The sequence below is a fragment of the Triticum aestivum genome, chromosome 4A (genome assembly GCF_018294505.1).
Source record: "Triticum aestivum cultivar Chinese Spring chromosome 4A, IWGSC CS RefSeq v2.1, whole genome shotgun sequence".
NCBI classification, from domain to species: Eukaryota; Viridiplantae; Streptophyta; class Magnoliopsida; order Poales; family Poaceae; genus Triticum; species Triticum aestivum.
The window spans coordinates 553,605,933-553,678,021 of record NC_057803.1 but is presented as its reverse complement, the minus strand read 5'-3'; the positions used below and the strand labels follow the sequence as shown (position 1 = coordinate 553,678,021).

The following is a 72,089-nucleotide window of genomic DNA, read 5'->3' as shown; positions in this document are numbered from 1 at the left end:
TTCCAGGAATGCCTCCACACCGGCCAGTTGAATTTGTCATCGATCTTGAGCCTAGCACGGAACCTGTTTGCAAATGTCCTTACAAGCTTGGACCTGAAGAGTTGAAGGAGCTGAAGAAGCAACTCGATATTCAAGAGCGTATGGGTCTCATCCGACCAAGTTCTTCTCCATGGGGTTGTGGAGTTCTTTTTTGTGAAGAAGAAGGATGGAACGGACCGACTTTGTGTCGACTACCGTCCATTGAACAAGAACACCATAAAGAACAAGTACCCACTTCCCAACATCAATGAGCTATTTGAACAACTCAAAGGTGCTCAAGTATTCTCCAAGCTTGATCTCCGTATGGGCTATCATCAGATTCGCATTCGTGAAGAAGATATCCCCAAGAAAGCATTCAGAACAAGCTATGGTTCATATGAATACATTGTCATGTCTTTTGGCCTCGTCAATGCTCCGCCAACATTCTCTCGCATGATGAACTTCATCTTCAACCCCTACACAAATGACTTTGTCTTGGTCTACCTCGATGACATTTTGGTCTTTTCCAAGAACAAGGAAGATCATGCCAAGCACTTGCGTTTGGTGCTGGATAAGCTCAGAGAACATCAGTTCTACGCCAAGTTTTCAAAGTGCGAGTTTTGGCTCGATGAGGTTCTCTACCTTGGGCATATCATCTCTGCCAAGGGCATAGCGGTTAATCCTGAGAAGGTGTCTGCAATTGTGAATTGGGAACCACCTCAGAACGTGAAGCAACTCCGCAGTTTCCTTGGGCTCGCAAGCTATTGTCGAAGGTTTGTCGAGAACTTCTCAAAGATCGCGAAGCCTCTTTCCAACCTTCTCCAGAATCACGTCAAGTATGTATGGTCTCCTGAATGTGACATCGCTTTCAACACCTGAAAGAGAAGTTAGTCACTGCTCCAGTTCTGACTCCTCCTGATGAATCCAAACCGTTCGAGGTCTTCTGTGATGCTTCCCTTCAAGGTCTTGGTGCAGTGTTGATGCAAGAGAAGAAATTTGTGGCTTATACCTCTCGCCAGTTGAAGCCCAATGAAAAGAACTACCCCACTCATGACTTCGAGTTGGCGTCAGTTGTGCATGCTCTTTTAACTTGGAGACATCTCTTATTGGGAAGGAAAGTGGACATCTTCACTTACCACAAGAGTCTCAAGTACATCTTCACTCAGCCAAACCTCAACCTCAGGCAGACTCGTTGGGTCGATATGATTCAAGAGTATAATCCGAGTATCGAATATACTCCGGGCAAGGCTAATGTAATTGCTGACGCTTTGAGCAAAAAGGCTTACTGCAATAGTTTGATTCTCAAGCCTTACCAACCCGAGCTTTGTGAAGCTTTCCGCAAACTCAATCTGCAAGTTGTTCCTCATGGTTTCCTCGCCAACCTCCAAGTCTCTCCTACTTTGGAAGATCAGATTCGTGAGGCTCAACTTCTTGATGCTATGGTGAAGAAGGTGAAGATTGGGATTGCCAAGAGTCAACCTAAGTACAAGTGCTATCACCTTGATGACAAGGATACTCTATTCTTTGAGGATCGCATTGTTGTTCCTAACAGTAATCTTCGTAAAGTCATTATGAACAAGGCTCACAATTCACTCCTCTCTATCCACCCTTGTAAGTGCATCTAGTGCCACCCCTAGTTGGTTTTGGAGTATTGACGACAAACCTAGTTGAGGGACTAATGTGTTTGTGAGAATTGCAGGATAACACAGGAAGAAGTCCCTCGTTGATTCGGTTTTCCTACCAGAGATGACCCCTAAAAATGTATGAAGACATTGAAGTCAAAGGTGGTATATGAAGATATTCACATTGAAGACTATGACAAGAGAAGACATCGCATGAAGCCTATGGAGCTCGAAGACTTAGATCTTTCGTAGTTCTTTTTCTTCTTTGTTGAGTCATAGGAACCACCGTACTGTTAAGTGGGGTCCAAGAGAACCAGACAGAATGACTGAAGTGATGCTTAACCAAAACCTATGTCTTTGAGTGAAGACTATGAGAGCGAATCTTGTCCAGAGTCGGACAAGTCAGCTTTGCTTGTAGCCCAAGTAAATTTGCCGTGTGAGTTTGAAATCTGACCGTTGGAACACGTGTCAGTTCCTTAGTGACCCAGGGTCATTTCGGACAAATCAGGTCGGGTTGCCTAGTGGCTATAAATAGCCCACCCCCTACAACCATAAATGGTTGGCTGCTCAGAGTTAGTGTACGGCTTTTGTCGTTTGAGAGCAACCCACCTCGAAGCCTTTGAGAGAGAATTCCTTGCGAGGATAAAGCCCTAACCACCCAGAGCCAAAGAGAATTAGGCATCACTTAAGTCTTCTTGTCTATGTGATCTGAAGACTTATTACACTTGAGGACTGTGAATCCTCCAGCCGGTTAGGCGTCGCGTTCTGAGCATCCAAGAGACATTGTGGATCGCCGGTGAATGGAGTCTGTGAAGGTTTGGGAGTCTACCTTGAAGACTTACCAGAGTGATTGGGCGAGGTCTGTGTGATCTTAGCTCAAGGGAAATACGGTGAGGACTGGGTGTCCTGAGCTGCATGTTCAGGACTGGGTGTCCGGGACTGTGTGTCCTCAGGTTTAAATACCTAGCCGCCCTAACCAGACATACAGTTGTCACAGCAACTGGAACTGGTCCAACAAATCATTGTCTTCAATGAGTCACTGGTTTCATCCTTCCCTTCTCCTTACTTATTGTTACTCCTTGTGAAATCATTGTATGATTGCACTATCTTTTATCTTCACTGAGTGACTGTGTGTTCTGTTCGGCTTCACAATATCTTCCTACCTGATCCTCACTACATTGCTGCTATTAGTCATTGTGCTTTCACTCCATTGAATATTTGACTATGGCTTGCCTAGTGTAGTCTACCTTCCGCTGCAGGGTAATAGGTTTATTTCTATCGTTTGTCTTCATAACTTCCACGTTTTGAAGACTTTCGTAAAAATCGCCTATTCACCACCCCCTCTAGTCGATATAACGCACTTTCAATTGGTATCAGAGCAAGGTACTCCCTTGTTCTGTGTGATTCAGTTTAACCACCTCGAGTTTTAGCTATGTCGACTGCAGGGATAATTAAAGTCTCCGCTGCGTGCCCCGTCTTCGATGGAACTGAATATCCCTACAGGAAGAATAATATGCGCATGCATCTTGAAGCCATTGACGTCGACCTATGGTATGTCGTCAAGAACGGCGTTCCCAAGGCTGGAGAAGGTGTCACTGCTGCTGATGTCAAGAAGTTCGTTCAACTGGACTCTACTGCCAAGAATATCATCTGTGGTCATCTGACCAAAGGACAATATGGCCGCGTGAGTGCTTTGGAAACATCTAAGCTAGTCTGGGACTGGCTCTCCAAAGTCAACGAAGGCGTCTCAACCCAGAGAGATCAGAGAATCAGTGTCCTTCGCAACCTCTTCAACCGCTTCAAGAGAAATGACAATGAGAATGTCCAGCTCACATTTGATCGACTCACTGACATCACGAATGAGCTTCAAGCCCTTGGCGCTACTGAGATCACCAAGCATGAAGTCGTCAAGACACTACTGAGATCACTTGACAGTTTGTTTGACACCCTAGCCCTGATGATTCAAGAACGACCTGATTTCAAGACACTCGATCCGTCTGACATACTTGAGAGGCTCAACACACATGAGTTTCAGCTTTCTGAGAAAAGAGATATCTACGGTCCAAACTATGGGTGAACTCGTGCCTTGAAGGCAAAAGCTATCTCCTCATCTGAAGAAGAATTTGACAACAGTTCTGATGATCCTGAAGACATTGGAAGGGAACTTGCTATGCTTGTGAAGTAGTTCCAAAAATTCACCAAGAAGAAAGGTTTCAGAAAGTCTTCACGATCAAGCTCAAGGAATGATGAAGCTTCTGCTCATGACTACAAGAAGAAAACATGTCACAAGTGCAAGAAACCTGGCCACTTCATCTCTGAGTGTCCGCAGTGGGACAATGAGAACAAAAATAAGAAGAAGAGCAAGGAATATGACTCCCACGACAAGAAGAAGAAGAAGAAATACTCAAAGTCATCTTCCAAGTCTTCCTCAAAGTCTTCATCACACAAGAAGAGCTCATCTGGCAAGGCACGTGCGTTTGTTGGCAAGGAAATGGATTCAGAGGAGGAGTCCGCTTCTGAGGAGGCGGAGGTGGAGTCTGAGGAAGAGTCCGATTCTAGCATTGCAAGTCTGGCTACAGCATACGTTGCCAAGTCCATCTTCAACACTGAAGACAATGACTTCATCACTGACACCGATGCAAATGACAAGGATTACTCCGCTCCTACCTACTACTTCATGGCACGCTGTGCCAAGGTAAACACACGCACTACTCACTATCAAACATCTAGTGAAGATGACTCTGATTGTGGTTCAAAACCCAGCTACAAAACACTTGCTAAAATTGCAACTGAACAACAAAAAGCTATGGAACATATTCAAAAACTGTTAGACAAAAGTGATGATATGTTAGGCGCTGAAATGACTCGGTCTGAGTCCTTAATTGAAGACATAAAAAATCTTCATGTTAAGTATGAGGAACTTGAAAGTCATCATGAAACGCTCTCAACAACTCATGAAAAGCTTTCCTATGATTATCTTCAAAGGAAGCAAGATCTTGAGAAATTGAGAGCGGCTCATGAAGATCTTCAAAAGGAAAACGAGTCACTTCGCGCCGAGCAGATCAGTTCCGCTCAGGAAGGATTTGAACCACCATGTCTTAAATGCATTGAGCGTGATAATGCTACTACTGTTGCTAAATGTTCTACTGCTGCTACTGTTGCAATATCTTCAACTGTTGATGTGGGAACTAACCCCTCTGCTGAGGATTCCACTACTATTGCTGATGAGAATGCTAGGTTGAAGACATTGCTTGAAACAGGGATGTACAAAAGTCTTAAAGGGCATCAGACACTATGTGATGTCCTCAAAAAGCAGATATTGAACCGAAACCCGAGGAAAGAGGGTGTTGGGTTCATAAGGAAAATGAATGCTGATGGCTCTTACTGGAAACCTGAGCAGTACCCCAAAACCACATGGGTTGCTGCAAAGGAATCTTCAGCAGATCCATCCACTCTATCTGGCTTCACTTGTGCAAACCCCATTGTCATTGATGAATCCCTTGATGCAAACTATAAACTGTTTAAGAATCAGAATGGTGAAGTGTTTGCCGGGTACATTGGTACTAACTGCAGGAACGGACTGCCTATGAAGAAGATCTGGGTTCCGAAAAAGTGTCTGGAGAATCTTCCTGTGAATGTCATCATGACACCACACGTGAAGAAGACAAACCTCAGACCATAGGCTTCATACGGTCCAAAGGCTTCATACAGACAGACGACTCACCTGAGTCGCACTAACGCAAATGTTTTGCAGGGAAACCATACTCAGGCCTATGAATATGAGTGTGGTTCATCAAACCGCCATGTTCATAAGACCAAGAACTATTCTGCTTATTCTTATGAGTACTATTGTCCGCCTGCAAGACTTTTTGCTAGGGCTCCAAAGCCAAAGTTCTCAGACGCTGCACTTAGACTTATTGCTTCTAAGCCACCCTTGAAGATGTGGGTGGCTAAGAAAGCTTAACTCTCTTTTGCAGGGAAAGGTCTCCAGCAGAAAACCAAAATCGTCTGACGCTATTGCTGGGGACCTTAAACATCTTGTAGGGCGCAAGATCAAATGCCTGAATGGTCTTATTATGTACTTCAATCCTGAATCGCTTGCTACTCTCCCTGTCAGTCCTAATCTGGATCTAAGCTTTCATAACCCACTAGTTCGTTAAATGTTTTTGCTTCACTTCTCTTCGTGAAGCCTATCCCCCTAACTGCACTGTAGGGTACGACACCAGCGTCTTCAGAATGGATTATTGATAGTGGGTGTACCAATCACATGACTGGCAAAAGAAGCCTTCTTATGGACTCAACCTTACGTCCATCCGACAAGAGTCACATCACATTTGCTGACACTGGTAAAAGTAAGGTATTGGGTCTAGGTAGAGTTGCAATCTCAAAGGATGAACACATGGATAAAGTCATGCTTGTTGAATCCCTTGGCTTCAACTTAATGTCTGTCTTAATGCTTTGCGATTTGAACATGATTGTAATATTTGGAAAATATCGCTGCCTTGTACTAATGAAATCTGACAAGTCTCTAGTGTTTGAAGGGTATCGGAAAGATGATTTGTATGTAGTAGATTTCTCGGCAGGGCCACAGCTTGCCGTATGTCTTCTAGCAAAAGCTTCAGAATGCTGGCTCTGGCATCGAAGGCTAGGGTATGCTGGCATGAGGAACCTCCACACCCTTGCAAAGAAGAAGCATGTCATAGGCATCAAGGGCGTCAAGTTCAAGAAAGATCACTTATGTGGTGCCTGTGAAGCAGGAAAGATGACGAGGGCCAAACATCCCTCGAAGACAATCATGACAACCACTCGACCCTTCGAACTGCTCATGGATCTTTTCGGTCCCACTCATTACTCAACTCTTACTACTACTGCTTGTCTCTATGGCTTTGTCATTGTTGATGATTATTCTAGATATACTTGGGTGCACATAATCCTCTACAAGACTGAAGTGCAGGATGTCTTCAGACGCTTCGCCAATCGAGCAATGAACAACTATGGCGCCAAGATAAAGCACATCAGAACTGACAATGGCACTGAATTCAAGAACACTGGCCTTGGTACATGTCTTGATACCTTGGGCATCACACATGAATTCTCAGCCCTTACACGCCACAGCAGAATGGCGTCGTCGAACGCAAGAACAGAACACTCATTGAGATGGCCCGAACGATGCTTGATGAATACAAGACTCCAAGAAAATTCTGGCCTGAAGCCATTGATACTGCATGCCATACAATCAATCGTGTTTATCTTCACAAGCTTCTGAACAAGACATCTTATGAGCTCCTTACTGGCAAGAAGCCAAATGTCAGTTACTTCAGAGTATTTGGCGCCAGGTGCTGGATCAAGGAACCACATCACACTTCAAAATTTGCACCAAAAGCACATGAGGGTTTTATGCTTGGATATGGAAAGGATTCGCACTCCTACAGAGTCTTCAATCTCTTTCATTATAAAGTGGTTGGAAACAGTGGATGTGCGGTTTGATGAGACCAACGGTTCACAAAGAGAGCACCTCCCAAATGTGCTAGATGAAGTTCCATCCAGCGAATCAATCAAGCTTATGGGAACCGGAGAAATCATACCCTCTGAAGCTCAACCAGAAGAGGAACTTATCATCTCCGCACCTGATCAACCTGAAGACAATGCTCAGCCTGAAGACAATCCCACTAACAATGACAATGATCAACAAGAGCAAAACCTTCGCCCTGTACATCCTCGTGTTGCCAATGAAGTGCAGATTGAGAGAATAATTGATAGCATCAATGCACCTGGTCCAATCACTCGTTCAAGGGCAACTCAGCTGGCAAATTTCTGTGGGCACTTCACATTCGTCTCAATAACAGAACCCAAGAAAGTTGAAGAAGCCTTCATGGAACCTGAATGGATTCAAGCTATGCAAGAAGAGCTTCAACAGTTTGAGCTGAATAATGTATGGGAACTGGTTAAGTGTCCTGATCCTCGGAAGCACAATATAATAGGCACCAAATGGATATACTGCAACAAGCAAGACGAGCATGGTCAAGTTGTCAGAAACAAAGCTCGTCTCGTTGCTCAAGGATATACTCAAGTGGAAGGCATTGACTTCCATGAAACATTTGCTCCTGTGGCTCGACTTGAAGCCATACGCATATTGCTGGCCTATGCAAATCATCATAACATACTTCTATATCAAATGTATGTGAAGAGCGCCTTTCTCAATGGCAAGATTGAAGAAGAAGTGTATGTTGCACAACCGCATGGCTTTGAAGATCCGAAACATCCTGACATGGTACACAAGCTCAACAAGGCACTGTATGGCCTCAAACAAGCCCCTCGGGCCTGGTATGACACACTCAAATACTTCCTAAAGAGCAAAGGCTTCATACCTGGTTCCCTCGACCCCACTCTCTTCACGAAGACATATGATGGTGAACTGTTCGTGTGCCAAATATATGTGGATGACATCATCTTCGGCTGCACAAATCAGAAGTACAGTGAAGAGTTTGGATATATGATGCAAGAGCAATATCATATGTCCATGATGGGAGAGCTGAAGTTCTTCCTCGGTCTTCAAATACGACAGCAACGCAACGGCATCTTCATATATCAAGAGAAGTATCTCAAAGATTGCCTGAAGAAGTTCGGTATGCAAGACTGCAAGGGCTTCACGACGCCAATGCCAGCCAAACATCATCTGGGTCCCGATGACAATGGTAAAGAGTTCGATCAAAAGGTATACTGCTCCATGATTGGTTCTTTACTTTATCTATGTGCATCTAGGCCAGATATTATGCTTAGTGTTTGCATGTGTGCTCGATTCCAAGCGGCACCAAAGGAGTCACATCACTTAGCTGTGAAGCGAATTCTTCGATATTTGGCTCACACCCCAACTCTAGGATTATGGTATCCAAAGGGCTCAGAGTTTGATCTGGTTGGATTCTCGGATGCTGATTATGCTGGTGACAAAGGTGGATCGCAAGTCTACATCAGGCACATGTCATTTTCTGGGACGATCACTTGTATGCTGGTCTTCAAACAAGCAGAACTGTGTATCTCTCTCCACTACTGAATCTGAATACATTGCTGTTGGATCTTGCTGCGCTCAGCTTCTGTGGATGAAGCAAACACTCAAGGACTATGGCATTCATCTGAAGCAAGTGCCACTCTACTGCGACAACGAAAGCGCCATCAAGATCGCCAACAACCCAGTTCAGCACTCGAAGACAAAACACATTGAAATTCGTCATCACTTTCTCAGAGATCATGTTGTGAAGGAAGATATTGACATCATACACGTCAACACTGAAGAGCAATTGGCAGATATCTTTACCGAGCCCTTGGATGAAAAGAGATCTTGCAAGTTACGGTGTGAGCTAAATATCTTGGAATCCTCAAATGTCCTGTGATCAGGCACACATCCTAACACTTATGCATATTGATGACTTAGATGTGCAACACACGAAGTAAAGTATATCTTCAATCAATGAAGACATACATTCTAAGTGTGAATACATTAATATGGAATTTGACTTCGGAGCGCCACGATAATTTTGCGCCGTGTCTGGGTCTAATACTTCCTATACGGTGGGTAATGCCACCACCAAAATGTTCTGTTTGAAGTGTTTCACTCATGGCGTTACATTTGCTATGTCTTCACATTTGGTTTGGCTTCAATTTCAACATGTCTTCATGATTATCTTCACTATGTTGATTATATATATATATATACTAGTGTTCTATCCTCTACAGCATTCACTTATAGCTATGTATTCTTGTTGAATCTTTTGAACTAAGTGAATGTGATCGGACCCTAACCTCTCTATGCTTTCTATCTCAAACTCTATCTCTCCAAATCATATGCATTCTATTGAAACTGCCGAATGTCTTCTCTGCGTCCTTGTCAGCAGAAGATACAGAGACAACCATTAAGTCCGTCTTCAATGCTCATTCCTTCACCTGAAACCCGGAGAAGTGGGAACGACCACCCGAGAATCCAGGCGTGCGTGGGACGTGGAACAACCCCTGATATGCTGCATGATGGCCACGTGTTCCTCAGATGTGAATCGCCAGGGGCACCTGTGTAATAACGCAGCCGCCCCTGTACCTATAAATACACACCTCACAGCAGTCATTATCTCTTCTTCCACTCTCGCACGAACCCTAGCGCCACCGCTAGCCCTCGACGACACCGGCGACGAAGCGCTCCACTGCCGCAACCTCTCCGGCGCTGTCTTCACGCCGACCGCGGACATCGTCTTCTCCGCCGTCGCTGTAGGTGTCCTTCATCGCCAAGTTAGGGCACGGACGATCGAATTGCTCGGCCTCCTCTTCCACTCCGTCTAGCAGTTCTTCGTGTGGTAAATAAAACTTCCTTTTTACAGCCCCTTTGATCCTATAGCTTTATCACTTTCTACCACAAGCAGTTTCTATTCACACAAGTTGGATCTCTTTCATACTGCATCTCATAACATGCCTAGTATATTCACTTATGCTTCACAAAGTAGTTAGATTCCTCACTTGTACTGATTCGTGTATTCGTACAAATCTGGAACCAACTCCTTATCTATGAGTGAATGTCTTCGCACGATGAGGTCAATGTCTTCTAAACTGATTTATCTTCAAAATCTTCTGAGAATGCATATGACCTCTTCCCCTTCCCTCGCACCTTAATGTTGTTACAGGTACATGTCCGTGGGAGAATCCCTTGGTTCTCATAGTCTGCATTCATTTGCAGAATTCTTACAGTATCACATAAATTCTCCCGAAGCCAGTTCTTGTTTGTCCAGCAAGCAAAAACCTTTGAAGCCTTTGAACGTATTGAAGCCTTTCAGTTTAAAGGTTCATGGCTTCAGAGAAATCAGCAAGGAAGGGTGGCAGAAAGCGTCGAGGAGAAACATCAAGAGATCTGCCCGATGACCTCTCAGAGCTGTACAAGACAGATCCTGAAGAGGATTACAATCAGCGCAAGACACGAATCCAATGGATTCGACGCTATTGGGCAGAATAGTGGTTCAAGTACAGATTTGTGACCAAGGAATATGCTGAGAAGAATGTCATCAAGCGACCATGGGGAGACATCCTCTACAAAAATCTTCAACCCAGGACCAGAGATGAAGCCATTGAACAAGGCTTCTATCCTTGCATGGTCCATGGACCACAGCTTGCGGATGCTGACCCATCGTACCTGCTATGGTGTCGTGACGACAATCTGTTTAAGCGCAACTTCCAGTTTGCCCAGAACTCAGCGAAGCAGAACAAGAAGACTTTGGGTTTAGATTTCAACCCTGGTCCCTCTGCTCCCCGTGCCGATGGAACTCGCGAAGCTGAACCCAATCTTCTTGGGCCCTTCTACAACCTTGAAGGTCTCATCACTCACATCGTGGTTCAAGGGACAGCCGTGAATGAGCCTGCAGATGACGCTGAATCAGATGAAGCGCCTACAGCACCGAAGCCAAAGAAGTTGAAGAAGCCAAAAGCTTCAAAGCCGGCCTCTGCACCAAAAATCTCACGGGCGAAGCCACTGGCAACTGCACCTCCTGAAGACAGTGTGCAGTCTGAAGATTTGTCACGCATCTCCAAGCCCCAGAAGGTCAAGATGCCTCTGCCACACACCGGCCAAGAGCTAACAGCTGCTGCCATCCTGCGCAACGATGCCATTGATCTGTCAAGTGATGAAGATCTTGCAGATGACGCTCTTGAGCAACTCATCAAGAGCAAAGAAGAAGCAGAAATCTTCAATGATCTACCTCTCTTTGACGTGACAATCATCCACAACTTCATTGATGAGTGGTTTGACACGCCAAACATCAGCTTCGAAGATCTGCAACTACCCATTGGCCTCAGTGTCGCCTTCCATGGCGCCATTGCTTCAAAGCTAGCTCTCGCTCAGCACATCGTTGAACTGAAGCAAAAGATTGACTATGAAAAGGCTCAGTTCAAGAAGCATATGGCCAAGCTCAGCGTGCAAGAGGTGAAAAACTTCAAGATTATGCTGCACGAGCTCAAAGAAGCCTTTCTCAAGAAACGCGCAGAAGCTCAGGGTTCTCGGGAGCGCATGAAGAGCCTGGCTGACAAGTGTGTGCAAGGCTACAACGAAGCTAAGAAGCGCAAGGCCCTTGGGCGTCCGGGCATTGATCCCAGGATGGCTGCTAAGCAGAAGAAGAAGCCCATTGTGACCGAACCTCTCGCACCAAGGCAGGAAGCAGATCCCATTGTCTTCCCAACTCGCATGACTGGCTCAAAGCCAAAGGCCCGGTCAACCGCTTCAGAGCTGAAGAAGACGAGGACTGCTGAGGCTGAAGCCAGGAAGAGGAAACATCCTGAAGCCTCTCCTACTGCCCCCTCCAAGAAGAAGAGGAAGACCAAGAAAGAATGAGTTGCTCCCACAGAGCCTTTGATTATTGAACCCATTTCCATGGTTCGTCCTGACACTGAACGCCAACTGACAATCCATGAGCCTGCTTTCACAGAGGCTCATGAAGCTGAAGACTTTCCAGCAGCTGATCCCATCGTTGCTGAAGACATTGGTCACCATGACCATGTAAAAGATGGTGCAGTCCTTCCTCAGCTCGAGCACAGCGAACTCATCAGCATTGGTCGTCCTCTGACGCCAATTGCTCAGGATGCTTCATGGGCTGATCGCCCACAAGAGGAAGAAGACTTTGAGGCCCAGCCAACTCCAACTACACAGGCGTCGCCTGCGTTGCGCAGGCTTCGCAAAGGACCAAGTCCTCCAGTCTCTGCGTTTGAAGACATTCCGGCTGCATCAGCCGATGAAGAAGAAGTCCCACAAGCTGCTACTCCCCTGTCCCACCAAGAAGCGGTTCTCGAGGAGAACGTGACTGTGATCGACCCTCCAGCTCGTCAAGTGGAGGTTGAAAATCTTGAGGCTGCCACCACCAACACCAATGAAGACACTGACGTTGTCATGGCTGAAGCTAATGTGGAGCCCTCACCAGCAAAAGCACCAGAAGTTAGCGAAGCCACTGATCCCACTGCTTCTGTTCTTGCGCCTGCTGCCGGTCCTCAGTTCGACTATCATGTTGAGCACATGCCTCAGGTACAGAAGCCAATCCCAAGATTGCCCAGGTTCCCAGGTCCTGCATCAGCACCTGGATCCTTCAATATCAATGGCTTCAGAGCAGACAACACATTCTTCAACAGCTCCAGGAACCCCTACTCAAGGGAAAGAATATCATCTGATCGGTTCTGGAGCTATCCGCAGCGAAGCTATTACTCCTGCATTCTATACAATCAAGGTCGCATCTTCCCACACAAGCATCTTGAAATTGAAGGAATAGCTGGTCTGCCCTGTCTGGAAGAAGCTCTGGATTGCTTCAAAGAGGTTGGATTGTTGCCATTCGTCACTGACCAAGAGCATTGGAATGAAGAGTTGCTGCTCCAATTCTATGCCACACTTCACATCCGCGGGTATAACAGAGATCCGAAGACTTGGGTCCTGGAGTGGATGACAGGAAATGTTCATCACGAAGCCAAAGCCTTTGACATCATTGAGATCACTGGTCTACCCACTCCTGGCGGTCTCTACGAATCTGGCTGTCAACTTCACAGTGAAGCTATGGAGAGCATCTTTCAGAAGCCTGAACCTAACATGAGTCAGATGCTCAGTATGATGAAGCCATTTCCCCAAGATGCTGAATATCCCAAAGAGTTCTTTGTTGAAGACCTTGAGTATCTGCTAAGAACTATTTATCACATCGTAAGGAGAACTCTCTGGCCCATCAAAGGACACTCTCCACATGCCAAGCTGGAAGGTGCAATGAAGACTTTGGTCTTCTATATTCTTCATGGCAAATGCTTCAATGCACAGGACTTCTTCATTTGCCAACTTGCTGCATTAGGCTCTGATCTGTTTGGCTTGAAGTTCTACACCCCATGGGTAATGCGGTTGATCAAACTTCACTCCGCTATCTCATATCAGCCATCTGCTCGCAATCATCGGATCTTTCTGCCTGATGTGGATATGTCTATTGAATCCATCTATCATGAGCCTGCCAAGGAACCTCTAAGTCTTCAGAATGCAGAGCATCAAAGTTTTTCTCAGAACATTGAAGGAGTTGAAGCAGTCACTCGTGTGTATCCTTTGGCTGGCACTACACGTGCACCGCATCCTGCTCTCACTGAAGCCACTGATAGTACAACTGCCCCATGACCCAAGAAGCGCACTCGTGTTCTCAATGACCGAGAGCTTCTTGTGGCTCTTCATCAGAAATAGGATAGGCATCATGACTGGCTGAAGCATCAAATGCAAAGCCTCTTGGTCGATGTTAATCGCATTCGCAATCTTGCCACCAAGAATGCCTTTGTTGCCCATGAAACCTCTCGACGCACATGGAAAGGGCTGACGCTGATGTGTTCTGAAGATGGTCTTCAAGAGGATGGCTTCTCTGAGCGCTTCAAGTTTGACTCCACACCTCCTCGAAGGGCAGTGCTGCGACGAAATCCATCTCTTGAAGACTCTGAGTTCTCTTCCTCTGCTGCAACTGTGAATGCCAGAGTGATCGAGGATGAAGATGATGCTACTTCACTGCCACCTCCTTCAGCACACTTCGACACTGCTCCAAGCTCTTCTGCACCGCCGAACACCACCGATGACCCTACTGCTTCACCTACTCTTCATGGGAACGAGTAGATGCTCTATGTCTTCACACCTTTTTGGTCCTTACTAACAAAAGGGGGAGAAGCCTATGAGTTTGTTAGTCTTCAAGCGGGTCCATATGGGCGGGTGCTTCATATTTTGATTCGTGTTTACAACTCTCGTTTTGATATATTTGGTTCTTTGAGTTGTAACACTTAAACTCGATGGTCGTCTGCTACTTATTTGCCACTTTGTGATGCGATGATAAATTCCGCATGTGCGACGATAAATTCCGCACTTAGATCATTTTGCAGACGTCCATTTTCCATTATGCATGTCATTATCTTCACATACCTTCACATGCATAGTGGATTGTCATCATAAGTTGAAGAGGATCTCCACAAGCACAACCTGCCATGTGCATTTGCATTCCAAAAGCAAATTACTTATATGCACATCTTCAGGGGGAGCCCTTGCAACTTATGAAGACAATTCCTTATCCTTTACAATTTCACATATTATATTCCCCGTTGAAAACTTCAACTAGTTTGTCATCAATCACCAAAAAGGGGGAGATTGTAAGTGCATCTAGTGCCACCCCTAGTTGGTTTTGGAGTATTGACGACAAACCTAGTTGAGGGACTAATGTGTTTGTGAGAATTGCAGGATAACACAGGAAGAAGTCCCTCATTGATTCGGTTTTCCTACCAGAGATGACCCCTAAAAATGTATGAAGACATTGAAGTCAAAGGTGGTATATGAAGACATTCACATTGAAGACTATGACAAGAGAAGACATCGCATGAAGCCTATGGAGCTCGAAGACTTAGATCTTTCATAGTTCTTTTTCTTCTTTGTTGAGTCATAGGAACCACCGTACTGTTAAGTGGGGTCCAAGAGAACAAGATAGAATGACTGAAGTGATGCTTAACCAAAACCTATGTCTTCGAGTGAAGACTATGAGAGCGAATCTTGTCCAGAGTCGGACAAGTCATCTTTGCTTGTAGCCCAAGTAAAGTTGCCGTGTGAGTTTGAAATCTGACCGTTGGAACACGTGTCAGTTCCTTAGTGACCCAGGGTCATTTCGGACAAATCAGGTCGGGTTGCCTAGTGGCTATAAATAGCCCACCCCCTACAACCATAAATGGTTGGCTGCTTAGAGTTAGTGTACGGCTTTTTTCGTTTGAGAGCAACCCACCTCGAAGCCTTTGAGAGAGAATTCCTTGCGAGGATAAAGCCCTAACCACACAGAGCCAAAGAGAATTAGGCATCACTTAAGTCTTCTTGTCTGTGTGATCTGAAGACTTATTACACTTGAGGACTGTGAATCCTCCAGCCGGTTAGGCGTCGCGTTCTGAGCATCCAAGAGACATTATGGATCATCGGTGAACGAAGTCCGTGAAGGTTTGGGAGTCTACCTTGAGGACTTACCAGAGTGATTGGGCGAGGTCTGTGTGACCTTAGCTCAAGGGGAATACGGTGAGGACTGGGTGTCCTAAGCTGCGTGTTCAGGACTGGGTGTCCGGGACTGTGTGTCCTCAGGTTTAAATACCTAGCCGCCCTAACCAGACGTACAGTTGTCACAGCAACTGGAACTGGTCCAACAAATCATTGTCTTCAATGAGTCACTGGTTTCATCCTTCCCTTCTCCTTACTTATTGTTACTCCTTGTGAAGTCATTGTATGATTGCACTATCTTTTATCTTCACTGAGTGACTGCGTGTTCTATTCGGCTTCATAATATCTTCCTACCTGATCCTCACTACATTGCTGCTATTAGTCATTGTGCTTTCACTCCATTGAATATTTGACTATGGCTTGCCTAGTGTAGTCTACCTTCCGCTGCAGGGTAATAGGTTTATTTCTATCGTTTGTCTTCATAACTTCCACGTTTTGAAGACTTTCATAAAAATCGCCTATTCACCCCCCCCCCCTCTAGTCGAGATAACGCACTTTCAACCCTGGAAGTACAAAGATGTACCATGACCTCAAGCAGTCGTATTGGTGGACTCGAATGAAGTGCGAGATTGCTCAGTTCGTGAATGAATGTGATGTCTGCAGAAGAGTGAAGGCAGAACACCAACGACCAGTTGGTCTCCTCCAACCTCTTGCCATTCCAGAATGGAAGTTTGACCATATTGAGATGGACTTCGTGACTGGATTTCCAAAGTCCAAGTGTGGCAATGATGTTATCTTCGTTGTCATCGACAAACTCACTAAAGTGGCTCATTTACTTCCTATCAAAGAATCTATCACAGCAGCTCAATTGGCAGAGCTATATACCTCCCGGATTGTCTCTCTGCACGGCATTCCGTAGTTGATATCTTCAGATCGTGGCAGCATCTTCACCTCTAAGTTTTGGGATTCTTTTCAGAAGGCCATGGGCACCAACATCTGTTTCAGCACAGCTTTTCATCCTCAAACTAGTGGCCAAGTCGAGCGAGTAAATCAGATTCTTGAAGATATGCTCAGGGCTTGCATCATATCCTTCGGTATGAAGTGAGAAGATTGTCTTCCATATGCCGAGTTCTCCTACAACAACAGCTTCCAAGCGAGTTCGGGCAAGGCCCCGTTCGAAATTCTCTATGGCAGGAAGTGTCGTACTCCTCTTAACTGGTCACAGACTGGTGAACATCAACTTCTTGGCAATGACTTGATCACAGAGGCAGAAGAGATGTGCAAAGTCATTCGTGATAATCTCAAAGCCGCGCAATCGCGCCAGAAGAGCTACTATGATAGCAAGCATCGTGACTTGGCTTTCGAGATCGGAGACCATGTTTACCTCTGCGTCTCTCCAATGAAAGGTACTCGATGCTTTGGTATCAAAGGGAAGAAGATACGTGGGTCCTTTCAAGATCGTCAGCAAGAGAGGCGATCTCGCCTATCAACTTGAGCTTCCCTCCAACTTTGCAAATGTGCACGACGTGTTTCATGTCTCTCAGCTCGGCAAGTGCATCAAGACCCCTGATCGCACCGCCAACTTCGAAGACATTGATCTCCAAGAAGACCTTTCTTATCGTGAGCACCCAGTTGCTATTCTTGAAGAAACTGAGCGCAAGACTCGCAACAAGTCTATCAAATTCCTCAAAGTCAAGTGGTCACATCATTCCGACCGTGAAGCCACCTGGGAACGCGAGGATCACCTCCGTTCTGAGTAACCGAAGTTTTTCCAGTCCTAGATCTCGGGATGAAATCTTTCGTAGTGGTGGAGTGTTGTAACACCCCAGATGTAATTTACCTTATTTGTACTCCAAATCTTGCTGTTTCAGGCACTAAGTTATGTCATTTCATCGCTGTCGGGTTTTTGTCTCCGTGTGTTTTGTCCTTGTCATGCATCTCATATCATGTCATCATGTGCATTGCATTTGCATACGTGTTCGTCTCATGCATTCGAGCATTTTCCCTGTTGTCCGTTTTGCATTCCGGCGCTCCTATGTCCTCCGGTGTCCCTTTCTACCTCTTTTCGTGTGTGGGGGTTAAACGTTTTTGGATTGGACCGAGACTTGTCATGCGGCCTTGGTTTACTACCGGTAGACCGCCTGTCAAGTTTCGTGCCATTTGGACTTCGTTTGATACTCCAACGGTTAACCGAGGGACCGAAAAGGCCTCGTGTGTGTTGCAGCCCAACACCCCTCAAAAGTGGCCCAAAACCCACCTAAACCCCCTCTATTATCTAGAGCATTCGATCAAGACTGCGTGGCCGCAAACCGCATCTCATTTGGAGCTTCCTAGCTCCCTCTACCTCTATAAATAGACCCCTCCACGAAATCCCGGGTCTTCTCCCCCCCAAAGCCCTAAAATTTCGCCTCCGCCGCCACCGGACGAATCGCCGCCACCAATCCTGAGCCGCCACGCGTCCAGCCGCCGGCCCGGGGAGCCCAAATTGGGCCCCCGAGGCCCATCCGCCGCCCGCGCCACCAGGGCGCCTCCCCACCGCCCTTCCTCGCCGCGCCTTGCCGCCAACGATGCTCCGTCGCGCCGCCGTTGTCTTCCTCCTCGCCGGCCGCCGTGCTACCCCGCTGCTGCAGCAAGCTCCTCGGCGCCTTGCCGCACCGCACCGTGCTGGCGACCTCCTCCGCCGCCGCCCCCATTCACCTCCGGCCCGGATCCGGCCCCGGCGCCTCCATCTCCGACCAGCCATCCTCGGTTCACGTGCCGCCGCTACAGTACCCGACAGATCCGCCGCTACAGTGCCTGAACCCTAGATCTGGGTTGACTTTCTCCCCCTCTCTCAGATTTATTTTGCAATCTATGACATGCCATAACTTCCTCATTGTAGCTCCGATTCGTGCGTGTAGCATATCAAAATGTTTGTCTCTACGAGTACATCATTTCAAGTCATTGCATCATTTTCTTTTGAGCTCATCTTGATGCCCGAAATTCTGTTGGAAGAGGGATATGTGATGATTATTTCAGATCTGTTTCAGCAAATGCACTTTTGTCATTTTTGCCATGATTAATGTGTGCATGCTATGATCCTGAGCTCTACATGTATTTTGAAGAATGTCATGCCATCTTTACAGGGGTATATGCCATGTATTTTTGTGATCTTTGTGGTGACTAGCACAAGCATGCAAAGTAGCTTACTCAATGATGCTGATTTCAGGGACCTAGAATTTCACTAAGTCCTTGTCCTGCTATTGTTTTTATGCCATATGTTCATGTTGTTTCCTAGTGATCCGTGCCTCTTTTGAGGATGATCAGTAAGGATGTTTTGTAGATATTGTGGTGCTCTATCCATCCATATCTTTGTTTGCAATTATGGAGCACCCTAGCTTGAGTCAATCGAGCTCTACTTTTGCTATAAAATGTTCCTGGCAGATTGTTAACATGTTTAGCGATTTTGTCGAGCTTGTTGTTGTTGATCCGTGCATGCTATGTTGTTGTTCTTGCCATGTCTAGCTTCTATGCCATGTCTTCTTGATGGGTGTATGCTTAGTTTGTCATGCAATGCCTCTTAGTGATTGCATCGAGCTCGTAAACATGCCTACTTGTTAACTGTTTTGCATGCTCCAGGTTTTCACCAAGTCTGAATCTGTTTATGTTTTTGCTATGTTCACATGCTTGCAATTGTATTTTCTGATCCCTTTTGGCTCATGGTCACTAAGGGACTTCTGTTATATGCTTGGAGTAGCTTCATGCCATGCCTTGCTTTGCCATGATATGTTCCTGTAGCATGTAGTTTTCATGCTCTAAACATTGCTTCCTGATGATAAATTCCTGACTTGTTATTTCACTAAGTCTGAAACCTGTTATCTTTTGCACTTTTGCCATGCTTGTTTGAAGCTGCTACTGAGTGAATTATCCGTAGCTTAGTGTTCATATTTTGTCAAGCATCATGAGTGGATCCCTGACATTTATTTTGTTGTCATGTTGGAGTGTTGTATCATGTTGTTCTTGATGCATTTAGAAGGCTACTTGCTGTTTATCGCAGACTGGTGCCATATTTGTTTTGCTTGCCATCTCTAAACCGTGCATCCGATTCCGGTGATCTTTATATCGATTTCAACCGAAATCAACTCCTATTTCCAGTGGCACTCTTGTATTTCCAAGTTGAGGCCAGGTTCAATCATTCCTTTCCAAATCTTGCATATGCATCACATATCGCATCCCGCATATCATACCATGTTTGTATCATGTTGTTTGAGCATTGCACGTGGTTGATTGTGTTCCTTTTGCTTGTTGTTCTTGTTTGGGTAGAGCCGGGAGACGAGTACGTGAATGAGGAGCCTGTTGAGTACGCTTTCGAGGATCAAGGCAACTCTAAGAACTTTGCAGGCAAGATGACCATACCCTCGAAATCACTTCTATCTTTGCTTGCTAGATGCTCGCTGTTTTGCTATGCCTATGCTACGATACCTACCACTTGCTTATCATGCCTCCCATATTATCATGTCAAACCTCTAACCCACCATGTCCTAGCAAACCGTTGTTTGGCTATGTTACCGCTTTGCTCAGCCCCTATTATAGCGTTGCTAGTTGCAGGTGAAGATTGGAGATCGTTCCTTGTTGGAACATGTTTATTGTTGGGATATCATCAAATTATCTTGTTTATCTTCATGCACCTATATGCTTGGTAAAGGGTGGAAGGCTCGGCCTTATGCCTAGTGTTTTGTTCCACTCTTGTCGCCCTAGTTTCCGTCATATCGGTGTTATGTTCCCGGATTTTGCGTTCCTTACACGGTTGGGTTATAATGGGAACCCCTTGACAGCTCGCCTTAAATAAAACTCTTCCAGCAATGCCCAACATTGGTTTTACCATTCTCCACCTAGCCTTTTCCCTTGGGTTTCGCTGACTTAAGGGTCATCTTTATTTTAACCCCCCCCCCCCGGGCCAGTGCTTCTCTAAGTGTTGGTCCAACTGAGCGATATTCGGAGCTACCAGGGGCAACTCTGGGCTGGCCTACCCGACGTCTTGCTCATCTGGTGTGCCCTGAGAACGAGATATGTGCAGCTCCTATCGGGATTTGTCAGCACATCTGGGTGGTGTTGGTAGTTTAGTTTTACCATTGTCGAGGATGTCTTGTAACCGGGATGCCGAGTCTGATTGGATTGTCTTGGGAGAAGGAATATCCTTCGTTGACCGTGAGAGCTTGTGATGGGCTAATTGGGACTCCCCTGCAGGGATTTGATCTTTCGAAAGTCGTGCCCGCGGTTATGGGCAGATGGGAATTTGTTAATGTCCGGTTGTAGATAACCTGAAACTTAACTTAATTAAAATGCATCAACCGCGTGTGTTACCATGATGGTCTCTTCTGGGCGGAGTCCGGGAAGTGAACACGGTGTTGGAGTAATACTTGACGTAGGTTGTTCTAGGATCACTTCTTGATCATAGTTGTTCGACCATGCTTTTGCCTTCTCTTCTCGCTCTCTTTTGCGAATATGTTAGCCACCATATATGCTAGTCGCTTGCTGCAGCTCCACATCATACCTTTACCTTACCTATAAGCTTAAATAGTCTTGATCGCGAGGGTGTGAGATTGCTGAGTCCCCGTGACTCACATTTTACTTCCAAAAACCAGATGCAGGGACCGATGATTCCGCTCTAGATGATATGACCGAGCTCAAGTGGGAGTTCGATGAAGACTCTCACCGTTACTACGTGTCTTTCCCAGATGATCAGTAGTGGTGCCCAGTTGGGGCGATCAGGGACTTTGTCGCATTTGGGGGTTGATCTTTATTTTGGTTCCGTAGTCGGACCTTGAGTGATTGGATGAATGTATTGACTTATTTATGATATTTGTGTGACGTGGCGAGTGTAAGCCAACTATGTACCTTTCCCCTTTTATTTATGTACATGGGTTGTTTGCGAAGATTACCTCACTTGCGACATTGCTTTCAATGCAGTTATGCCTCTAAGTCGTGCTTCGACACATGGGAGATATAGTCGCATCGAGGGCGTTACAGGTAGCTATATCATTTAATTTAGTAAGATGTGCCACAACAGTTTCAGATTCATAGCCATCGAAAGGATCAGATTCAACCAAAGTAATTAACTCAGGATCAACTGAGAAATCATAATCCTTATCAGTAACAAAGATAGGTGGAGTAGCATAAGCAGGATCATATTTGATTCTAGCATTCAGAGTTTTTTCTTTAAGCTCAGCTAATAACTTCTTAAGATCACTTCTATCATTGCAAGCAAGAAAGTCTCTAGCAGTTTCTTCATCCATAACATAACCCTCAGGAACAACTGGCAATTCATATCTAGGGGGAGAATCTTCATCATCACTTTCATCAATATTATCAGTTTCAATAATTTCATTCTCCCTAGCCCTAGCAAGTTGTTCATCAAGAAATTCACCTAGTGGCACAGTAGTATCAAGCATAGAAGTAGTTTCATCATAAGTATCATGCATAGCAGAAGTGGCATCATCAATAACATGTGACATATCAGAGTCAATAGCAGAAGCAGGTTTTGGTGTCGCAAGCTTACTCAAAACAGAAGGTGAATCAAGTGCAGAGGTAGATGGCAGTTCTTTACTTCCCCTCGTTGTTGAGGGATAGATCTTGGTTCTTTGATCTCTCAAGTTCTTCATAATGATAAGCAGATATAAATCCCAAGTGACTCAAAGAATAGAGCTATGCTCCCCGGCAACGGCGCCAGAAAATAGTCTTGATAACCCACAAGTATAGGGGATCGCAACAGTTTTCGAGGGTAGAGTATTCAACCCAAATTTATTGATTCGACACAAGGGGAGTCAAAGAATATTCTCAAGTATTAGTAGCTGAGTTGTCAATTCAACCACACCTGGATAACTTAATATCTGTAGCAAAGTATTTAGTAGCAAAGTAATATGATAGTAGTGATAACGATAGCAAAAGGTAACGATGGCAAAAGTAATATTTTTGGGTTTTGTAGTGATTGTAACAGTAGCAGCGGGAAAGTAAATAAGCGAAGAACAATATATGAAAAGCTTGTAGACATTGGATCGGTGATAGAGAATTATGCCGGATGTGATCGGTCATGTAACAGTCATAACCTAGGGTGACACGGAACTAGCTCCAGTTCATCAATGTAATGTAGGCATGTATTCCGAATATAGTCATACGTGCTTATGGAAAAGAACTTGCATGACATCTTTTGTCCTACCCTCCCATGGCAGCGGGGTCCTATTGGAAACTAAGGGATATTAAGGCCTCCTTTTAATATAGTACCGGACCAAAGCATTAACACATAGTGAATACATGAACTCCTCAAACTACGGTCATCACCGGTAAGTATCCCGATTATTGTCACTTCGGGGTTAACGGATCATAACACATAATAGGTGACTATAGACTTGCAAGATAGGATCAAGAACTCTCATATATTGGTGAAAACATAATAGGTTCGGATCTGAAATCATGGCACTCGGGCCCTAGTGACAAGCATTAAGCATAGCAAAAGTCATAGCAACATCAATCTCATAACATAGTGGATACTAGGGATCAAACCCTAACAAAACTAACTCGATTACATGATAAATCTCATCCAACCCATCACCGTCCAGCAAGCCTACGATGGAATTACTCATGCACGGCGGTGAGCATCATGAAATTGGTGATGGAGGAAGGTTGATGATGATGGCGACGGATTCCCCTCTCCGGAGCCCCGAACGGACTCCAGATCAGCCCTCCCGAGAGAGTTTAGGGCTTGGCGGCGGCTCCGTATCGTAAAATGCGATGAATCCTTCTCTCTGATTTTTTCTCCCCGAAAGTGAATATATGGAGTCAAGGTTGAGGTCGATGGAGCGTCAGGGGGCCCATGAGGCAGGGGCGCACCCAGGGGGTAGGGCGCGCCCCCACCCTCATGGACAGGTGGAGGCCCCCCTGATGTGGATTCTTCTTCCAGTATTTTGTATATATTCCCAAATAATTCTCCATTGATTTTCAGGTCATTCCGAGAACTTTTATTTCTCCACAAAAATAACACCATGGCAATTCTGCTGAGAACGACGTCAGTCCGGGTTAGTTCACTGGCTTGGCTGGATCGACATGAACTTCTATTAGGACATCAACTGTTTTGCCCCTTGTCGAACTTTGACTGAGACATAGCCTTGCTGCTGCGGGGCAGCCGACTTATAATTCTAGTTACTGTCCTTCTTGTTCATGTAGTGCCTGCCTCTCTCCAAAACTCCTTCTCGCACTTGATTGAGCAAAAGATGCAGCTTCACTAATTGAGTTAGGCACCTGCACTTCCACTGCAGCTCTCAAATCATGCAAGTTAGAGTCCAAAACAAGGGCAAAAGTGTTTGGAAAAGTAGATACGACGGAGACGTATCAATTACCACTACCATCCAAGTGCAGTATCAGGACCAGTCATGCAAACGATACCTACTAGTTTACTTATGTAACTGTTGTTGGGGAACGTTGCAGAAAATTAAAATTTTTCCTACGGTTTCACCAAGATCCATCTATGAGTTCATCTAAGCAACGAGTCAACGGAGAGAGTTTGCATCTACATACCACTTGTAGATCGCGTGCGGAAGCTTGCAAGGTGATGATGTAGTCGTACTCGACGTGATTCGAATCACCGATGACCAAGTGCTGAACGGACAGCACCTCCGCGTTCAACACACGTACGGGACGGGAGACGTCTCCTCCTTCTTGATCCAGCAATGGGAAGGAGAAGTTGAGGAAGACAGCTCCACCGGCAGCACGACGGCGTGGTGATGGTGGAGAGGCAGTACTCCGACAGGGCTTCGCCAAGCACACAACGAAGGAGGAGAGGTGTTGGGGAGGGGAGGGCTGCGCCTTGGAGGGTGGTGCGGCTGCCCTCCCCTCACCCCTCTATTTATAGGGGGAAGGGAGAAGGGGGCCGGCCCCCTAGAACCCATCTAGGGGGGGTGCGGCGGCCTAGGGGAGAGGGGAGAGGGTGGCTTGCCCCCCAAGCCAAGGGGGGCGCCCCCTCTAGGGTTCCCCCCTCAACCCTAGGCGCATGGGCCCAAGGGAGGGGGTGCGGCCAGCCCACCAGGGGTTGGCTCCCTGCCCCACGCAGCCCATGTGGCCCCCCGGGAGGGGTGGCCCCTCCCGGTGGACCCCCGGAACCCTTCCGGTGGCCCCGGTACAATACCGGTATGACCCCGAAACTTCCCGGTGTCCGTTTGACAACTTCCCATATATAAATCTTTACCTCCGGACCCTTCCGGATCTCCTCGTGACGTCCAGGATCCCATCCGGGACTCCGAACAACATTCGGTAGTCACATACTAGTCTTCCTAATAACCCTAGCGTCACCGAACCTTAAGTGTGTAGACCCTACGGGTTCGGGAGACATGCAGACATGACCGAGACGCTCTCAGTCAATAACCAACAGCGGGATCTGGATACCCATGATGGCTCCCACATGCTCCTCGATGTTGTCATCGGATGAACCACGATGTCGAGGATTCGATCAAACCCTGTATGCAATTCCCTTTGTCAATCGGTATGTTACTTGCCCGAGACTCGATCGTCGGTATCCCAATACCTTGTTCAGTCTCGTTACCGGCAAGTCACTTTACTCGTACCGTAATGCATGATCCCGTGTCCAACACCTTGGTCACATTGAGCTCATTATGATGATGCATTACCGAGTGGGCCCAGAGATACCTCTCCGTCATACGGAGTGACAAATCCCAGTCTCGATCCGTGTCAACCCAACAGCTACTTTCGGAGATGCCTGTAATGCACCTTTATAGTCACCCAGTTACGTTGTGACGTTTGATACACCCAAGGCACTCTTACGGTATCCGGGAGTTACACGATCTCATGGTCGAAGGAAGAGATACTTGACACTGGCAAAGCTCTAGCAAAACGAACTACACGATCTTTTATGCTATGCTTAGGATTGGGTCTTGTCCATCACATCATTCTCCTAATGATGTGATCCCGTTATCAACGACATCCAATGTCCATAGTCAGGAAACCATGACTATCTGTTGATCACAACGAGCTAGTCAACTAGAGGCTCACCAGGGACGTATTGTGGTCTAAGTATTCACACGTGTATTACGATTTCCGGATAATACAGTTATAGCATGAATAAAAGACATTTATCATGAACATTGAAATATAATAATACTTTTATTATTGCCTCTAGGGCATATTTCCAACAGTCTCCCACTTGCACTAGAGTCACCAATCTAGTTACATTTTGATGAATCGAACACCCATAGAGTTCTGGTGTTGATCATGTTTTGCACACGAGAGAGGTTTAGTCAGCGGATCTGCGACATTCAGATCCGTGTGCACTTTGCAAATCTCTATGTCTCCATCTTGAACATTTTCACGGATGGAGTTGAAACGACGCTTGATGTGCCTGGTCTTCTTGTGAAACCTGGGCTCCTTGGCGAGGGCAATAGCTCCAGTGTTGTCACAGAAGAGTTTGATCGGCCCCGACGCATTGGGTATGACTCCTAGGTCGGTGATGAACTCCTTCACCCAGATCGCTTCATGCGCTGCCTCCGAGGCTGCCATGTACTCCGCTTCACACGTAGATCCCGCCACGACGCTCTGCTTGCAGCTGCACCAGCTTACTGCTCCACCATTCAACATATACACGTATCCGGTTTGTGACTTAGAGTCATCCAGATCTGAGTCGAAGCTAGCGTCGACGTAACCCTTTACGACGAGCTCTTCGTCTCTTCCATAAACGAGAAACATGTCCTTCGTCCTTTTCAGGTACTTCAGGATATTCTTGACCGCTGTCCAGTGTTCCTTGCCGGGATTACTTTGGTATCTTGCTACCAAACTTACGGCAAGGTTTACATCGGGTCTGGTACACAGCATGGCATACATAATAGATCCTATGGCTGAAGCATAGGGGATGACACTCATCTCTTCTTTATCTTTTGCCGTGGTCGGTGACTGAGCCGAGCTCAATCTCACACCTTGTAACATAGGCAAGAACCCCTTCTTGGACTGATCCATTTTGAACCTCTTCAAAATCTTATCAAGGTATGTGCTTTGTGAAAGACCTATGAGGCGTCTCGATCTATCTCTATAGATCTTGATGCCTAATATATAAGCAGCTTCTCCAAGGTCCTTCATTGAAAAACACTTATTCAAGTAGGCCTTAATGCTGTCCAGAAATTCTATATTATTTCCCATCAAGAGTATGTCATCTACATATAATATGAGAAATGCTACAGAGCTCCCACTCACTTTCTTGTAAACGCAGGCTTCTCCATAAGTCTGCATAAACCCAAACGCTTTGATCATCTCATCAAAGCGAATATTCCAACTCCGAGATGCTTGCACCAGCCCATAAATGGATCGCTGGAGCTTGCATACTTTGTTAGCATTCTTAGGATCGACAAAACCTTCCGGCTGCATCATATACAGCTCTTCCTTAAGATGCCCGTTAAGGAATGCTGTTTTGACGTCCATCTGCCATATCTCATAATCATAGTATGCGGCAATTGCTAACATGATTCGGACGGACTTTAGCTTCGCTACGGGAGAGAATGTCTCGTCGTAGTCAATCCCTTGAACCTGTCGATAACCCTTAGCGACAAGTCGAGCTTTATAGATGGTGACATTACCATCCGCGTCTGTCTTCTTCTTAAAGATCCATTTGTTTTCTATCGCTCGCCGATCATCGGGCAAGTCTGTCAAAGTCCATACTTTGTTTTCATACATGGATTCTATCTTGGATTTCATGGCTTCAAGCCATTTGTTGGAATCTGGGCCCGCCATCGCTTCTTCATAGTTCGAAGGTTCACCGTTGTCTAACAACATGATTTCCAGGACGGGGTTGCCGTACCACTCTGGTGCGGAACGTGTTCTTGTGGACCTACGAAGTTCAGTAGCAACTTGATCCGAAGTACCTTGATCATCATCATTGGTTTCCTCTTCAGTTGGTGTGGGCATCACAGGAACATTTTCCTGAGCTGCACCACTTTCCCGTTCGAGAGGTAGTACTTCATCGAGTTCTACTTTCCTCCCACTTACTTCTTTCGAGAGAAACTCTTTTTCCAGAAAGCATCCGTTCTTGGCAACAAAGATTTTTCCCTCGGATCTTAAGTAGATGGTATACCCGACAGTTTCCTTAGGGTATCCTATGAAGACGCATTTTTCCGACTTGGGTTCGAGCTTTTCAGGTTGAAGTTTCTTGACATAAGCATCGCATCCCCAAACTTTTAGAAACGACAGCTTAGGTTTCTTTCCAAACCATAATTCATACGGTGTCGTCTCAACGGATTTAGACGATGCCCTATTTAAAGTGAATGTAGCTGTCTCTAGAGCGTATCCCCAAAATGATAGCGGTAAATCGGTAAGAGACATCATAGACCGCACCATATCCAATAGGGTGCGATTACGACGTTCGGACACACCGTTTCGCTGAGGTGTTCCAGGCGGCGTGAGCTGTGAAACGATTCCACATTTCCTTAAGTGTGTACCAAATTCGTGACTTAAGTATTCTCCTCCACGATCTGATCGTAAGAATTTTATCTTTCGGTCACGTTGATTCTCTACCTCATTCTGAAATTCCTTGAACTTTTCAAAGGTCTCAGACTTGTGTTTCATTAAGTAGACATACCCATATCTACTCAAGTCATCTGTGAGAGTGAGAACATAATGATATCCTCCGCGAACCTCAACGCTCATTGGACCGCACACATCGGTATGTATGATTTCCAACAAGTTGGTTGCTCGCTCCATTGTTCCGGAGAACAGAGTCTTGGTCATTTTGCCCAAAAGGCATGGTTCGCACGTGTCAAACGATTCATAATCAAGAGACTCTAAAAGTCCATTGGCATGGAGCTTCTTCATGCGCTTGACACCAATGTGACCAAGGCGGCAGTGCCACAAGTATGTGGGACTATCGTTATCAACTTTACATCTTTTGGCATCTACACTATGAACATGTGTAATATTACGCTCGAGATTCATTAAGAATAAACCATTGACCATCGGAGCATGACCATAAAACATATCTCTCATATAAATCGAACAACCATTATTCTCAGACTTAAATGAGTAGCCATCTCGTATTAAACGAGATCCAGATACAATGTTCATGCTCAAACTTGGCACTAAATAACAATTATTAAGGTTCAAAACTAATCCCGTAGGTAAATGTAGAGGCAGCGTGCCGACGGCGATCACATCGACTCTGGAACCATTCCCGACGCGCATCGTCACCTCGTCCTTCGCCAGTCTCCGTTTATTCCGCATCTCCTGCTGTGAGTTACAAATATGAGCAACGGCACCGGTATCAAATACCCAGGAGTTACTACGAGTACTGGTAAGGTACACATCAATCACATGTATATCAAATATACCTTTGGTGTTGCCGGCCATCTTATCCGCTAAGTATTTGGGGCAGTTCCGCTTCCAGTGACCCTTCCCCTTGCAATAAAAGCACTCAGTCTCAGGCTTGGGTCCATTCTTTGACTTCTTCCCGGTAACTGGCTTACCAGGCGCGGCAACATCTTTGCCGTCCTTCTTGAAGTTCTTCTTACCCTTGCCCTTCTTGAACTTAGTGGTCTTATTGACCATCAACACTTGATGTTCTTTCTTGATTTCAGCCTCTGCTGACTTCAGCATCGAGAACACTTCAGGAATGGTCTTTTCCATCCCCTGCATGATGTAGTTCATCACAAAGCTCTTGTAGCTTGGTGGGAGCGACTGGAGGATTCTGTCAATGACCGCCTCATCTGGGAGGTTAATGTTCAGCTGGGTCATACGGTTGTGCAACCCAGACATCTTCAGGATGTGCTCACTGACAGAACTGTTTTCCTCCATCTTACAACTGTAGAACTTGTCGGAGACATCATATCTCTCGACCCGGGCATGAGCTTGAAAAACTAGTTTCAGCTCTTCGAACATCTCATATGCTCCGTGGTGCTTAAAACGCTTTTGGAGCCCCGGTTCTAAGCTGTAAAGCATGCCGCACTGAACGAGGGAGTAATCATCAGCACGAGACTGCCAAGCATTCATAATGTCTTGGTTCTCTGGGACGGGAGCGTCACCTAGCGGTCCTTCTAGGACATATTGTTTCCTGGCAGCTATGAGGATGATCCTCAGGTTCCGGACCCAGTCCGTATAGTTGCTGCCATCATCTTTCAGCTTGGTTTTCTCTAGGAACGCGTTGAAGTTCATGTTGACATTAGCGTTGGCCATTGATCTACAAGACATATTTGCAAAGGTTTTAGACTAAGTTCATGATAATAAAGTTCTAATCAAATTATGAACTCCCACTTAGATTATACATCCCTCTAGTCATCTAAGTGTTACACGATCCGAGTCGACTAGCCCGTGTCCGATCATCACGTGAGACGGACTAGTCATCGTCGGTGAACATTCTCATGTTGATCGTATCTTCCATACGACTCGTGTTCGACCTTTCGGTCTCCGTGTTCCGAGGCCATGTCTGCACATGCTAGGCTCGTCAAGTTAACCCTAAGTGTTTTCGCTGTGTAAAACTGTCTTACACCCGTTGTATGTGAACGTAAGAATCCATCACACCCGATCATCACGTGGTGCTTAGAAGCGACGAACTGTAGCAACGGTGCACAGTTAGGGGAGAACACTTCTTGAAATTTTTTTGTAAGGGATCATCTTATTTACTACCGTCGTCCTAAGTAAACAAGATGCATAAACATAATAAACATCACATGCAATTATATAGTTGTGAAATGATATGGCCAATATCATATAGCTCCATTGATCTTCATCTTCGGGGCTCCATGATCATCTTGTCACCGGCTTGACACCATGATCTCCATCATCATGATCTCCATCATCGTGTCTTCATGAAGTTGTCACGCCAACGACTACTTCTACTTCTATGACTAACGTTTAGCAATAAAGTAAAGTAGTTTACATGGCGTTATTCAATGACACGCAGGTCATACAAAAAATAAAGACAACTCCTATGGCTCCTGCCGGTTGTCATACTTATCGACATGCAAGTCGTGAATCCTATTACAAAGAACATGATCTCATACATCACAATTCATCATTCATCACAACTTCTGGCCATATCACATCACATGATCAATCGCTGCAAAAACAAGTTAGACGTCCTCTAATTGTTGTTGCATCTTTTACGTGGCTGCAATTGGGTTCTAGCAAGAACGTTTTCTTACCTACGAATCACCACAACGTGATTTTGTCAACTTCTATTTACCCTTCATAAGGGCCCTGTTCATCGATTCCGCTCCAACTAAAGTGGGAGAGACAGACACCCGCCAGCCACCTTATGCAACTAGTGCATGTCAGTCGGTGGAACCGGTCTCACGTAAGCGTACGTGTAAGGTTGGTCCGGGCCGCTTCATCCCACAATACCGTTGAGCAAGAAAAGACTAGTAGAGGCAAGTAAGATGACAAAATCCACGTCCACAACAAAATTGTGTTCTACTCGTGCAAAGAGAACTACGCATAGACCTAGCTCATGATGCCACTGTTGGGGAACGTTGCAGAAAATTAAAAATTTTCCTACGGTTTCACCAAGATCCATCTATGAGTTCATCTAAGCAACGAGTCAAGGGAGAGAGTTTGCATCTACATACCACTTGTAGATCGCGTGCGGAAGCTTGCAAGGTGATGATGTAGTCGTACTCGACGTGATTCGAATCACCGATGACCATGTGCTGAACGGACAGCACCTCCGTGTTCAACACACGTACGGGACGGGAGACGTCTCCTCCTTCTTGATCCAGCAATGGGAAGGAGAGGTTGAGGAAGACAGCTCCACCGGCAGCACGACGGCGTGGTGATGGTGGAGAGGCAGTACTCCGACAGGGCTTCGCCAAGCACACAACGGAGGAGGAGAGGTGTTGGGGAGGGGAGGGCTGCGCCTTGGAGGGTGGTGCGGCTGCCCTCCCCTCACCCCTCTATTTATAGGGGGAAGGGAGAAGGGGGCCGGCCCCCTAGAACCCATCTAGGGGGGGTGCGGCGGCCTAGGGGAGAGGGGAGAGGGTGGCTTGCCCCCCAAGCCAAGGGGGGCGCCCCCTCTAGGGTTCCCCCCTCAACCCTAGGCGCATGGTCCCAAGGGAGGGGGTGCGGCCAGCCCACCAGGGGTTGGCTCCCTGCCCCATGCAGCCCATGTGGCCCCCCGGGAGGGGTGCCCCTCCCGGTGGACCCCCGGAACCCTTCCGGTGGCCCCGGTACAATACCGATATGACCCCGAAACTTCCCGGTGTCCGTTTGACAACTTCCCATATATAAATCTTTACCTCCGGACCCTTCCGGATCTCCTCGTGACGTCCAGGATCCCATCCGGGACTCCGAACAACATTCGGTAGTCACATACTAGTCTTCCTAATAACCCTAGCGTCACCGAACCTTAAGTGTGTAGACCCTACGGGTTCGGGAGACATGCAGACATGACCGAGACGCTCTCAGTCAATAACCAACAGCGGGATCTGGATACCCATGATGGCTCCCACATGCTCCTCGATGTTGTCATCGGATGAACCACGATGTCGAGGATTCGATCAAACCCTGTATGCAATTCCCTTTGTCAATCGGTACGTTACTTGCCCGAGACTCGATCGTCGGTATCCCAATACCTTGTTCAGTCTCGTTACCGGCAAGTCACTTTACTCGTACCGTAATGCATGATCCCGTGTCCAACACCTTGGTCACATTGAGCTCATTATGATGATGCATTACCGAGTGGGCCCAGAGATACCTCTCCGTCATACGGAGTGACAAATCCCAGTCTCGATCCGTGTCAACCCAACAGCTACTTTCGGAGATGCCTGTAATGCACCTTTATAGTCACCCAGTTACGTTGTGACGTTTGATACACCCAAGGCACTCTTACGGTATCCGGGAGTTACACGATCTCATGGTCGAAGGAAGAGATACTTGACACTGGCAAAGCTCTAGCAAAACGAACTACACGATCTTTTATGCTATGCTTAGGATTGGGTCTTGTCCATCACATCATTCTCCTAATGATGTGATCCCGTTATCAACGACATCCAATGTCCATAGTCAGGAAACCATGACTATATGTTGATCACAACGAGCTAGTCAACTAGAGGCTCACCAGGGACGTATTGTGGTCTAAGTATTCACACGTGTATTACGATTTCCGGATAATACAGTTATAGCATGAATAAAAGACATTTATCATGAACATTGAAATATAATAATACTTTTATTATTGCCTCTAGGGCATATTTCCAACAACTGTAATTATCAGGGAACTCTGTGAATCATCCCCACTTGCTTGCATCTGCTACACTACTCTACAGGATTTTCTAGGGAAGCAGTTACCCACAACAATTGAACTACATCTTTCTAGAGAATTGTGGTACAGGAGGCCTTTCATGCAAGGCTTCCTATACACTCACTTACCTTTGGGAACAGAACTAAAACGTATTCGGCTTCATTCACTACTACATGTTGTTCGCTCCACATTTGCTCATCCGGGCTTGGGACTGGCAAAGGCAGTGTTAAACTACAAAACTACTAAACACAAAAGAATTAGCAAACACTACAACCAATCATTCAGCTAAGCAACAAGCCACACAATCAACCAAAGGGAGCATTGGCACGACACATGATTGGCAATAAATATTCACGCAACGTTTTCACAAGATCATAACACAGACATGGTTCAAAGTCACATGGAAACACCATTGAAATCATGGACACCGCTCACAAGAGCACAACAAAGATTCAAATTACACAGAAACAAAGAGCATCACACATAATGGGGATTAAAAACCGAACACACATCAGAAGTACTAAAGACCCAACGAGGAGCCACGGCATTGAAGACAAAGTAGTCGACGGCGTCTAATCCATATGGAACACACAGCATGGACAACCTGCTGAAATGAAATTACAGGTGAATCAAAGAATTGAGACACACAACATGGACAGCCTGCTGCATCTAGGAAATGAAGAAGCTCAATCTTTACCTAATAATAAAGCAAATTGGGTTTCTTTCGTCCGTCATGGCATTTTTCAGAAAAGTCCCTCTATTTCAGAGAATTCAACTCGCAGCCCTATTTTAAGTTAAAACGAATTGTTATTCTCGTATTTTACATAAAAATCCCTGGCTTTTCTTGAAATCAACCCGCCGTCCGGATTTAAGTCACACCCGAACCGTTATTTTACATTTTTCGAAACCCCCCTGATGTTTTAGGTAATTCATTCGTGGATCATATTTAAGTCATACAAATGCTTTTTAAAATCATCCATATCTTTTAAATCGTAACTCCGATTTGAACATGTTATATATGAAATTTGATTAGAAAAATATGTAGAATGTGAATATGAGATTATTTTTACCTGTTACGTATTTTTAAGTATTGTTTTGGAATATATTTGAGTCAAACCAAATGATTTTCTAAATTATTTGTATCTTTTAAACTGTAACTTCGATTTTAACATATTATATATGAAATTTTATTAGAAAAATGGGTGGAATCTAAATATGATGTTAATTTTACCTGTTAAATATTTTTAAAATATTGTTATGGAAGCAAACTTATAATTTATAGCGCAAGATTCGTTTTTTTCATACCGGCGGCGATCTGGATTGCAAATAAATACCCCACTATAACCATATACGGAAAAGAAAACATCGATAACTACACATGCATACCTCTGAAAAATGTCACAGAGGAAAACAACAGATTTCTCGTCGCGAGAGTGAGAGAAAGCGAGTGAGAGAGAGAGGGAGAGACAAACGCCTTAAGATTAACCATATTCAACACACGTTTTGGTTGTTTTGTGTGAACACCAAGGCCATCGCCGGCGAGGGTGAGAAGGAGGATAATCGGCAACACAAATATGATGCCCCGCAAAAATAAAGGAGATGGACCTATTGTGGTCTTGAGTAATGGTTGTTGAGTTAAGAGCGTGTGTTATGTTTTCTCTCCCGTTGCGACGCACGGGCTCTTTTGCTAGTATAAGTAAAACTGCATTTATGAACTACCTGGTTGTTCAAAAGTAGCCAGTCCTGTTAAGTAGCTAGATAATTGTTGCTGCAGGGCACATACTCATACACTGAGCTGCTACAGTCTGGTACAATGTAATCACATCACTCGTCTAAAAAAACTGGCTTCAGTGATGTTCTAGAACAAAATGACACTGAAACACTAGCTTCAGTGATGTTCTAGGTACAAAATGGCACTCGGGTACAGAGAACTTCCGCAAGAGTTCCAACACACAAAAACTAGCAGTAAAATCACCATTGGAATGAATAAAATGTATGAAAACTGCTGCACACAAAGGCATTTATCTCTAAACTATATACGCTAACCATATCTTACAACAGATAATCAATTCAGAAACACAAGAAATGCAAGTGAAAATAGAGGGGAAAACGGGCGGCGTCTTTAAAAAGGTGCACAACAAAACCATTTATCATGTACATAAACTAAACACTACATCAGCTAGATTTCAAGTCTTGCATGCACAAAACTAATTAACAAGCTAACCATCTAAGTAAACTAGAATGCCATCAACCGCAAAATTCAGAAGGTGAATATATACAAGATTAAAAGGAGGTAAATGCATCTCCCTCCACATTTTCACATCTGGGCTTGGGACCGGCAAAGGCAGTGTTAAACCACACTAACACCAATCATTCAGCAAAGCATACAGGCCACACCATCAAGCAAATGCAATATTCACACAAACACAAACACACACACAGTCACATACACACAAGCAAATGCAACATTCACACACACATATACAGAGTCACACACAGTCAGACATACACATAGTCACGCACAGAGTCAGACATACACACAGTCACACACAGAGTCAGACACACACAGCGGAGCGCTTGCACACAAGAAACAGAGATAGATAGGGGCATATCACATGCACATAGTCACACACACACAATGGAGCGCTTGCACACAAGAAACAGAAAGAAATAGACATAGATTGGGGCACAAACAGAAAGCTAATACATGCAAGAACAAAGTAAATTCAGAAAGCTATAAAAAATTCCAGAATCTGAATGAGTAAACTTATTTCTCTAGAGGGGTGAGGGTGATTTAGATCTTTGTTCCTGAAAATAAGAAGCTAGTCAGAGGCTGATTAAGTGATAATCATAACAGCATAAGTAATTATTCATGTGTGTGTATCGAAGTTATCAAGAAATCAAGGATTCGGTACAAAACAAGTCAAACAAACTGATCAAAATTCATAATCTTGACCATTTGAAAGGATAGAAACTTACTGATGATTCTGTGTATCTTGCAACTCCAATAATTCAACTGGTTTGTCGTCTTTGACTTTAGCTATAGGTGAGAAGAACTAAGAACAAATAGAAGTTACACAAATAGAAGTACACAAATGGAAGTAACCAGTGTGTTTCAAATTAGCAAACATCCATGTTTGTCTTGCACGGAGGGGGGAAATGCATTCAGCAAACCATAAAAATAGAACAATCAGAAGAATACCTCTCTCAACATTGCTTGCCTATACATCCAGATCCAGGACCTTGCAATGAGACCATTTTGTTGGTCCATACTTGCTTACAAGATCAATAATTTTGTCATCTTCCTGTAGAAAAAATATCATAAATATAACTATAAAATGTGCAAAAGCTTTTTTTTCTCAAGCAAAGTCAGGAGTGCAGTGACAAACCTCTTGAGTCTAAGGACCTTTGATGAGCAAGGACCTTTGAACAATCAGAAGAACCTTTTGCCATGGATGCAAACATTGTACCTCTGTCCTATCCGGAAATAGCTCAGCTACACAGGTAGATACCGACACAATATGTGAGCTCATCACGCTTGCATATAAAGAACAACGTCCAAAGAAGTATGGCGTTACTATATAACTAGCTAAAATGTGGGATATGCATTCATAAGGTTACCATTACCAGCCGTGAGATAAACATTGTGTAAAATATAGGAAGGAGTTAAATTCGAGAGGGATTATCATCCAAACACATACCAGGATGGTGAGTGATCCACGGCTTCAGTTCAACCACCAGAAGCACACCATCCGAACAACCATAAAAATCAAATTAGCCATCATGAAAACATCCATCCACCCCTGGATTCTACATATACATCATTCTGAGCACAAACATCATACTTGGCTAAATAAATGCTCTGGGACTACAGGCATCAGCATCGCAAAATGTAAAGAACGTCAATATACCTGCGCTATATATGCCAACTCAACCCATCAGTGTCCTTAGCAACACAATAAAGAGCAAATATGATATGTCCAGATCCAAATGTCTATGCCTTAAATACTTGGAAAAGTGTTATTCAAGTGACTGGACAGTAGTAATACAAAAAATGAATATGATATCCACATAAGACATAATCAGAAAAAAGTTCAGAAAAAAGAATAGTGCTAGGTCTACCAATACCAATGTTAGATACCGGTCAACAAACAGCAGTCAATCAATCAACAAACAACATTCAATCAATCAATCAATCTTAACAACCATAAACAAACAATAATCAAGCATGCCATATAAACATATCATAGCTAGTGTACTAACACAGAAGTGATCAATATTCCTACCTTCCACAACAGATTTGAATCAGTGAACTACAAAAGGGAACAAAGAACAGTAGAAATGGAGTGTTGCCGAACACCATGATAAACATGATTATTGATTACAAAAAGAAGGGAAAAGGGTTTTTTGATGAGTGGATGCATTGGATATGAAAACAAACAGGGAAAACATGATTATAATAAATAAGATAGGCATTGGATGTCAAATCGGCAACACAAAGAAGTGGAAACCAAGCAGATTGTTACAAGAGTCAAACTTTTCTTCTTAGCCTATCATCCTAATTTTTTAGCAGGAGAGAAGCCTCATATCATAGTACCCACGGCCTACATGGTTTGCACCCCTGAACACACATCACCATATATGGGAACATAAGCAAAGCATGATAACAAGAAACCAATTGAAAAGAACACCATCAAAACAACCGTAACAGACAAGAACAAGATTCTCTACATCTACGATGGGAGACAGGTGATGGAACAGAGGAACCAATTTGACACTGCTTCAATTTTGAAACCAGAACCAATCGTTCCTACAACCGTCGCCCCAACGCGAACACAAAATGCAGGATCGTCATATAACAGAAGCGCACGCACAAGTTTCTCAAACAGAAACGCTGGAATCATCACTCCACCGTGAACACGAAACGCAGGATCATCAGATAACAAAAGCGCACGCATTTCTCGAACAAACTTGTTAGTTCGCAAACCAGATGGTGATCCAAACGGTGGAGACCCCTGACGAGACGGCCCCAAGAACATGCAAGAGCATCAGGGCGACAGCGAGGATGACCAAAATCATATCAGAAGCGCTTCTAAACGGGTGACGGTGAGGACGAGCAAATCAAACCAGACACTGACATCATACAACTTTAGAAAGGAACACACCCGTACCATAACACTGACCTCGTACAACTTCAGAAAGGAATCAGTAAGTTTATAGCAAGGAAGGATGCATTTTAAAGCTTAAATCACATGCTACCAAATTATGTGAAGATTCACTATTCGATTAGGACAGTAACCTAAGCTGTGTAATTTCTATCGACACTCGTAATGCAAACAATACAAAGAAGGTAACTGCAGCTCCCTCCACATTTTCACATCCGGGCTTGGGACCGGCAAAGGCAGTGTTAGGCCCCAACATATATAAAACACAAGTTATACAACCAATCATTCAACAAAGCATACAAGACACACCATCAAGCAAATGCAATATTCACACACAAAGAGTCAAGCACACACACAGTCAAGCCACACACAGTCACACACACAGTCAAGCCACACAGTCACACACACAGTCAAGCCACACACACACAGAGTCAAGCACACAGAGTCACACACACATAAAGGAGTGCTTGCACACAAGAAACAGACATAGATAGGGGCACAAACAGAAATCTAATACATGCAAGACCGAAGTAAACTCAAAAAGCTATAAAGAATTCCAGAACTTGAATTTGTAAACTAATCTCTCTAGAGGGGTGAGGGTGATTCAGATCTTCGTTCCTAAAAATAGGAAGCTAGTTAGAGGCTGATTAAGTGATTATATTCATCACTACCCACAAGTCTGTAGGCACAGAGACGCGTGCTTATTTATTTAGAATTTAGTTTGCAATTCAAAATATCATGAGCGTACGCATATGGACATAAAAGAAATGTTAAATGTATTCTTGTTCTACTTACTAGAGAAAGGAAGGCATGTAACATGAGCAACATTCTTATAAAAATTCTGGCTAAGGTAAGAGTAGCCTTCAACACTGATTCATTTGTAGTGCTAGTAGATTCAGCCTGCAGGGCAGAGAAACAATGTCAGTACAAATCACCAGGCAAACCAACCTTCTTACTTGTTGGGTCCAAATCAAGGAATTCTAGCTACCAAATAATTCAAGGTGGATGCAAGATGAAACACCCCCAAACATCAGCCTCACTGGTTCACACCAGCTTATAAGCTCACGTATTGCGTTTATATTATACAGAATAAACAAACCAGCCTACCACCAGTCAAGTTTGAAATAATGTACTGATTAACCAAGCTTATGATGACTTGCCAACAGTTCAAAAGTGAACTGCACTCGTAGAACATGATGCAAGCAAAAACCCTAAAAGCATAATTAATTCACTGGCCTAATGTATGTAAAGCATCCACTTTTCACATATTGGGAATATGCACTAATGCCAATTGCCATTATTCCCTTTATGTTCAGAACAAGGGCGTTGATATTTATAGGTAGTTCCTGTTTTTCATATTATACGTACTGGGCCATGTATTCTAAAATTGAAAAGAACCACCAAAGAATGGTTAATGTAGGCAACAGATGAAGGCAGGTTAACTCACCGGGTGACGTGGATCAGCAAGCATGGGAAAGAGGCCTCTAACTATGAGTGATTGTCTTGCCTGCAGGAATATAATGCAACAAATATGAGTTATAACTGGCACACTGCCAAACACCAGAGACAAGTCTTGGTCCAACATAAGCGATATTGGTTCTTATCGGGCAAAATTCTTTAGTACTCCCTCCATCCCGAATTACTTATCTTAGATTTGTCTAGATAGGGATGTATTAGACACGTGGTAATACATGTTAATTAGTGAGTCTAGTTGAACACCACACTGTTTCTCATCAGGGTAAATTCTATAGTACATTAGTGAGTGCAGCTGAACAACATAGTCCCAATCTTTTTGTTTGTTAGGCACATGCTATTTTTAGATCAACGATTTGGCCAATGGAATATGAGGTATGCTACAAAAGGTACACCATGACAAACCTATTTCAAAAACAAATTTCAATGGTATACTTCAGCATATAATATGTATTTCGTTGGTCAAACTGATGATCTAGAAATACGTCCCTTATAAACTGAAACAGAGGTAGTAGGAATTATGCACCATGTAAAAATAAAGGAGCAATACATATCATCATTCTTTTGCTGAGAGAAAAGAAGGATGTTGTATCAAGGCAAAACCATGAAGGTTAAATGCTAAATGAATTTTCTAGCATTACATGGAAAATACTTATATATTGTTCCTCTGTATTGAGTTGCGTGATTGTGCAAGTTTCAGTGTTAGATTTGTCATTAACAAAACTATAGCCTTAAGTTATCTTTCAAAGTTTGAAGATCAGCATGCTAGTTCTGAATCATTATTACCTATATATAGCACACACAGGAGGTACTAAAAAGGTTAGAAGGAAAAAGGTTGTTCACATACTTCAAATGTGCCTGTGAAGCTCCACTTCAATTGACTTGTTTTCAGACGAGGAATGGCATGGTGGGCCTGTACTTGGCAATTAGCCTGTACTCAATACAGCATAATATATGAATCAATTTCCATTAAACTACAAGATGAGGTGAAGCGCCTATAAGAAGAAATACTCTTTTTCTTTCTCTTTCTACCTTGCAGCCCTCCCAGATGAGGTCAAGCAAATGATGACCGAAGCCTTAACTTTGATAGCAGCCGCACCTAGCAGATAGGTAGTGAACTATTTCAAACTTATAAACCCAAGTGTCACAGCCTGATATTCAATCAATGGAAGACAAAAATTGTTCCCCTGTAAACACTACCAAAAGGTTGGAAAATGAGAAGAAACAAAATACGCACTGTAGACGAAGCAATAGACTCCAAGTGGGTCATGGGTTCTCCCACGTATTTCATGGTTCGCTTGAAGTACAAATCCTGGTTGAAGACCTTCTCAGCCTGTGAAACAATTCATGATCACCAAATATAAAGAGAGAAAAGGCGGGAGGGAGTGAATTTCCATCAGATTCCATTAGAGTGCCAAAGATATACTTGTTGACATTTAGGGGCTGTTCCAAAGAATGGTATTTATTTGTAACATTTTAGTATTGAAGTCTGATTTGAACTACAAATGGGAACCTATCAACAAATGCCTCCCAAACACTCATGTTTATCAAGAGAACGTAGAACTCCAAAAGAAAGCTCACCTCAGCACAAATTCTGCCTACTGTTGAAATAGTCTCAACTGGATACAACCCATGGCAAGTCTCAGCACCAAGGAGAATGTCATCACTACCTGAACAAAACAATTATGATTCATGTTACAGCTTGTGTAATTATAGTTTGTTTGGGTGTAGTAAAGAGCAATTGTACAGGATCACCAAAGTATAAGATATCTGCAAGAGGCAAAAACTAACTGTCCAGCACCGCATTTGCCACATCAGTTGAAATAAGAACACCTAAAGAACAAAACAAAGTAGTACTCAATTGAGAAAAATACATGTTAATTTTGGCTAAAATCAGAGTTTGGCTAAGATCAGCTAACTTTGAGAGGAACTCCCGTGCCTATTACAGGAAAAATACTATCAACGTTAGGAACATTTTCCCAAAGTATGAAGTGCCCAAACATGTGATACTATTCAACAAAATATCAATATAAAAAAATTCAATCTGTTGGGAAAGATGGCACTGTGAAGTAGTACACTCTAAATATCGACATAATGAGTTACTTACCTTCCGCACATCTTCTGCATGCCTTGTATAAGAAAGAGAGAGGAAGTCAATCTTGTTTGGTGCACCGCATTTTTTCATAACCTGAAAGTGGTGCATGCTCATATAGTCATATAATGGGTTACAGCAAGGAGCTCCAGTTTTACGGAAAAAAATAGCATGCAAAGTCTAGTCGCCAAGTTAATACAAGGAGCAACAGAGATTCTTGGGAGGAGTTCCTTACATCTTTATGCTCATCCGATAGTGTGGGCACGTTGATATGGATCTGGGAGCAGTGCAATGTGAAGACATAATCACAAAAAGTTTAGAAAAAAGAATAGTCAGTCTACACTAAACAAGTAATAGGTGTATTACCTATGGTGAGGAACTACCAATACCAAGTTAGCATAAATGATTATTCGTCAAGATACGAGTTCACATTCGACAAATAGCAACCAATCGCGCCATATAAAATGTACCATCTCAAGGCAAACTTGTAAGAGATATGCTTAATAAGTTGAATAAAACACACCATAGCTAGTATACTAACACAGAAGTGATATCAATATTCATACCTTCCACATCAGATTTGAATAACTGGACTTCAAAAGGGAACAAGGAATAGTAATACCAAAAAATTCACCTCAACGAACAACAATCCACCTCAAGGCTCAAACAACAATCCATTGGCCTACATGGTTTGTACCTTCTCAAGGCAATCAATCAAACAACAAACAACAATCCATCTCAAGGCAATCAATCAAACAACAAACAACAATCCACCTCAAGGCAATCAATCAAACAACAAACAACAATCCATCTCAAGGCAATCAATCAAACAACAAACAACAATCAATCAATCAATCGTGCCATATGGGAACATAAGAAAAGCGTGATAACAATAAACCAATTGAAAAGAACACCATCAGAACAACCGCAACGGACAGAACAAGATTCTCTACATCTAGGATGGGAGCACACACGCCTGTCGAAAGCGAGACCAGCACACAACCGCAATGTTGAGACCTGCATCTAGGTGGGACAAGAATCGACAGAGGGCCAATAATCCACCTTGTATTAACGGACCCTGGAACTAGAGTATCACAAGGGCGCATGCATTTGAGATCTGAAAATAACCAACAAACAACATAGGTGATGGAACAGAGGAACCGATCTGACACTGCTCCAATTTCGAAACCAGAACTGATGATTCCTGCAACCATCGCCGGGCGCGAACACGAAACGCATGATCATGAAATAACAAAAGCGCACGCACAAGTAAATGCAGGAACCATTGATCACCGTGAACACAAAACGTGGGAACAGAAGTTTCTCAAACAGACTTGTTAGTTCGCAAACTAGACCGACCGACTGCTCGCTCGCCCACTTCCTCCCAGAGTCACAGGGATGGAGACCCCCGATGAGACGGCCCCAAGAACACACGAAAGCATCGGGGCGACAGCGAGGACGACAAAATCATATCACAAGCGACTCTAGACTGACGAGGAGAACAAGTAAATCAAACCAGACACGATTTTCTATCTAAACGGACGAATCGAGGACGAGGAAAATCAGTCGAATCATACGCGCTTCAAGACAGATGAATCGAGAACGAGCAAAATGACAAATCATGCGCGATTCTTCTAATCTAAACGGATGAATCGAGCAGGGACGAGCAACATAAAGTTAGAGGCGAGAGGAGAGGGAATCGAGGACGAATTGCCTCACCAGACGCGAGAGGAGGAGAGGCACGAACCAAGGACGAATTGCCTCAACAGACGCGAGAGGAGGAGAGGTAAGCCATTCATACCTAAAAAATATATGTTTCAAGTTGGCAACATCGGTTGTCTCTTATCAGTTCCAAGCAGATGGCTAGCCTAAAATGACATGAGCAACTTAAAATGTGAGGGTGATGTAAATGATGTTTCTATTATTCTTGAAGCAAGAAAAGTAACTTACATCATCAGCAGCACCGGCAGTCATATTTGCAAATGAAGATTTAGATGACCTGTTATGTAATAGGCATCATAGAAATCAGTTTATGATCATAATAGCATAAGTAATTATTCATGTGTGTATATCAAAGTTATCAAGAAATCAAGGATTCGGTATAAAACAAGTCAGACAAACTGATCAAAATTTAAACTCTGACCATTTGAAAGCATAGAAACTTACCGATGATTTGTAGTCCTGCAACTCCAATAAGTCACCTGGTTTGTCGTCTTTGACTTTAGCTATAGGTGAGAAGAACTAAGAACAAATAAAGTACACAAATGGAAGTAACCAGTGTGTTTCAAAATTAACAAACATCCCACCCAGGGGGGAATGCATTTCAGCAAACCATAAAAATAGAACAATCAAAAGAATACCTCTCTCGACATTGCTTGCCTATACATCCACCCATGGCGTACTTCTGTGTCCAGGCACACTCATACTTGGCCCAATCAGTCTTGTACATGTGACAAATCTCAGGCACCAGAGGATCATTGGGATTGGGGTCCGTCAGCAACGAACAGATTGACAGGAGGACCTGTTAACAGAGACGGGTAAATATTAGAGAAACATAAATGAAGATTTTTTTGTGAGATTAATTTGCTGAAGGAACCAAGCTTATATCAACAACAAGCTTTAAGCAAAAAATGGAACAACCAAGCTAGGAATGCAGATCATTACCTTTGATATGGTCAAAGTCGGGCTCCACTGTTCCTTGAGAATGTCGAGGCAAATGCTGCCGTTGTTGTTGATGTTTGGGTGGAACACCTTGGTGCGGAAAGAGACCTGAAATATGTTCATGTCTGAATGTCAGAAAAAAATAGATAAGATAGCAAGCAGCAGCAAACTAATTGTTTGAGGACCCCTAAGACATTTGTGTAACAGCAATTCCAATATCATTACAAAGGTTAGCTCGGTACACCAGAAATTACCTTCGGGGGCTTGAAGGGATAATCCAGTGGGAAATGGATGTTCACCAAAAATAGACCACCAGTAAATAGGCTGTCCGAGGGTCCCATGATAGTGGCCTGCCAGTGGAACATGTCCTCACTTACAGGACCTGCCTGAATAAAAGGAAAGTAATACAGTATTACGCAATAGTCAGACAAGCATTTGTATGAAGCCAGTCAAGTATGAGTAAGAAACAAGTCATATTTGTTGTGAGATCAAACAGCGGCCAGCTTTAGTTATGTGTGAACAAGTTTAGAATTAGGCATGAAATTGTATTATTAAGGGTTATCCATCATATACGCGTCCAGTAAAATGATTAGAATAATTCAAAGTTCATTGATCTTCATTTCAAGAGGTTAGTGCAACCAAATGTTGTATGAAAAAACATCAAGTCACCCAGGAGGCCAGGACATCCACTGAAGCCACTTATTCTCCACAAAAACACAAAACATCAGGTTTACACACATTATGAATGCTAAAGTTGTTTCAGTAATTATATTTCTTCCTGTATGCATTGATAGACCAAGGAAAACAGGTGACCATTACAACCTCACCTACTAAAACATAGGCCACTATTGATGATTCTCTCTATTGGTTAGGATGGTACCATTCATGTTTCTCAAATCAGATTTACACAACATTAACAATGGTAAAGTTGCTTCGGTAATTATATTTCTTCCAGTATGCATTGATAAACCAAGGAAAGCAGGTGATCATTGCAACCTACTAAAACAGAGGTCACTTTTGACAATTCTCTCTATTGATCAGGTTAGTACTGTTCGTGTTTCTCAAATCAGATTTAAACAACATTACCATAAAGTTGCTTCAGTAATTATATTTATTCCCGTATGCGTTAATAGACTAAGGAACACAGGTGACCATTGCCACCTCACCTCCTAAAACATAGTTCACTCTCAAAAATTATCCCTATTGATTTGGTTGGTACTATTTATGTTTCTTAAATAGTCTAGTCCATGCCTAACAGATTAGATTGGTACTGTTTATGTTTCTTAAATAGTGCTAGTCATGCCTAACTATCCATATAAATTGTGAAGTCCTTGGCAATTTTAATTTCTTTTGGTTATGGCAGTTAAGATAACATATAGTGCTACAGGGTGGTGCATGTTCTGCCCATGTGGTACTGACTGTAAACTGTAATAAGGTTGGCATACTTTATAACCTAACAAAACAAAATCCAAGGGTTTTTTAATGACCTGCTCAGAAGATACATCACACACTTGACATGAGTCAATCATAATTGTAGTCCATGTACAGTTCATAAGCAGTGCGAGAGCACAACAAACCTAAAAGCACTGCGAGAGCACAACTATATAATCAACAACCTAACCCCCATGACCAGTAACAACAGTTAACAACCAGACCATGCCAACAGCGCGCTCATCCAGACACAACCCAATTCGGGGCAAACGGAATCAAACGGGGCAGAGGGGAAATCACCTGCGCTGAGGTGGGAGGGTCCTTCTGCAGGTCCTTGCAGTGAGATCATTTTGTTGGTCCATACTTGCTTACAAGATCAATAATTTTGTCATCTTCCTGTATAAAAATATCATAATCATAAATACAACTATAAAATGTGCAAAACATATATTTTTTTCGAGCAAAGTCAGGAGTGCAGTGCCAAACCTCTTGAGTCCAAGGACCTTTGATGAGTTCAGGGTTAAGAACCTTCTGCCATGGATGTAAATATTGTACCTCTGCCCTATCCAGAAAGAGCTCAGCTGCGTTAGGTAGATACCGACACAATATGTGAGCTCACCACACTTTCATATACAAAACGTCATCCAAGGAAGTATGGTGTTACTATATAACTAGCTAAAATGTGGGATATGCATTCATAAGTTTACCATTACTAGCCATGAGATAAACATTGTGTAAAATATAGGAACGATTTAAATTCGAGAGGGATTATCATCCAAAGACATACCAGGTTGATGAGCGATCCACGACTTTAGTTAAACCACCAGAAGCACACCATCAGAACAACGATAATGAATCAAATTAGCCATCATGGAAACATCCATGCAAATATCAGGTAAATGAATGCTTTGGGACTACAGGCATCAGCATCGCAAAATGTAAAGAATGTAAATATGCATGTGCTATATGCCAACTCAACCCATCAGTGTCCTTAGCAACATAATAAAGAGCAAATGTGATATGTCCAGATCAACATGTATGTACCTTAAATACTTAGAAAAGCATTATTCCAAGGACTGGACAACAGTAATACTAAAAAAAGAATATGATATCCACATAAGACATAATCACAAATAATTCAGAAAAAAGAGTAGTGCTAGGTCTGTTACCTATGTTCAGGAACTACATATACCAAAGTTAGATACCAATCAACAAATAGCAATCAATATTAATAACAATACACAAACATCAATCAATCATGCCATATAAACATGTACCATCTCAAGGCAACAAACAACAATCAATGGTGCCATGTAGAAACATACCATCTCAAGGCAACAAACATCAATCAATTGGCCTAGGTTTTTACCTTGTCAAGGCAATCAATCAAAGAACAAACAACAATCCATCTCAAGGCAATCAATCAAACAACAAACAACAATCCATCTCAAGGCAATCAATCAAACAACAAACAACAAACAATCAATCATGCCATATGGGAAGATAAGCAAACATGATAACAATAAACAATTGAAAAGAACAGCATCAGAACAACCGCAACAAACAAGAACAGGATTCTCTGCATCTAGGATGGGAACACACACGACTGCCGGTAGAACAAGAATCGACACAGAAACCGATCTGACACTGCTCCAATTTCGGAACCAGAACCGATCGTTCCTGCAACCGTCGCCCCAAAGCAAACACGAAACGCGAAATCGTGAGATAACAGAAGCGCACGCACAAGTTTCTCAAACAGAAACACGGGAACCATCGCTCCACCGTGAACACGAAACACAGGATCGTCAGATAACAGTAGCGCGCGCACAAGTTTCTCAAGCAGACTTGTTAGCTCGCAAACCAGACGGTGACCCAAACCGATAGACCGCTCGCTCGCTTCCTCCCAGAGTCGCAGGAACGAAGACCCCCGACAAGACGGCCCCAAGAACACGCGGGGCAATGACAAGGCCGAGCGAGAATCAAAGCACACGCGACTCTAAACTAACGACGACGGCGAGGACGAGCAAATCAAACCAGGCGCGATTTCTATCTAAACGGCCGACGGCGAGGACGAGCAAAATCAAACAAATCAGACGCGCTTCAGAACAGACGAATCGAGGACGAGCAAAATGAAACAAATCAGACAAGGTTCTTCTACTCTAAACGACGGATGAATCGAGTGAGGACGAGAAACATAGGACGAGCAAGGACGAATTGAGCGAGGCGAGAGGAGAAGAGGCACGAATCCAGGACAAACTGCCTCACCGAACGCGAAACGAGGAGAGGCACGAACAGAGGACGAGTCGCCTCACCAGACGCAAGAGGAGGAGCGGCACGAGTCGAGGACGAGCGCACGCAGCTGGCGCACGGCGCCGGTCGCCCGCCACTTGCCCGAGCCCCGCGGGGCGAGGCCCGGGCGCCCGCCCGCGTCCTCGGGGAGCGGCGCGGCCCTGCAAGCGGAGAGGGAGCAGGGCACGAGCGGGCGGCTGGATTTGGAATCGGAGGCCGGCACGGAGACCACCACGCAGCCAGGACAGACCAAGGACGAAGGAAGGAGGCGAGAGGCGCTGCCCGGACGAAGAGAGGAGGAGCGGGCCGGCCAAAGGGCGGAGCTTTATAGCCGTGGCGGAGGCGGTGGCGATGGCGGCGAGCGGATATGAAAGGTAAGTTTTTTCTGTGAGACAAGGATATGAAAGTTAAGTGGAGCGGGGGTTGGCGGCGGCGCGTCCGTCTCCGTCCGTTTTCCAGGCAGCTGATGCCCGTGCATGCCGTTGCCGTGTCTTTCCTTCTTATTTTTTAACTGAGCGGTGAAAACAAGGCCAAGTCTAGCGAGCGGCCGGCTGCTCGCTTAAGGGGTGTTTGTTTCCAGGGACTTTTTGGTGTAGGGACTAAAAAAAGTCCCTCTTAGAGACTTTTTAACCAAACTGGAGGGACTATTAGGGACTAAAAGTTGCGTTTTGGGACTAAATGAAGAAGACTCTCAAGGAGGTATCTTCTGAGACTTTTTGAGACTTTTCCAACAATGCCCCTCCATGCACTCATTGGTCCGCCACCTCATGATGTTGTTTGGTTGTTATTTTTCTATATATTAGGGGTAATATGATCATTTAATAACCTCTAGAGAGGAACTAGGGACTTTTTAGTCTCTAGAAACAAACAAGGAGGGACTTTTTAGGGACTAGAGACTTTTTAGTTGGGACTAGAAAAAGTCCTAGGACTTATGAACCAAACAGGGCCTTAGCCTACGCGAGTGGCCGGACTAAACTGGAAATTTTGTGTCCCTTTTCTAATTAACCATCCTAATTAAAAAGCTTTTCATCTGGTCTTTAAATGTCTGCACAGCCATCCTTTCGGTGCATGCGTTTTATTCTTTGGTGTATTTAATTTGTGGTTTGAAAAACTAAAAAAAGCATAACTTTTAATCCGCATTTCGGAATTAAGATCCGTTTTCCCCGCTGGAATCCTCGCAACGTGCTCTTCGAAACTAGATCCCGCATGGGGATGTTTCGATGAACTAGTCTTTCTGCCATCTAAATAACAATGTGTGTGCAACTAGACTAGATTGCCGTGCCAACTGAGCATATGTGTGTGCCAAAAAAAGTCCTGTCAACTAAACATCAATGTGTGTGCAACTAGACTAGATTGCCGCACCAACTGAGCATATGTGTGTGCAACTAGTGTCCTGCCAACTAAACATCAATGTGTGCAACTAGACTAAATTACAAGACAACTGAGCATATGTGTGTGCAACTAGTCTTCCTGCCAACTAAACATCAATGTGTGTGCAACTAGACTACATTACAAGCCAACTAAACATCAATGTGTGTGCAACTATACTACATTACAAGAGTAGGTTGCACATCGACTTTCGTCGAGGCAATAGACTAGTTGCACATCAAAGTTGTCGTGGTTGCTAGGTTGCAACCTCATACGAAGGTGCAGCTCCAAACATTAGTTTTGGAAAAAAGTTGCACGATGTAGTAATAAAGTTGCACAATACAGTAATAGAGTTGTACAATATAGCATCAAAGTTGGCATCAAAAAAATCGTCAAAACATACCCATGCGGCATCTAGTTTCAAAGATCTCGCCGTGAGGATTCCAATAGTAAAAACGGATCTAAATTCCGAAGCACGGTTTAAAAGATATGGCTTTTTAAAAATTTGAAAACCCGAATAAATGGACATACGCATCCATGGAATAATGCGGTGTCTTGCCCATGTGACCATCCTAGTAGTACATGCCACATCACGAATAAAGACAAAATTAAGACCACAAAACTACATGCATGCGTGTGTAAGACCGGCCGCTTGTTTCCTCTAATTAGTGCGTATGCATTCTTTAGAATTTAGGTGAAAACAAATGTGCTCTTTTTTCGAGCTGAAAACAAATGCTACCACTACCCCAAAAAAGAGAAGAAAAACGCCACGTTCATATATGCACAGGGAACTAAAACATTTGATGTACTCATTTCGCTAGCACCAACTTAAGTGTAATTCTTTTTTTGGCCCCGAAAGAATAGGTAGGATACGTATCCGAGTTGATCGAAAAATCGAATCACCCGGTCTAGCTTATGCCGCTTCCGTCCCCTTCATCGCCACTCCTTCCCTCCTGTTGTCAGACAAAGCCCAGTCGGTGTAGGCGGCGGCAGGGCGTTCCTCCCCTCCTGATGGTGTGCGCAATGCGGGATGCGGCATCGTGTCGGGGGTGCGGCGGCAACGAGTCAGATGGGTGCGCTGGTGGCGTGGGCGGATGGCAGGGTTGCGGCAGCTGTGCGAATTTCGAAGGTGCATGGTGGGGGAGGGGGCGACGTCAGTCTGGATGGCGGCGGCCCGCCGATCTGGTGTGCTGAGCGGCGAGGGTCGAGTGGGCATGAGTCGAAGGCCGTCTAGGCGGTCATGGCTGTCGACGGAGGGGGTGCACTACGGGCGCGTGTTGGTGGCCTAGTTCCATCGAGGATCTGGGCGGGTGCTACGAACGCAGCGCGAGGGAGCTGCTCAAGGTCGTTCTGCATCTGGATGGCCTTGGTTTGTCCTCGCATCTCTGATGGGCGGAGGGCTAGGTCATGGAAGGGATCTCCCCATGCCCCGGTCTAGTTCGACCATCATGGGGTGGCTGCATCTATCGGTGGGTAAGTGGTAAGTCACTGTGGCTTGGTGTCGGCGGTTGGCGACGAGGTGCGGGTGCTGGTGATACCTCTCTTCTTCTAGGTCCCAACCAGCGACGTGGGGTTCTCGTGCAAAGGAGATGGCCGAGGCTGGGAGCTCGTGCTCGGGCGAATCAGTTTTGGGCATGAGACGGGTCAGAGCTCTACTCCAGGTAGACGATGGTGGGCCCGATCCGGTTGGTGCCCGCAGGAGATGAGGTCCCTCTCCTCCTGGCTACGATGGTTGATGGTGCTGGTTGGGATGTGAGTCCGTCTGGAAGGTCGACGTCGAAGATCACAGAGATGGCGTTGCGCGAGCATGCTTGGTGGCGGCCATCAGTAGTCACGAAATTGTTTCTCCCCCGGTCCACAGGACTAGCTGGAGGCATAGGTGTCGACATCTCCTATCGTGGAGGTGTCGATCCAGACTTCATGGCTGATGTCGGGCTAGTAGTGAACGGAGATGCCTTTTACTACTCCTAACGTAGTGGGTGCACCGTGATGTGGGGGAGTGGTGATGGCTTAGACATGGATGTCGGGGTGGCAACGTCGGATGGCGGTCCGCATGTTTGGCTCTCCAGCAGGCAACATTGTCGTGGCGGTGGCTCTCTATCTTGGTCGTGTGGGTGACGGGACGGGTAGAGGCGGTTGGCTCAAGCATCTTCTCTGTCTTTGAAGTGGTGATGCTCTGACCTGGATCTGGGGATTTGTCCCCGCCGAGCTTGTCCTGGTGACCTCGTAGTGGCACGGGTGAGCTGCCGAGCGAAAGCTCTGCGCCTTGCCGCTCACAACATCAACGCTTGTGGGTGTCGCTATCTTACTAAAGGCGTTGTCGTGGTTCTCCTTGTCGTGTTAGGGCTCCAAGTGAAGATGATCTTTGTTTGTTTTTTTACTATAAGATGATCTTTGTTTGTTGTGGACCCGACAGCGTTGATGCTTTGCATCGTGCTCCCTCCTGAGGTCATTGTTGTGGAGTTCAGGTGTGCTAGGGCGTAGCATGGTGTCTTTTTCAAATCTTCATGTGTTCTTTTTCGGTTGCGTAGTCGATCCGTTCTGCGTGAGCCGGTTGTAAGATCGCGGATGTCTTCTAGAGGGGGTGAATATGCGCTTTAAAATAACTAGCACATATGCACGTGCATTGCAACGAAAAAAAATGGTAGAACACTTGTCCGGCGTGGTGTCTGTGACGCCCCGAGACCGATGCTCGAGAAGACTTCCATATGTTCCGGGTTTCGCCGCATGTTTCATTTGTGCCCGCCCTTTTATTTTTGCATTGCATCATGTCGTCATGTCATCATCTCATAAATCTTTTGCATCTCATCTAAATAAATTATGTGGATCTTCGATCCATTTAATTCGAGGGAGTTCACATGGTGAAATTCTCTTTATAATATATAAAAGTCTCCTACGATTATTAGGGAGCTATATTAAAAATTCCATTGTTTTGAAATCACCAAAAACACACTTGCAAGTAATTCCCCAGGCCTTTGTTATCTCACATATTGACCTCAAACGTTGTCCATAAATTCTTTCATCATTTTTTCAATCTCCACCAAAAATCCCCAACATTTTTGGACTTCTCAAGCACCCCATTCCTATTCAAATCAATTTGAATTAAATTCAAATGAATTTGAGTTCAATTCTTGCAATCTTGCCACTTCATTTTTTCTGGGATCTTACACATTTTTTGTGAGTCCGGGGAAATTATCCCCGTGCCCAAGTTCCTTCTCCTACCTTTTCTTCCTCTTATTTCTTTCCTTGCTATTTGTTGTTTTTGGTAAATAAAGAGAAATGGAAAAAGTATGGAGAGAGAGAGAGAGAGAGAGCTTGCATCGCCGGCCTCCTGGGCCTTACAACCTCCCGCGCCGGCACACCTAAGGTCATCCAGTCCCGCAGGCCAGCCCAGCCTCTCTCCCTCGCTAACCCTAGCGCCAGGGGAGAGCCTCCTGCTCGATCCCCATCTCCCTCCCGAGCGCCGTCATCTCTCCTCCTCGCGATGCACCTTTCGTCCCGACCCCTCGCTCAGCTCCTCTCGATCCCCATGGCCTCCCCCTCATTCCCTCGCTCCCGCGGCTCCGCGTGCCTCCAGCGCCCGACGCAGTACCGTTGGAGAAGCCGCCCTCGTCCGTCGCCCCTCCTCCAAGTCCGCCGATGCCAAGCGCCGCCCTGACCTTGCCGCGGCCACCTCTCATCCCCCTGCTCCTCCACGCGGTGCTGACCGGCGACCAAGACGAACGGGAACCGCACCATAGCTCCTTCTCTACGCCCTCTCCTGGAGCCACCCGCTGCTGCTGCTCTTCATCGAGGCGCAAGTCCCACCGCGGCTGCTGCTCTGCTCCTGCCCCGCCGGCGACCACGAGCCCCTCCACTCCTTCTTCCAGCGGGGCCCCGTACCTCGACCCCGCCACCACGTCCTCGCCGACCAGCGCCGGCCTCAACCTCCTCCCTCACGCGCAGTCAAGTCCCTGGAGCTGCTGCTGTTTTGCTTTGTTGCTGCATCCCCGTCCGTCCCTGCGTCGTCTGCCCAGTCGCCCGCTTCACGGTCGAGCTCCCTGCTTCCTGCCGCTGAACACGACCATCTCCTCCCCGACGCCCTGGCTGCTACTACAAGACCACTGAACAAGGAAGATCACCAAGTACCACGACACCGAAGACCCGAACCCGTTTTGTGTACTTTTTCTATCGGATGCGCCAAGTCCAGCCGGTCTGGGACCACCTCAAGTTCGACTACACGAAACTTCAAGTCCGAAGACTGCCGTGGCCGTGTATCTCGCCTGCTATCACTTCGATTCGTCTACACTACCTCTTCGCTGAACGACCGAGACGTCCCCGCACATGAGCACTTTGGTTTTGCAAGACCCGTACCTGGATCGTCAAGTAATGCTCCGTCCGTTCGGCAAGTTCGACCACTGCATGGATATGCCAAGTTCGCCTATGAAACGTGCACCCTACCGTCGACCCCGTGGACGTCAAGATCCTCGCCGTGACCTCGAACATCTACGGAATGTGTACAACTACAAAATGTGTATCACTACCGGTGCCGAAGACCCGTGTAACGGAACCGTCAAGTTAGACAACCGTCGCGTGAACAAATACTTCCTCTACCATCGCCGAGTACCACTACTTCCCACGACGATCGTGAACGACTACACCGCTTGACCCGAACCGCTCCGAGAACGCACGCTTCGAAGGTATAACCGTCGAGAACGACCGCCCGTGGACGAATGCTTGTGTTGTGTGAGATGCATGGTTGGTTGTTGTATTCGCACGTGAATGTTAGTTGTTCCTCCTCGTTGCCATGTCGTCGACATGTGGGAACCCGGTAACCGGGATCACCCTGAATGAAATATGCCCTAGAGGCAATAATAAAGTTATTATTTATTTCCTTATATCATGATAAATGTTTATTATTCATGCTAGAATTGTATTATCCGGAAACATAATACTTGTGTGAATACATAGACAAACTAAACGTCACTAGTGTGCCTCTACTTGACTAGCTCGTTAATCAAAGATGGTTATGTTTCCTAACCATAGACATGTGTTGTCATTTGATTAACGGGATCACATCGTTAGGAGAATGATGTGATTGGCATGACCCATTCTATTAGCTTAGCACCCGATCGTTTAGTATGTTGCTATTGCTTTCTTCATGACTTATACATGTTCCTATGACTATAAGATTATGCAACTCCCGTTTGCCGGAGGAACACTTTGTGTGCTACCAAATGTCACAACGTAACTGGGTGATTATAAAGGAGCTCTACAGGTGTCTCCAAAGGTACATGTTGGGTTGGCGTATTTCGAGATTAGGATTTGTCACTCTGATTGTCGGAGAGGTATCTCTGGGCCCTCTCGGTAATGCACATCACATAAGCCTTGCAAGCATTGCAACTAATGAGTTAGTTGTGAGATGATGTATTACGAAACGAGTAAAGAGACTTGCCGGTAACGAGATTGAACTAGGTATTGAGATACCCACGATCGAATTTCGGGCAAGTAACATACCGATGACAAAGGGAACAATGTATGTTGTTATGCGGTCTGACCGACAAAGATCTTCATAGAATATGTAGGAGCCAATATGAGCATCCAGGTTCCGCTATTGGTTATTGACCGAAGACATATCTCGGTCATGTCTACATTGTTCTCGAACCCGTAGGGTCCGCACGCTTAACATTACGATGACAGTTTCATTATGAGTTTATATATTTTGATGTACTGAAGTTGTTCGGAGTCCCGGATGTGATCACGGACATAACGAGGAGTCTCGAAATGGTCGAGACATAAAGATTAATATATTGGAAGCCTATGTTTGGACATCGGAAGTGTTCCGGGTAAAATCGGCATTTTATCGGAGTACCGGGAGGTTACCGGAACCCCCCAGTAACCTAATGGGCCTTAATGGGCCTAATGGAGGAAGAGGAGAGGAGGCCTAGGGGCTGCCATGCGCCCCTCCCCCCCCCCAAGCCGGTAAATTAAGACCATGTATTTCTTCAACAGGAGGTAAATTCTTAACATCTTCACCTTTTATACCTTTTTCTTTCATAGATTTCTTTGCCTCTTGCATATCTTTAGGACTGAGAAATAGAATACCCCTTTTCTTCGGAGTTAGCTTAGGAGTTGGTTCAGGAGGTGTCCAATTATTTTCATTAGTCAACACATTATTCAATAGAATTTCAGCTTGATTAACAGTTCTTTCCCTGAAAACACAACCAACACAACTATCTAGGTGGTCTCTGGAAGCATCGGTTAGTCCATTATAAAAGATACCAAGTATTTCATTTTTCTTGAGAGGATGATCAGGCAAAGCATTAAGTAATTGGAGAAGCCTCCCCCAAGCTTGTGGGAGACTCTCTTCTTTAATTTGCACAAAATTATATATTTCCCTTAAAGCAGCTTGTTTCTTATGAGCGGGGAAATATTTAGCAGAGAAGTAGTAAATCATATCCTAGGGACTACGCACACAACCAGGATCAAGAGAATTAAACCATATCTTAGCATCAACCTTTAATGAGAAAAGAAATAATTTAAGGACATAATAATAGCGAGTTTTCTCATCATTAGTGAACAGGGTAGCTATATCATTTAATTTAGTAAGATGTGCCACAACAGTTTCAGATTCATAGCCATAGAAAGGATCAGATTCAACCAAAGTAATTAACTCAGGATCAACTGAGAAATCATAATCCTTATCAGTAACAAAGATAGGTGGAGTAGCATAAGCAGGATCATATTTGATTCTAGCATTCAGAGTTTTTTCTTTAAGCTCAGCTAATAACTTCTTAAGATCACTTCTATCATTGCAAGCAAGAAAGTCTCTAGCAGTTTCTTCATCCATAACATAACCCTCAGGCACAACAGGAAATTCATATCTAGGGGGAGAATCTTCATCATCACTTTCATCAATATTATCAGTTTCAATAATTTCATTCTCTCTAGCCCTAGTGTAACGCCCGGATAATCATGCTACAGTAATCCCACATTAACGATGCCACGTCACCTATGTTACTGTTGCTAATCTTTCGTTAGTTCAAAACCGATTCAAATTCAAATTTAAAATAAAGTTAAATAATAAAAGTTTTCAAAAATCAAAACTAAAATGTTCGATGTGTTGAAAATATTCCCTAACTATTTTTCATGTAGAAACCATGTTTATATATAAGGCCTATATATTTAAAATGAGCAAAACCAGAAAAGAAATATTAATAAAAAGAGAAAGAAAAACAAAGCAAAAAAAGAACAAACAAAGAGGGAACCCCCCTCCCATGGCCCACTGGCCCAGCTAGTCGGCCAGCCCAGCTGGCCGGCCAACCCACCTGGCCTCGCCAGCCCACCCCGCCGCCTTAACCCTCTCTCCCGAAACCCTAATCCACCGAACCCCCCACTCCCCCCCACGTCGTTCCCCTCCTCTCCCCCCGATCTAGATCGGATAGGGGCTCGCGCGCCCGCGCCAGGACGCCATTGCCCGAGACGCCTCCTCGCCGGCCTGCCTGCTCTCTCTCCGACGTTGTCGTCCCCATCGCCCTCCTCACGCCCCACTGCCCCGCTCCCTGCAACCCACTGTGAGCTCCCCCCTCTCCTCATCCGGTCACCATGCGCCCACGCCGTCCCGTGCCCGTGCACGCGCCGTGGCCACACCCTCCTCCCCTGGCTCCGGCCGCCACTGCCCGCGCCGAAGCGCGCGCGCTCACGCGCCGCGCCCCGTTGGCGCCCCGGGGTCGCGGCCTCCTTCTCGGCGTCGTGCCTGGGCCGCGCCCCCCGCTCCTCTGCCGCTGCTACCTCCTCCGTCGCGGCCCTGTCCGCCGCTCGCCTTGCCTGGCCACCGCACGCACATGCACGTGCACGTGCACCACCCCGCTCCCCTCTCTCATGCACGCGCATGCTGCCATAACCGCGCCCACTCGCCTTGTCGCCACGCCCGCGCCCCTTGCTGCAGCTCGCTGGACCCGCCGCTGTTGCAACCGCCGGACCCACCGCTAGCCTCCGCCCTGTTTCGTCTCTCCCTCCTCTGCCGCGGTCACCGGCGCCCACGTCGCGCTCTCACCACGCGGTGACTACGCCCGCGCCGGATACTTTCGACGTGCGCCTACGCTGGCACCCCGCGCCCCTCCTCCTCTCGCCGTGCTCACCGCCCCATCGGGCTCCGGCGTGCACACCCGCCGCTAAGCCCGCTCTGCCCACGTCGTTCGCTCGCCGCGCCTACGCACCTGCACCTCCACGCGCCCGCCTGCACTCGCTACCATCCACTTGCGCCTACAAGCTACAGCCGCCGCCGCTCCGGTGGCTCGCCAGAGCCCCGCCTTCCCTTGCCCTGGCCGCCGGCGTGCGTCGTGCACGCCCAGCACCCCTCGGGCTCACGCCCGTTCGGGCGCCCCGCTCCATTGCTCGCCCGTAACCGCTAAGGCCAGGGGGCCACAGACCGCTGGGCCCGCCCCTGTACCTATGATAAACGGGGCCCAGCCCCTGAGAACGGTTTTATGAAAAAAAAAATTAACTTAGTTAATTATGTTTAAATTAACTAATTATGATTAATTAACCTAATGACTAATAGACCTAATTAACTACTGTTAATTAACAAAATAGTCAATGACATGTGGGACCCACACGTCAGGTTGACCAGGACAACTGCCGACGTCATGCTGATGTCATGATGATGTCAACAAACACTATTCTGGATAATGTTGATTTAAATAATTAAATAAATCCTAAAAATGATTTAAATCTTTTAAAATCAATATAAAATAAACTGTAGCTCGGATGGAAAAACTATGTACATGAAAGTTGCTCAGAACGACGAGACGAATCCAGATACGTAGCTCGTTCATCCGCCACACATCCCTAGCATAGCGAACATGCAACTTTCCCCATCCAGTTCATCTGTCCGAAAACGCGAAACACCGGGGATCTTTTCCCGGATGTTTCCCCCCTTCACCGGTACCACCTCATACCGCGTTAGGGCACTCGTAGCACCGCTACTTGTCAAGTCATGCATCACTATGCATTTGTTTGCTTAATATTTATTGTTTCTTCCCCCTCTTCTCTCCGATAGACTACGAGACCGACGCCGCTGCTACCCAGTACGACTACGGTGTTGACGACCCCTCTCTCTTGCCAGAGCAACCAGGCAAGCCCCCCTGATCACCAGATATGGCCTACTCTTCTCTATACTGCTTGCATTAGAGTAGTGTAGCATGTTACTGCTTTTCGTTAATCCTATTCTGATGCATAGCATGTCACTGTTGCTACAGTTGTTGATACCTTATCTGCAATCCTAAATGCTTAGTATAGGATGCTAGTATTCCATATGTGGCCCTACATTCTTGTCCGTCTGCCTTGCTATACTATCGGGCCGTGATCACTCGGGAGGTGATCACAGGTATATACTTATATACTTTACATGATACCTGTGGTGACTAAAAGTCGGGTCGGCTCGTAGGAGTACCCGCGAGTGATTCACAGATTGGGTTCGAAAGGACGTTTGTCCCGACGGCCCTCTGAGTGGATCTTTGTGGCGGAGCGACATGGAAGGTTGAGACCACCAAGGAGAGAGGTGGGCCTGGCCCTGGTCGGCGTTCGCGGTTACTTTAAAATAACATGTCTAACGAGTTCTTGGTATTTGATCTGAGTCTGGCCACTGACCTATACGCACTAACCAACTACACGAGAACAATTATGGGCACTCTACGTCGTGGTATCAGCCAAAGCCTTCGTGACATCAGTGACCGAGCGGCACGCGCCGGATTGGACTGGAACGCCTGCTAGGCTAGGTCTGCTTTCGGCCGCCCTCGCAACATGCAGGTGTGCAATGGGCGATGGGCCCAGACCCCTGCGCCATAGAATTTAGACCAGCGTGCTGACCTCTCTGTTGTGCCTAGGTAGGGCTGCGACGTGTTGATCCTCCGAGGCCGGGCATGACCCAGAAAAGTGTGTCCGAACAGAGGGGATCGAGTGTGTTGGTAAATGTGGTGCACCCCTGCAGGGAAGTTAATCTATTCGAATAGCCGTGATCTTCGGTAACATGACGACTTGGAGTTGTACCTTGACCTTATGACAACTAGAACTGGATACTTAATAAAACACACCCTTCCAAGTGCCAGATACAACCCGGTGATCGCTCTCTCACAGGGCGACAAGGGGAGGATCATCAGTTAGGATATTGCTACACGATGCTACTTGGTGAACTTACCATCTTCTCTCTTCTACATGCTGCAGGATGGAGATGGCCAGAAGCGTAGTCTTTGATAGTACTAGCTATCCCCCCCTTATTCCGGCATTCTGCAGTTCAGTCCACATATGATACCCTTATTCCATTTGATACATGTGCATACATATGTAGTGTAGCTCCTTGCTTGCGAGTACTTTGGATCAGTACTCACGGTTGCTTTGCCCCCCCCCTTTTCCCCCTTTCTATACCTGATTGCTGCGACCAGGCGATGGAGTCTAGGAGCCAGACGCCACCGTTGACGACGACTCCTACTACACTGGAGGTGCCTACTACTACGTGCAGCCCGCTGACGACGACCAGGAGTAGTTTAGGAGGATCACAGGCATGAGGCCTGCGCCTCTTTCGATCTGTATCCCAGTTTGTGCTAGTCTTCTTAAGGCAAACTTGTTTACTTATGTCTGTACTTAGATATTGTTGCTTCCACTGACTCGTCTATGATCGAGCTCTTGTATTCGAGCCTTCGAGGCCCCTGGCTTGTAATATGATGCTTGTATGACTTATTTTATTTGTAGAGTTGTGTTTTGATATCTTCTCGTGAGTCCCTGATCTTGATCGTACACGTTTGCGTGTATGATTAGTGTACGGTGAAATTGGGGGCGTCACAAGTTGGTATCAGAGCCGACTGCCTGTAGGAATCCCCCTTCCACACTCCTTGGCCGAAGTCAAGTCTAGACATTGCAAAACCTTTACTAACATGGTTGTGTGTCTCACGGGCCCACGTCGCCACTGGGGTGGTATTAGGATCTTTTACTCCTTGATCCATACTTCGGGGCTCTGAACTCTCTTCTACTCGGGTTAAACAATTTTACTAACTCTAACATTAGGATCCCGTGACCACGTTCACCCCAAAGTTGGATAAGCAATAGCTATTCTTTAGAGTAGTATATTGAACATTATCCACACTATCATTTGACTCCGTTGAAACATTTTTGTTTTCAGATGGAACCCACGAGACAGGTCGTGTGCCACACGACGGCCATTGGTGCCTCAGGGTCACCTGTTGTGTTGGTTGAGATGATGACCTATCTGGGTTATCGCTGGCACCCTGAGTACACCGTCTACGAGGAGTACCAGGACTTCAACCAGGAGCAGTACCGTGCCATCGTCCACCTCTACTCTCGGGAGTATGACTCCACTACCGTGTTGCACACTGCTCATGGTGTTGGAGTGACTATCGACATGGCGGTCCATGATGCTGCTTATGCTGCTCTGACACGTCTTCGTGGGAGTATCGGGAGTTGGACACCTCCCCTTTCAGGCACATTGCTATCGCATCCAATGTTGGTGCGGAGGGATACTACACTGCTGCTTACTCCACTATCACCCGAGAGCCCTTCTACCATCAGAACCGGGTTCTGCATGCTGATGGGATGGATAGAGCTAACTGAGCTCTTCGCCATGAGTTGTACACCACCCATCAGCACCTGTACTGTGCTCTGATGCTGTTGCACCCCTCTGTCCGATCTGGTGATTTGTCGCATTCTATGATCTACCCTGCCAGGACCGTGATGCCCCAGGGTGTCGGCTGGCCAGGTGTGGGAGGCTACTCTCCCGCACTTGGTCCTCTCCTGCCACCTGGGTGTCGGGTTCCGCACCAGAGTATCCGCGGACCCCAGGCTACTCACTTGGAGGACTTCCCTTTGCGTCACTGCCAGCTGTTAGGCTACACCTACCTCCACAGTTCCTCCTAGAACTGATGTAGGCTTGCTTGTTAGTGTTAGATGCATTCACCGCGAGCCTGCGTGCCGCCTATGATGTTTTTAGCCTATGTACTGGACTCTGTGTTTCGAACTCTATGCATGATCTCTTTTGTAAGATATGCCAACTACTATGTTGTATCTATCGTGTCCTTTCATTATGCATGTTTCATCATGAATGAATTTTGGCCTTGCAAATTCTCAACGCTGAACTACCCCTGTTATATATTAGCAGGATGGTTAGACCAGGTGGTCGTGGTCGTGGTGACCATGCCCCACCACCCCCTGAGTACATGGCTGGTATGATCCAACAGTTCGAGCTGAACCGCCAGTTCATGGAAAATATGATGGCTCAGTTTCCTCGCCCCAATATGAACCAGCAGCCAGCCCAAGTGACTCTGTAGGATTTCATGCGCCTCAACCCCACTGTGTATCGCAGCTCAACTCAACCTCTGGATGCTGATGACTGGCTCTGTGACATCACCTATAAAATGGAGTCTGCTGATGTAGCCCCTACCAGCTATGTCACATTTGCTTCCTTCTTCCTGAAAGGACCCGCTGCTCAATGGTGGGACAGCCACAGGCGTACTCTGCCAGTTGGAACAATCATCACCTGGCCAGACTTCCAAGATGCTTTCCGTGCCTGGTTCATTCCTCAGGGAGTCATGGACCGGAAGAAGCGCGAGTTCCGCAACCTCACTCAGGGCAACAAAACTGTGGATGCTTATCAACGGGAGTTTCTGGATCTCTCCCGCTATGCTGAAGAAGACATTGCAACTGATGCACGCAGACAGGAGAAGTTCCATGATGGCCTCCAAGATGACATCAAGCTCGCACTTTTAGTGCATGACTTTGCTGATTTCGCCACCTTGGTGAACAAGGCCATCAATGTCGAAACTGGTCTGCAGGAACACCAGAGCTTTCACAGGCGCAACCGTGACACGGGCTCATCTTCGGGCCCGTCTTCGCAGAAGCGTAGAATATGGATTCCCAACAGCATGTACCAGCCTACTGCACCTGCTCCAAGGCAGTCCTATGTTGCACCGTGTCTACCTCCCCCGCCAACTAGGCAGCCAAGACTTCCAGCTCCACCACCCCGAGCTCCTGTTCCCACTCCCAATAATGGTCTGTGCTTCAGGTGTGGTCAACTAGGACACCATGCTAGGGAATGCAACCAGAACCAGAACCAACTGGCCCTTCCTGCAGCTGGCGGTGGAAGCAACCAGCCTCGCAACAACAATGCCAGGTCTTATGGTCGTGTTCATGCCAATCACGTTGATCTTAATGAAGCTCAAGACCAGCCTGCTACTTTGATGGGTACACTCCTCGTAAATTCAGTACCAACATCCATTTTATTTGATACAGGTGCATCGCATTCATTCATGTCAGAAGATTTTGCATTCATGCATGGGATTAAAAGCGAGGACATGAACACTTTGCTATTAGTACACACTCCCGCGGGCCAATGTTGAACCTCCATGATTTGCAACGACGTCCCCATTGAAATCGAAGGACTGGAATTCCTTGTCTCTCCCATCGTACTGAAGTCATGTAGCATCGACCTCATTCTGGGAATGGATTGGTTGAAAGCGCATACTGCTTCTATAGTTTGCGCCACTAAGATCGTCCATCTGCTACACCCTTCTAATGAAATAATTGCTTACCAGGCTCATCTAGTTCAGAACGCTAAGGCACGGCTTTATGCCTTGAATGCGTTGAACGCTGCACCACTCAAGGGCATTGAAAACATTCCCATCATTCGTGAATTACAAGACGTATTTCCGGAAGAACTTCCAGGGATCCCCCCTGCTAGAGCTGTCGAATTCATCATCGACTTGAAACCAGGCACCACTCCTATAGCCAAACGACCCTACAAGATGCCACCGCATGAACTCATTGAGCTTAAGGAGGAAATCGACAAATCTCTTAGCAAAGGTTTCATCCGCCCTAGTTGCTCTCCTTGGGGAGCACCTTCTCTCTTTGTTGAGAAGAAGGATGGGACAAACCGATTAGTCCAAGACTACCGTCCTGTAAACCAAGCTACCATTCAGAATAAATATCCCCTCCCTCGGATCAATGATCTTTATGATCAACTGGATGGTTCGTCATTGTTCTCCAAACTCGACTTGAGGTTGGGTTACCACCAGATCCGTGTTCGTGAAGAGAATATCCCAAAGACCGCCTTCGTGACTTGATATGGATCATACAAGTACACCGTCATGTCATTCGGCTTAACGAATGCTCCCGCCACCTTCTCTCGTCTGATGAACTATATATTAATGGATTACCTCGACAAGTTCGTCATGGTTTATCTGGATGATATCCTTGTATTTTCCAAGAACAAAGAAGAACATGCTGAACATCTTCGTCTTGTGCTGGAAAAGCTTCGAGAGCACCAACTCTACGCTAAGTATTCCAAGTGTGAATTCTGGCTCCCCGAAGTAACCTATCTTGGGCATGTCATCTCCAAGGATGGTATTGCCGTCAACCCTGAACGAGTTCAGGCTATTCTCGATTGGACTCCTCCGAAGAATGTCAAGCAAGTCCGAAGTTTTCTCGGTCTCGCTAGCTATTGTCGTCGATTCGCCGAGAACTTCTCCAAGATTGCTAGGCCTCTGACTAGTCTGTTGCATAAGGGCATCAAGTTCCAATGGACAGACAAGTGTCAGGAAAGTTTCCAGGTGCTCAAAGACAAGTTGACTTCTGCCCCAGTGCTTGCTCCACCTGATACTAAGAAGGACTTTGTCATTTACTGCGACGCTTCCCGTCAAGGATTAGGCTGTGTCCTAATGCAAGAGCACAGAGTGACTGCTTATGCCTCTCGTCAACTGCGCCCTCACGAAGAAAACTACCTAGTTCACGACCTCGAGCTTGCTGCTGTTATTCATGCACTAAAGCAGTGGCGACATTACCTTCTCGGTAATCATTGTGAGATCTTCACTGACCACCAAAGTCTGAAGTATCTGTTTACTCATCCAGACCTGAACCTCTGACAGCAGAGATGGATGGAGACTGTTGCAGACTTTGACGTGGGTATATCCTATACCCCAGGCAAGGCTAATGTAATGGTTGATGCCTTGAGCCACAAGTCTTACTGCAACCACCTCTAGGTTCACAAGGTTGAGCCCTCGCTTGTTGAAGAATTCAGAAAGGTGAACCTCCATATAGTTCCTCCGGGTGCACTCACTCCCCCTCCCCCCGAGTGCTGCAAGATGAACCTCCACGTAATTACCCAGGGTTCTCTCAATACCCTGGTTGCTAAACCTGATCTCGTGGACAGCATCAAAACGCTACAAAATTATGACTCTCAAGTCCACAAGATTAAGCGCTACCTCGCTGAAGGAAGGCCCTCGTTCTTCACTATTGCTGAAGATGGCATCTTGTACTTCAAGGGCCTCCTAGTGGTGCCATGTTCAGAGGAAAACCATGATATGACACATGAGGTTATGAAAGAAGCTCATGATACGCCTCTATCTATCCATCCTGGTAGTACAAAGATGTACCAAGACATCCTTCAGAGATTCTGATGGTCTAATATGAAGCAAGACATTGCTCGATATGTTGGTGAGTGTGACGTTTGCCGTCGTATCAAAGCAGAGCATCAAAGGCCTGTTGGAACTCTGCAACCTATCTCTATTCCTGAATAGAAATGGGACCATGTTGAAATGGACTTCGTCACTGAATTTCCCAAATCGCAGAAAGGTAATGATGCTATTCTTGTCATCATTGACCGACTTTCTAAAGTTGCACATTTTCTGGCGGTCAAAGAAACAATCACTGCTAGTCAGCTTGCAACTCTCTATATGTCCAGAATTGTTTCACTTCACGGTATTCCACTGGTTATTAGTTCGGACCGTGGCAGCTTATTCACTTCAAGATTCTGGGCAAGTTTCCAAGAAGCTATGGAAACTCATTTGTTGTTCACTACTGCGTTTCATCCTCAGTCGCAAGGGCAGGTTGAACGTGTCAACCAAGTTCTCGAAGACATGCTTCGAGCATGCGTAATTTCCTTCGGCAAGAAATGGGAGGAATCTCTTCCATATGCCGAGTTCTCTTATAATAATAGCTATCAAGCTAGTCTGAAGATGTCCCCCTTCGAAGTGTTATATGGACGAAAGTGTCGAACCCCTCTAAACTGGTCAGAAACTGGGGAACGTCCACTCTTCGGTCCGGATATTATCCAACAGGCCGAGGAACAAGTCCGCATTATTCGCGAGAATCTCAAGACTGCACAGTCACGTCAGAAAAGTCAGTATGACCGTCATCACAAAGACATGGTCTATCAACCTGGCGAAAAGGCTTATCTTTGAGTTACACCAATGAAGGGTGCTCACCGCTTCGGGATCAAGGGCAAGCTAGCTCCTCGCTATATCGGTCCCTTCACTATTCTCGAAAGGTGTGGAAAAGTGGCATATCAACTGGAGCTTCCGCCAAACCTTTCTCAGGTTCACGATGTGTTCCACGTGTCACAGCTCCGCTGTTGCTTCAAGGACCCAATCCGAGCAGTGGATCATGAAGTGCTCGAATTGCAACAGGACCTCTCCTATAAAGAGCATCCGGTCCGCATTCTCGACCAAGCTAAACGCCGCACACGTCAGAAAGCGATCAAGTTCCTCAAGGTTCAATGGTCGAATCACTCTGAAGATGAAGCCACTTGGGAACGCGAGGACCGCCTGCGTGATGAATACCCCACACTATTTCCTTCTACCTCCTAAATCTCGGGACGAGATTTCTTGTAGTGGAGGAGATTTGTAACGCCCGGATAATCATGCTACAGTAATCCCACGTTAACGATGCCACGTCACCTACGTTACTGTTGCTAATCTTTCGTTAGTTCGAAACCGATTCAAATTCAAATTTAAAATAAAGTTAAATAATAGAAGTTTTCAAAAGTCAAAATAAAATGTTCGATGTGTTGAAAATATTCCCTAACTATTTGTCATGTAGAAACCATGTTTTTATATAAGGCCTATATATTTAAAATGAGCGAAACCAGAAAAGAAATATAAATAAAAAGAGAAAGAAAACAAAGCAAAAAAAGAACAAACAAAGAGGGAACCCCCCCTCCCACGGCCCGCTGGCCCAGCTGGCCGGCCAGCCCACCTGGCCTTGCCGGCCCACCCTGCCGCCTTAACCCACTCCCCCGAAACCCTAACCCACCGAACCCACCACTCCCTCCCACGTCATTCCCCTCCTCTCCCCCCGATCTAGATCGGATCAGGGCTCGCGCGCCCGTGCCAGGACGCCGCCGCCCGAGACGCCTCCTCGCCGGCCTGCCTGCTTGCTCTCCGACGCCGTCGTCCCCATCGCCCTCCTCACACCCCACTGCCCCGCTCCCTGCAACCCACCGTGAGCTCCCCCCTCTCCTCGTTCGGTCACCGCGCGCCAGCGCGGTCCCGTGCCCATGCACGCGCCGTGGCCGCGCCCTCTTCCCCTGGCTCCGGCCACCATTGCCAGCGCCGAAGCGCGCCGCGCCCCGCTGCCGCCCCGGGGTCGCGGCCTCCTTCCCGGCGCCGCCCCCCCCCTTCCCGCTCCTCTACCGCTGCTACCTCCTTCGCCGCGGCCCTGTCCGCCGCTCGCCTTGCCTGGCCACCGCGTGCACACGCACGCGCACGCGCACCACCCCGCTCCCCTCTCTCACGCGCGCGCACGCTGCCACAGCCGCGCCCACTCGCCTCGCTGCCACGCCGCGCCCCTTGCTGCAGTTCACCGGACCCGCCGCTGCTGCAACCGTCGGACCCACCGCTAGCCTCCACCCTGCTTCGTCTCTCCCTCCTCTGCCGCGGTCACCGGCGCCCACGTGGCGCTCTCACCACGCGGTGACTGCGCCCGCGCTGGATACTTCCGAAGCGCGCCTACGTCGCTCCCCTCCTCCTCTCGCCGCGCTCACCACCCCACCAGGCTCCGGCGTGTGCGCCCGCTGCTGAGCCCGCTCTGCCCACGCCGTTCGCTCGCCGCGCCTCCACGCGCTCGCTTGCGCTCGCTACCGTCAACTTGCGCCTGCAAGCTGCTGCAGCCGCCACTCCGGTGGCTCGCTGGAGCCCCGCCTTCCCTTACCCTGGCCGCCGGCGTTGGCCGTGCGTGCCCAGCATCCCTCGGGCTCGCGCCCATTCGGGCGCCCCGCCCCGTTGCTTGCCCGTAACCGCTAAGGCCAGGGGGCCACAAACAACTGGGCCCGCCCCCTGTACCTATGACAAACGGGGCCCAGCCCCTGAGAACGGTTTTATGAAAATAATAATAATAATAATAATAATAAAATATATAAAATAATAATAATAATTACTTAATTAATTAACTTAGTTAATTATGTTTAAATTAACTTATTATGATTAATTAACTAATTATGACTAATTAACCTAATTAACTACTGTTAATTAACAAAACAGTCAATGACATGTGGGACCCACACGTCAGGTTGACCAGGTCAACTGCTGACGTCATGATGATGTCAACAAACACTATTCTGGATATGTTGATTTAAATAATTAAATAAATCCTAAAAATGATTTAAATCTTTTAAAATTAATATAAAATAAACCGTAGCTCGGATGGAAAAACTTTGTACATGAAAGTTGCTTAGAACGACGAGACGAATCCAGATACGCAACCCGTTCATCCGCCATGCATCCCTAGCATAGTGAACATGCAACTTTCCCCCTTCGGTTCATTTGTCCGAAAACACGAAACACCGGGGATCTTTTCCCGGATGTTTCCCCCCTTCATCGGTACCACCTCATACCGCGTTAGGGTACCCCTAGCACCGCTACTTGTCATGTCATGCATCACTATGCATCTTTTTGCTTAATATTTATTGTTTCTTCCCCCTCTTCTCTCCGATAGACTACGAGGCCGACGCCGCTGCTACCCAGTATGACTACGGTGTTGACGACCCCTCTCTCTTGCCAGAGCAACCAGGCAAGCCCCCCCCTAATCACCAGATATCGCCTACTCTTCTCTATACTGCTTGCATTAGCATAGTGTAGCATGTTACTGCTTTTTGTTAATCTTATTCTGATGCATAGCCTGTCACTGTTGCTACAGCTGTTGATACCTTATCTGCAATCCGAAATGCTTAGTATAGGATGCTAGTATTCCATATGTGGCCCTACATTCTTGTCCGTCTGCCTTGCTATACTATTGGGCCGTGATCACCCAGGAGGTGATCACGGGTATATACTTATATACTTTACATGATACCTGTGGTGACTAAAAGTCGGGTCGGCTCGTAGGAGTACCCGCAAGTGATTCACGGATTGGGTCCGAAAGGACGTTTGTCCCGACGGCCCTCTGAGTGGATCTTTGTGGCGGAGCGACAGGGCAGGTTGAGACCACCTAGGAGAGAGGTGGGCCTGGCCCTGGTCGTCGTTTGCGGTTACTTTAAAATAACACGTCTAACGAGTTCTTGGTATTTGATCTGAGTCTGGCCACTGACCTATATGCACTAACCAACTACGTGGGAACAGTTATGGGCACTCGACGTCGTGGTATCAGCCGAAGCCTTCGTGACGTCAGCGACTGAGCGGCGCGCGCCGTATTGGAATGGAACGCCTACTAGGCTAGGTCTGCTTCCGGCTGCCCTCGCAAAGTGTAGGTGTGCAATGGGCGATGGGCCCAGACCCCTGCGCCATAGGATTTAGACCGGCGTGCTGGCCTCTCTATTGTGCCTAGGTAGGGCTGCGACGTGTTGATCTTCCGAGGCCGGGCATGACCCAGAAAAGTGTGTCCGGACAAAGGGGATCGAGCGTGTTGGGAAATGTGGTGCACCCCTACAGGGAAGTTAATCTATTCGAATAGTGGTGATCTTCGGTAACAGGACGACTTGGAGTTGTACCTTGACCTTATGACAACTAGAATTGGATACTTAATAAAACACACCCTTCCAAGTGGTAGATACAACCCGGTGATTGCTCTCTCACAGGGCGACGAGGGGAGGATCATCTGTTAGGATATTGCTACACGATGATACTTGGTGAACTTACCATCTACTCTCTTCTACATGCTGCAAGATGGAGGTGGCCAGAAGCGTAGTCTTCGATAGGACTAGCTATCCCCCCCTTATTCCGGCATTCTGCAGTTCAGTCCACATATGATACCCTTATTCCATTTGATACCAATGCATACATATGTAGTGTAGCTCCTTGCTTGCGAGTACTTTGGATGAGTACTCACGGTTGCTTTGCTCCCCCCTTTTCCCCTTTCTATACCCGATTGCTGCGAGTAGGTGATGGAGTCCAGGAGCCAGACGCCACCGTTGACGACGACTCCTACTACACTGGAGGTGTCTACTACTACGTGCAGCCCGCTGACGACGACCAGGAGTAGTTTAGGAGGATCCCAGGCAGGAGGCATGCACCTATTTCGATCTGTATCCCAGTTTGTGCTAGTCTTCTTAAGGCAAACTTGTTTACTTATGTCTGTACTTAGATATTGTTGCTTCCGCTGACTCGTCTATGATCGAGCTCGTGTATTCGAGCCTTCGAGGGCCCTGGCTTGTAATATGATGCTTGTATGACTTATTTTATTTGTAGAGTTGTATTGTGATATCTTACCATGAGTCCCTGAACTTGATCATACATATTTGCGTGTGTGATTAGTGTACGGTAAAATTGGGGGCGTCACACCTAGCAAGTTGTTCATCAAGAAATTCACCTAGTGGCATAGTATTATCAAGCATAGAAGTAGTTTCATCATAAGTATCATGCAAAGCAGAAGTGGCATCATCAATAACATGCGACATATCATAATTAATAGCATGTGTAGGTGTCGCGAGTTTACTCAAAACAGAAGGTGAATCAAGTGCAGAGCTAGATGTCAGTTCCTTACCTCCTCTCATAGTTGTGGGAAAAATCTTGGTTCTTTGATCTTTCAAGTTCTTCATAATGATAAGCAGATATAAATCCCAAAGTGACTCAAAGAATAGAGCTATGCTCCCTGGCAATGGCGCCAGAAAATGTTCTTGATAACCCACAAGTATAGGGGATCGCAAGAGTTTTCGAGGTAGAGTATTCAACCCAAATTTCTTGATTCGACACAAGGGGAGCCAAAGAATATTCTCGAGTATTAGCAGCTGAGTTGTCAATTCAACCACACCTGGAAGCTTAGTATCTGTAGCAAGGTATTTAGTAGAAAAGTAATATGATAGTAGTGGTAACGGTGGCAAAAAGGTAACGGTAGCAAAAGTAATATTTTTGGGTTTTGTAGTGATGATAAAAGTAGCAACGGAAAAGTAAATAAGCGAAGAACAATATAGGAAGAGCTCATAAGCATTGGATCGGTGATGGAGAATTATGCCGGATGCGATTGATCAGGTAACAGTCATAACATAGGGTGACACAGAACTAGCTCCAGTTCATCAATGTAATGTAGGCATGTATTCTGAATATAGTCATGCGTGCTTATGGAAAAGAACTTGTATGACATCTTTTATCCTACCCTCCCGTGGCAGCGGGCTCCTATTGGAAACTAAGGGTGAGGGAGTCCTGGATTAGGGGGTCTCCGGACAGCCGGACTATCTCCATTGGCTAGACTGTTAGACTATGAAGATACAAGATTGAAGACTTCGTCTCGTGTCCGGATGGGACTCTACTTGGCGTGGAAGGCAAGCTAGACAATACGTATATGGATATCTCCTCCTTTGTAACCGACCTCGTGTAACCCTAACCCTCTCCGGTGTCTATATAAACCGAAGGGTTTTAGTCTGTAGGACAACGATCACAACATACAATCATACCATAGGCTAGCTTCTAAGGTTTAGCCTCTCTGATCTCGTGGTAGATCTACTCATGTAACACCCATATCTTCAATATTAATCGAGCAGGACGTAGGGTTTTACCTCCATCAAGAGGGCCCGAACCTGGGTAAAACTTCATGTCCCTTGCCTCTTGTTACCATCCGGCCTAGACGCACAGTTCGGGACCCCCTACCCGAGATCCGCCGGTTTTGACACCGACATTGGTGCTTTCATTGAGAGTTCCACTGTGCCGTCGCCACAAGGAAGGATGTCTCGTCCCGTCTTTAAAGACGGCACTATCACTGAGGGAGCTCTGGCTATCGGCCAAACTCTCCGGCTAGGTGGTTTTCTTATGACCGCCTGCTCGGCTGCTGCGCCGACGATGACTTCTCGGGTCATCGAAAGCAATCTTCACATCAACTCGAAACTCACCGAGCAGTTAGATCCAATGGAGCTCTCTTCCCTGAACGAGCTCTTGGATCGTATCGCCGCCCTGGGAGTCGCTACAGACTACGATCAGATTGGGCCTAAACCCGGTCTAAGAGAAATTAACTCTCCCCAGGTCACCCATCACGTTATAGTGGTGGAAGAACAATGCGGCAAAACTTCATCTATCTTAAGGACTAGCTACGTCCGGATTCCCGACCCCTCCAAGCCGGATACCCGCGGAGGGGAGGATGTCACTCAAAGCCTGAACCCAGAATCAGGCAGCGGGCCAGACTTACCGAAAAACATCCAAGAATCCAAACTTTTGAGTTCGGAAACTCCTTGGCCACTGAGCCTCAGATTGGGTGAGGATTCGGATTCAATTCCACCCACTGACCCAAACACACGCAATCTATCGAAAATTCGGCAAGAGCCAGCAGAAACAGTACACCATTACTGGGCCAGATTCCTCCTGGTCAAGAACAGGATAAAGGACTGCCGCGAGGAAGACGCAATTTCACTTTTCTGCAATAATTGCACGGACAAGGGAATCCTCAACGCCATAATTCGTCGTGAAATTACACACTTTGCCGACTTGGTGTCCATAGTACGAAAGTACTGTGTGATGGAAAGCGCCTAGAAAACCGAAACAAAATTTTGGGATAATCT

At 46.0% G+C, this 72,089-nt stretch overlaps 1 protein-coding gene across 5 annotated transcripts; it reads right to left on the bottom strand.

Annotated features, from left to right (window-relative positions):
• Positions 1–38,603: 38,603 nt before the first annotated feature.
• Positions 38,604–48,369, bottom strand: LOC123086909 (ubiquitin-conjugating enzyme E2 28-like). 5 transcript variants are annotated; one of them, XM_044508736.1, is made up of 17 exons: positions 46,482–48,369; positions 46,181–46,225; positions 45,995–46,090; positions 44,518–44,645; positions 44,267–44,371; positions 43,963–44,123; positions 43,769–43,843; positions 43,553–43,601; positions 43,322–43,403; positions 41,838–41,879; positions 41,618–41,698; positions 41,092–41,180; positions 40,748–40,843; positions 40,543–40,609; positions 40,358–40,441; positions 39,485–39,544; positions 38,608–38,937 (listed from the first exon to the last, which is right to left on the bottom strand). In XM_044508736.1, the coding sequence occupies exons 3-7, from the start codon at positions 46,041–46,043 to the stop codon at positions 43,828–43,830; spliced, it is 459 nt and encodes a 152-aa protein (XP_044364671.1). In that variant the 5' UTR covers positions 46,044–46,090; positions 46,181–46,225; positions 46,482–48,369; the 3' UTR covers positions 38,608–38,937; positions 39,485–39,544; positions 40,358–40,441; positions 40,543–40,609; positions 40,748–40,843; positions 41,092–41,180; positions 41,618–41,698; positions 41,838–41,879; positions 43,322–43,403; positions 43,553–43,601; positions 43,769–43,827. The 5 variants fall into 5 exon arrangements, with proteins under 5 accessions (XP_044364673.1, XP_044364675.1, XP_044364674.1 ...); XM_044508738.1 differs by lacking the exon at positions 46,482–48,369 and having other exon boundaries at positions 38,604–38,937; positions 43,322–43,470; positions 43,769–43,827; positions 46,181–46,265; XM_044508740.1 differs by lacking the exon at positions 46,482–48,369 and having other exon boundaries at positions 38,604–38,937; positions 43,322–43,470; positions 43,769–43,803; positions 46,181–46,265.
• Positions 48,370–72,089: the final 23,720 nt, after the last annotated feature.

Coding starts and splice junctions, on each gene's coding strand:
- LOC123086909 (XM_044508736.1), bottom strand. CDS start 46,043: ATGATCTCACTGCAAGGACCTGCAGAAGGACCCTCCCACCTCAGCGCA. Junction 44,646..45,994: donor ACCCTCCCACCTCAGCGCAG/GTGATTTCCCCT, acceptor TTATTCAGGCAG/GTCCTGTAAGTGAGGACATG. Junction 44,124..44,266: donor CGACTTTGACCATATCAAAG/GTAATGATCTGC, acceptor CTCTGTTAACAG/GTCCTCCTGTCAATCTGTTC.